Here is a 72,089-nt window from a genome sequence, read left to right on the forward strand (position 1 = left end):
GGCCTGTGCAGGCAGCGCTACAGACCAGGCGTAGACATGTGGACATCTATGAAAAGATCGTATGGGGGAAATGGAGGCAAAGGGGTGCAGCAGGGAGCAGCAGCAGTGCTGCATGAAAGCAAATGAGCTGGGCCAGGCTTGCCACAAGGCCAGGGAGCCCAACAATAGATCTGGTGCTAAGCAGCAGACCTACTGCTTTGATAGGGAGCTGCATGCCTTACTTGGCATAGATCCCACTCCCACCCTGCAGATCACCACACATACCTCAGAGCCAAAGACAGTGACTGCTGCCCTGAATAGTAAGGAGGTAAAGAAGAAAGGGGGAGACATGACCTGGGGAGTCCAGCCATGCTATGAGCCAGGACCTGTTCAAGACTCCACCACAGTCTAGCCATCCACCAGTGAGGCATGGGATGAGCCTGATGAATAAGCATGGACTTCAGGTAAGGGTGTCCATGTATTTTTCCTCACAATTTTTAAATTTGAAGATGGTACCCATCCCATCCCCAAGTTAAGAAGGCAAAGTATCAAATTTTCATTGTTTCACTTGTACGAGAAGAGGTAGAAGTACAACAGACAAAAAAGGTAGAGTTATCTGCTTTTCATTCCCCTGTTGGACTGACTGGGAGGGGGAAGGCATGGAGAGCTATTTAGCTAGAGCTATAGATAGGGATGTCCCCTGTATCCTCCTGAGACATCCCGATGCAACTTTCATGGAGGTACTCTGCAGTCCTCTCCAGAAGGTTTCTAGGGATTGCTGCCTTATATCTTTCTCTGAGGTAGGGCCCTTTCTCACACCACTCTGCAATGAGTTTGGCTGGCAACACAGTGGTAAACAAGTTAGCAGCATAAGTGCTGGTCAGCTTTGGGACACCAGCAACTGCTGTATTGTCTGTGCCTTTGTTACCCTCAGGAGTGAAACCACCACTTCCTATGGAAAATAGTGTGAGTATTCAGTGCCAGGGCCCTATGCCTATACCCATGGAATACAGAGTTTATAACTTCATACTCTCAAAATTCCTTCTTCCCAGCCCCTCCTTGTGGGCTTTACTCACCATGGCTGGCACTGTGCAGAGGCAGAGCGAAGCTGAAGTGTCAATAAGCATGTCTTACTAAATTGTTTGAGAATAAGGGAAGTGAGATCTGAAATCTTTCCCTTTCTGTAGTGACTGTTAAATTTAGTGATACATCTACTTATCAGAGGCTTCTGCTCTTGCAGCCTTGAGGGTGTCCTTTCCACACCTGCAGAATGCCGGACCCTGATGGGGAGGAGATGGTCAGCAAGATCCTGCAAGCTGGTGAAACATGAGATCAAACAAAGAGGGCTGACATTTCACATGGCATAAAGAAGGAAAGATCGGACAGGAGAAAGCCCTTGAAGCAACAGGAGAGGGGAGCTACACCAGGACACACTGGGCCTTTTCAGGCAACAAACCAAATGCTGCAAACACTGGTTGACCTACAAGTCCAAAAATCCTTTACAATCCCTGGAGAACTCCATGATAGCAGCTCCCTACTGCCCCCAACATTCCATGTGGCATCACAGGCCACATCCTTACCCCCTACCACTTCATGCTGGTGACAGAAAGGAAAACTGAGCTTCACATACTCTGTCCTGTGAGAACCACAGCTCGTGTATGTGAAGCTATACTGGAATACATTTCTGCACTGTAATGGAGAGAAATGTTTGCTGCCTTTCCAATTTTCAAGTTCCATTCTGTTAATTTTAAAAGTCTGTATTTTGTACATTGTTTTCCTGGAGCTCTGAATTATGTGGCCCTTGCTATACATTTACAAGCACTGTGTTTTGAGTACTATGATGCATTCTGCAGTATGTATTGTGAACTAATAGACATTTTATTCTCCAAAAATAGACATTTGTGTGGCAAAAACAGTACAGACAAAGTCATTTATAAATATACAGCAAGCCCTATATAGTTCCTAAAAGCACCCAAACCTCCAGACCCAGGGAACAGTCCAGCACAGAACAATGTGGCTGACTATTAGAAAAGCTCAGGACGGAGCGGTGCACTTAAAATGGTCTTTCAAAACCTCCCTCAGAGTATGTCCAAAGTGTCAGCAGACAGCTGCTCCACTTCTGCCCTCCACCCCAATGAGAGCTCATCCCCCTTTGCCTCACATCCCTGAGGCAGGACGCAACAGGTAGCTATAACCATTGGGATATTTTTCTCACTGAGATCTAATCTTATAAGTAAACCAGGCTAGCGTCCCTTCAATCTACCAAAAGCACAGTCATTCTACACCTGCTGAGCCAGCAGTTAAATCTTTCCTTGACAATGTTGAGGTGGCCAGTGTATGGCTTCATGAGACAAGAGTAGGCAGAGTTCCCCAGAATCACTATTGGCATTTCAATATCACTAATGGTTATCTGCCCGTTGGGAAAGAATGTCCCTGCTGGCAGCTTTCTGAACAGTCCGGCATTGTTAAATATGCAAGTATTATTCACCTTCCCTGACCAGCCCGTGCTGATCTTGGTGAAGTGACTCACCAGTGCTTGCATAAACCATTGAAGAGTAGCCCTTTCGGTTGATGTATTCAGTGGCAAGATGGGCCAGTGCCAAAATAGGGATGTATGTGCCATCTGTCACCCTGTTGCAGTTGGGAACCTCATTGCTGAAAATCCATCCACTATCTACTGCACGTTGCAGAGAGTCACAGTCCTGGGTAGCGGAAAAAAATTAGTGGTCCTGCACACTTGCATGACAATGGTCCCCAGCGTGGATTGTCCAACTCCAAAATGATTTCCCACTGACCAATAATAATCTGGCGTTGCAAGCTTCTAGAGTGTGATCGCCACTCACTTCCCCAGTGTGAGTGCCGCACTCATTCTACTGTCCCTGCACAGGAGGGCTAGAATGAACTCAGCACACAGATTCCAGAATGTAGCCTTTCACATCTGAAAGTTCTGCAGCCACATCTTATCATACCAAATTTGAATTACAATGAAATCCACTCGTCAGTGCTTATTTCTTGGGCTCCGAAGTGGCGCTCTGTTGTCTGCTGCTGGTCTGTGAATGCTACCAACAACTTTGAATTGTTTTTAGCTATGTTCCTCAGCAAAGTGTTCAAGAAGAAATCCTCATGTCCCTCATTGTTGTGGTTCTTCCTGCAGGTCTGCAACTACTGGAGGATCGTTAGTCCTGTAACACGTTCATGAGAATAGTGCAATGCTTGGTGAGCCCCATGCTTTTGTCAGAGATGGTGGACACAAAAGTGCTGCGTGGGTTTATGGGATGTAAAAACCAAGGTGCAAAAATTAAATGGCATTCTGGGATGGAGAAAATTGCATACTTGGAACTTGACCCCATCTCTCAGAGACCCCTGGGTGACTCATTTCTTCCCCATGGCACATTGCAAAAGCTCCCAAAAGTCATTGTACTGGACAACAGCACGACATATTGGGGTACTTACCTGTGTGTTGATGCAAAGTGTGCTGCATCACATGCATCTCACACAGAGCTAAAGCAAGCAGAGTATGTACACACCCAAGCAATATATAAACTTTGGTCGTTGTATACTGATGTAACTGGTGTTGACCAAAGTTTATAGTGTCTACATGGCCTAAGGCATCACATAAATGTAATCTGTATATAAAAGTGCCATTGCCCGCGTTTAAGACTAGCAATGGACTGAGAATCCACATAACCCTGGTGTGTGCATGTTTGCTTATATTGCATATGACAAAGATCAGCACCATCACTCATTGACCTCTCATGGATTTGCGTGCGTTTTGAAGCTGTACATTGGAGTAGATATGATTGGTGGTTTGTCCAGCTGTGCACTCCCTGCTGACTCAGTCAATAGGACTGCAATGCAGAAATGAATTAGAAAAAGGGAGGGAAGGAACTGTGGGCAAGTCACCTGCAATGTCTGAATGCCACCAATCAGCAGTGAGCTCTACTCATAAGGCAGCTGCAGAAGGACAAGAGGGGGCACGTGAACTACTTATTTTGTCAACACATACAGCCTTGTAATTCACTAAGCCATGAAAACTAGGCCAATCTCAGCCCCAATGCAGAATATTTTGTGCCCAAAAATAAAAACCCACAAACCAGGATATTTCTATACAGATCCAGCCTCATCTACTCAAGGTCAATTGCAGGACAAGGCCCTATGTTTTTAGTGATTTCAGGCACTGGTAACCAAAAGAGGTTTGTATTTTTGCCAAGTGTTTACAATACCTATAATAAAATATTACAGAAGTGTTCAGTTTTGTCACTTTGTGTCTGACTAGGAGAGGAGATTGTTCTGCATTTCCTCCAGGAGAAAAAACTGTTTCAGTTGTATCACTAAGGCTTCTGAAGCTATTATTCTAAATCGCAGAGCTGTCAGACAATCAATTCTTCTAGTAACATTTTGAACACCAATAGTCCCACTTCCTCCAAACAGAAAGTTTAATTTCATAAACAGATTGATGTGCACAATATGACCTTTCAGGACTTGGAATACTCTTGTGGATACATTATTTATTAGCTTGCAAATTTTGCAGACATTTCCATCCCAACAAGAAGGTTAACAAGAAAATGCTTAAAAATTCATTTAGGTGTAAATGTAGTTCCCACTACTGTACAGACATGGTTACATGATAGCTTGCCTGCTGCAGCAGTGACAGCTTGTAGCTATTTATTGCTGGCTGAATGTTCAGCTAAATGTTCCCCAGCTCTTTCCTAGGGCTCACTCCCATTACACTTTGGTCTCAAACTGTACCATGTTGTCCTTCAGGTAGTGATAGATAAGATAGTTAGACAGAGGCTAACTGCTTGGGCCAAGTTCTTGGTGTTGGCACTGGAAGGTGTCTTCCAGTGAAAACTGGGCCTCTTATTCCACAGTTGTGGGAGGAGGTGAAGGAAAGGAGAAACACTTGAAAGGCAGCTGCAGCTGGTGCTACTGGTGTCTGCCCTTCTTTTCTATCAGAGTGGGTGGAAGGTGGTTTCAAGTGCTGCTTAGAATTCCTTAGGAGACTCTGAATCATCCCCTCCCTCTGCAAAGAGCATGACTCTCTTGTATTGCAGAGAGCATTGGGGCTGTTCTGGCCAGCTGTGAACACATCCTCGTAGCAGCAAGGAAAAGGTTGTAGGTTTCTGCAACAGAGTGCAGCGAGTTAACAGATGAGACTCTGACACCCATTAGTTCCCCCAGAGAAAGCAGACTGGGATAATTAAAGGTAATTAGCTAATCAGGCTGGATGAGCTAACAAGCCAAAAGAAAAGGAGTACCTGTGGCACCTTAGAGACTAACAAATTTGAGCATAAGCTTTCGTGAGCTACAGCTCACTTCATCGGATGCATGCAGTGGAAAGATTTTAATCTACACAGAGAACATGAAAACAATGGGTGTTACCATACCATACACTCTATTACAGTGTGTATGGTAACACCCATTGTTTTCATGTTCTCTGTGTATGTAACATCTCCCCACTTGTATTTTCCACTGCATGCATCCGATGAAGTGAGCTGTAGCTCACGAAAGCTTATGCTCAAATAAATTTGTTAGTCTCCAAGGTGCCACAAGTACGCCTTTTCTTTGTGCAGATACAGACTAACACAACTGCTACTCTGAAACCTAACAAGCCAAGTATCTTGTCAGCTCAAGACTTATAAAGGAGGCACAGAAAGAAAGTGTAGAGAAGGAAGAATGAGGCTAGCTGAGCTCAGTGGCCAGGAGACCTCTGCTCTTCATGTCCTGAGGCAGGGCCAGATATAGCTGCAGGAGACTCAACCAACCACCTGGAGTGCCAGTCGTAGGAGGAGCTGCGCTCAGGGTGCTGTTTTTGTAAGTGGCAAAATAGAAAATAGTACTTAAAAATACAAATATGTTTCAGGTATTCCATAGGTGGATTCATTTTTCAGTAACCTTCCACAAAGTTCTGGACCTTTGTAGAATCTCGTGGAACCTTCTAATCTTTGAGCTACATTTTCCTTGAACCTCCTAGAATATTGGCGTCGCCAGTCAGTGAGTATGAGAATGAAGTGAAGTGAGAGCCCAGCTGCAATATTGTGAACCTTGTTTTATTGTATAATTGTGAAAGTGTACTTGTGTTAAGACTGGAAGAGCATAAATAGTGACTAATAAAGGACATTTAATGAGATGTCAGAGATATCTATTGAACCCTTATCTATGCAAGAATGTAAAAGAAAAAAAACACCCTAACTTACTCTTGCCATGCTTAACACATAATGTTTGATGATTTCTTTAAGACTGTGGAACGGACTTTTTGCCCTCCCCAATGCTGTTATCTTCCCCTGCATAAAAAATAAAAGATATAAAAGATAGCCCCCAAAGAAGTCTTCAGGAGCTCAGTATAGGAAGAGAAAAGCTTAACTGCAATCTAGTTTACAACAAGGGGAAAATATCTGAAACAGGACAACATAGAGCAGGCTTTAGACAGTAGTGATCATCCCAGTGCAGAAGAAATTGAGGAGCAAAGTGTAAATGATGGAAGTCCTATTACTAAGGAATTAGCAGATTTCCATTCCTTCTCTTCAGGTACATGTGAGGAAAGTGATGTAGTTGTCCAGATTTTATGGTGGCGAAAAGGAGAGCAATGGTAAAAGAAGAATGTGTCACATGAAAAGAAAAATCTGGTTTACATGAAAATGGGAGAAACAAGAAAGAAGAATCAGCCTCGCACAATGACAAACAGCAGTGAGAAAAATTGCACATCACAAATAGATATCAGATCCTGTTTTATGGTCGGTGATCCTAAACTCTGCTGATATTGATTGTACAACTTTGAATGGGCCGGGCAAAATCGAGGTTATAACATTTCTAGTAAATGAGCAGAAGCAAAGCTTTTCAAAAAAGTCACACTATAAGAGTGCTTGAGAATGGTAAGAACCAATCAGCATTGGCTAGCTTACTCAAAATCAACTGACAGTGTCCTGGTTCTGTTGCTAAGTACTTGACAAGAATGCCAAATCGTTGCTTGCATTTTTGGGCATAATTATTGGCATAACTTAGCTGATGCTCTGAAGCAACATGAAAAGTCACCCGGCCATTTTACAGCCTACTCCAAATGGCTAGAGGTCAAGTCCAGGCGCAAGCTGAATAAATGCATAGACGCAGAAAACCAGCACATTAATAATGTAAAAAGAAAAGGAGGACTTGTGGCACCTTAGAGACTAACCAATTTATTAGAGCATAAGCTTTCGTGAGCTACAGCTCACTTCCTCAGATGCATATCGTGGAAACTGCAGCAGGCTTTATATATACACAGAGAATATGAAACAATACCTATTCCCACCCCACTGTCCTGCTGGTAATAGCTTATCTAAAGTGATTTCCAGCACAAATCCAGGTTTTCTCACCCTCCACCCCCCCACACAAATTCACTCTCCTGCTGGTGATAGCCCATCCAAAGTGACAACTCTTTACACAATGTGCATGACAATCAAGCTGGGCTATTTCCTGCATAAATCCAGGTTCTCACATCCCCCCACCCCCATACACACAGAAACTCACTCTCCTGCTGGTAATAGCTCATCCAAACTGACCACTCTTCAAGTTAAAATCCAAGTTAAACCAGAACATCTGGGGGGGGGGGGTAGGAAAAAACAAGAGGAAACAGGCTACCTTGCATAATGACTTAGCCACTCCAAGTCTCTATTTAAGCCTAAATTAATAGTATCCAATTTGCAAATGAATTCCAATTCAGCAGTTTTGCGAATACAGACTAACACGGCTGCTACTCTGAAACCTGTCATTAATAATGTAGAAACCTAACATTGGAGGAACGTGCTCAACTGTCTGATCTCTATTACCCTCTTCCTTGCAAAGAATAACTTGGCTTTCTGGGCCTTGCTGGATAAGTTGTTCACTGAACAGAATGGTAATTTCCTTTGGTAGAGCTCCTGGGGAAATATGACTATGTCATATATGAGTACCTACGTCGAGTAGTTCATAAAGAAGCTATGGACCATTACTGCAACAAAGCAACTCAAAATGAATCAGCTGACTTTGTGACAAGGAAGGTACTTGATAACACTGATGCAGCTCTGCAAGGCATAGTATTACACTGTAATAATGGACTGCACTCCTGATATTAGTCACAATGAAAAGATGTCATTTAGAGTAAAATTTGTTGATAAGAATTGCTGTATCGAAGTAAAGGAACACTTTATCCGTTTCTGGTCTGTGGATGATTTTACTGGAAATGGCCTAACAATTGTTTATGAACATTTTAAATGAGAATAAAATAAAGTTTCAGGAGTGCCAAGGCTAGGACAACGGTGCGAGCATGAAGGGAAGAAACAGTGGCGTCCAGGCAAGGATCCTTGCGCTGAATCCAAGAGCTTTCTTCCTGCCTTGTGGCTGCCATTCCCTCAGCCTGGTTGTGTCCGAAGAGAGTTGCTGCACCTGAGTACAGCAGAGGATATAGGTCTTGTTTTCAGCATCAGCTATCATGTGGAAGATCCTCACAGACAATGTTACAAATCTGAATGTGAAGCCGCAAAGTGACACTTACTGGGAGAGCCACACTGACAGCGTAAGATCAATGAGGTACCAAGTGACTGAGGCAGGGTTGTCCCTAAACATTTTGGTGCCCTATGCAGCCTCCCCCCAAATCGGGGGGGAAGGGGGAGCTGGCTCCAGGTCTCCACGGGGGTAGGAGGGCATCCCCAGGCCTTTGCCGGGGGCGGGGGGTGGCAGGAGCAGGCTTGGGGGTAGGGGGCAACTGCCCCACAGCACTCACTGGTGGTGCAGCTGGGAGCCAGCGGAGCTGAGCAGGTTAGGGCCGGGTCACTCTACTTTCCCACTGCCTGGTGAGTGCGGGGCACCTGACCCCTGCTTCAGTCCCCCAGGACGTAGCTCAGGGGAAGGGGTGGAGTCAGGGTGGGGCTGGGGCGGAGCAGGGGTGGGGGCAGCTTTCCTGGCCAGCTCAGCTGGCTGGGGGATTGGGCTGGCCGCTGGAGCAGCATGCAGCTGCACAGGGCACTGGGAAATTTGGGGCAAAATTTCCTGATGCCCTATGCAGCTGCGTAGTTTGTGTATGGGTAAGGATGGCCCTGGCCTGAGATTTACGATGCCCTGATGGAACTGGCGCAGTCAAGTAAAGCTGAGGCCAGAATCCAACACGAGGCACAAAGCCTGGCAAACTGGCTCACCGACTTCAAATTTCTGGTCTCAGTTGTGGTTTGGCACAATATCCTGTTCCAAGTAAACTTTGTAAGCAAGGCATTACAAACTCAGTCAATGGACATCATGACTGCTACTACTTTGATGAGAAGCTGCCTTGATTTTGTTTTGGCCTACAGAGACAACTGATTTGAAGAGGCCATCACTGCTGCCAAAGAAATGGTAGAAAATTTAAGAGTTATGCCTGTCTTCCAGGAAATGCATATTCATCAGCAGAAGAGACAGTTTGGTTACAAGGGCGGAGACAAGGTGATGGGAGCTCAGAATTAAAATTCAAGAGGGAGTTTTTTGCTCACTCATTGACACTGTGTAAGTGTCCATTGAAGAAAGGTTTGGACAAACGAAGCACCATGAAAAGACCTGGGGGATTTTGTATGAACTTAGAAATCTGCTGGCAGACAGGAAAACTCTTGAACAATTATGCATACCTTTTCCAGACATTTACTCATGGGGAATGTTCAGACATCAATGATGAACACCTCTGTGTTGAGCTGGACAACATCAGTCACATTTTGCAACACGGAAGCACTCTCCACTCCAAGTCATTCATGATCAGAGCTGAAGGACACTTTACCTAATGTGTGGATAGCTTTGAGGATTCTGCTCATGTTCAGGCTTATTAAAACATGTCAGTCTCTCATTAGCCATTGTTGATTGAAGATATCACTTGCTATTTTATCACTTGAAAATGCCATTGGCTCTCTCTGACACTGTACTTTAGTTCACAAGGGCAAAGGTGAGAAAGGCGACCCTTTGAACTAAAGGACAAGAGTTAACATTCTAAGGCTGTCACCTACTGTAACACCACTTAATACTGGTCCACAGTTCAATTTCCTTGATATTAGTACATTTTAATTATTCTTAAAATTAAAATAAGAGAGTTTCTACAAGATACGAAACATTTTTTATTTGCTTGTATATGGCATCAATAAATACAAATTAACAGATCCTAGCATGCAATTTTATCATCTTATATGACAGTGATAAATCATGCAAAGTCATGAAATGGGCTATGAATGCAAAAAAAATGAGGTATTCAAAAGTTTAACAAATAGATGGAGGGCGCCAAAGACATGTCTTGCTTGGAGTGCCATTTGCGCTGGCTCTGTCCTGAGAAGGCTGGAAAGCACTGAGGACATTATAAGTAGTACTAGTTCACAGAACTACGAAGATGTTGGTGGAGGGAACCCAAATAAGTGGCACAATAGATATACAGCCATTGGAATCTGAACCAGTTTCTGTGGTGTGAAAAGGCAGGAATGTAGTGAGCCCTGCTACAGCATCTTGTATGGATCTAATCTCTCATCTCCGCTTTTTCCAGTCCTGTGTTACAGTCTGAGCAGCCTCAAGGCCTGGAGTGAATGCTCAGCACATATGGACCTCCAAATTTCTCCTACAAACAGTAAAGGTGTTTGTGTTTGAAGAGGAGCTTGCCAGGCTGAGTTTATTCTGTAGAGATGCCTTTCTCCCCAGTGTTGCCAACTCCTGCCATTTTAATCCACCTTTACCAGTTTTCATTTTATCACAAGCCTCATATTTGGTGTTTTTCCTAGAGCTCCAACTGCTGAAGCTAAATGAGGACGCGAGAATCTCTGCTTTTCGTTTAAGTTTCTAGCACACACAGTTGCAGAAAGGAGCTTGAAAACAGGAAGTGAGGGCCTCCTTAAGACTCAGAAGCCAGAAGGACCCAACATGTATTTACATTTTTTTTAAAAAAAAAAGCACCACACTCCTTTTTGAGTTCTTGGGTTAGGCTGTACGGCCAACCCCACCCCTTGGTGAGATGCAGGCACTTCAGTTGCCCTAGAATTCACACATTTGTGCTTCAGCCAAAAGCTGAAGTGAATTGAGAGCTAGTGCTGCTGCTTTCTGTGACTTTCTTCTCTTCTTACAGATGGTGTCAATATACCAATGCACATGCATAATATACATGTGTTAAATGTGCCCAGAGATTTGATAAATAGTAATTCCAACAGAACAAAAACAAACATCTTGTGGACTATGGCAAAACAGAATCACATTTACTGAAGAGTAAGCTAGTGCACTTGGAAATACTGTGCTATATGCCTGAGTTGGTCCTCTAACAGCAGAACGGTGTGTGTATGTAGATAACAAGAACAGCATTAGTAATTAAGGTAGATTTTATGTTGCTCTTAGCTATCTGAGCTAGCTTAGAAACTGTTACTATTCCACAGTTCAATCAACTGTCAGAGAAACTTAGGTAGCTACACAGACTACTGTAAAAAACCAAGGGTGCCAAATTCTATCATTAATACTTTACTCTTATGCCATCAGCACTGAATAAAGGCAAACACCAAAACATATGCAGTCATGTCTAGTTAAAATTTGTGTGTGGATACCTGAACCATTCTTTCACTAGTGCTGTGCAGCAGAGGAAATAGCAAAGATAATTAACATGACAGAAGAAGTTGGTATGACATTTAATTATTTTTACTGGAAGTAATAAACAATGCATGATTTCATATTGGTAAGAAAAATTTAACTCATGATTAAAAAAATAGATTTAGTGGAGTGCTATGTAGTTTCAAAAGTAAGAGCTGCTATTTTTTCTGAGAGTGTCACAGGGTCCACCACTCACCTCTGGACTGGCACCTCCTCCTGATAGTCTAGGGATTAGCTCGAGGCCGACACCTTCCTTGTTCATGGTTTGCATACCGTCACTCTGTCTCTGCTGTCCGCCTGCAGCCCCTCTCAGTCTCAGGAACCATAGTGTCCTCTTCATGGCTCAACCCTCTAGCTGCATCACTGTCCATGTTCCCGCTTCCGGGGGAGGTTTAGCTCCTCAATAATTCTAGGCACTGCCTCTGTGCCACTCGCCCACTGGCTGGTAGTGGAAGCCAGGCTCACCCTCTTCTCCAGGTTGCAGCCTAGGGATCCTCAGCTCAGCAGCTGGGCCTTCTCTCTCTGGCCTCACTGCTCTACCCCTGGGCTGCTTCTTACTACCAGTTCCCAAAGCCTCTTCCCAGGGAGTGACTGCAGCCTGCAGTGCCCACTCACTCTTCCCTTTCTCCTGGGAGTGTCTGCTCTTTTCCAACAGCCCCTTTGCCTTTCAGCTCCTGGGCGTTATAGGCCCTGCCTATTCCTGCTCAGCTGAGACGGATGGGTTAATTGGCCCATCTGGCCAGCATTAAACCCTGCAGGGTGAGTATGGGGTAGTCCCTGCATCACGGAAAGCAATTTCCAACTAGAAGAGGACAATTCTAATGCTGAAGTAAATGCACTGATTTGTCTCTTAAAGCATTTCCAGAAGCCAAGCCAAACAGGAGTTTCTGCAGCTGTAAAAGAATTTTGGTTGAGCTTTGAAGGGCCTACACAGCAAAAGAAACCAATATCTGTGTACCAGTTGCTTCACAAGCCCCAAAGTGCTTAAGATGCTAAGAAGATGCCCTAGAAATACCAGCGATTATTGTCACATGGATACCTGAGTTGATCAGCACTACAAAATGTATCCTCAAATTTACAAGTCTTTCAGGCTGGTGCATAAATGATATTCAATGTATAAGTGCAAAACCCTACAGTATGTACTTATTACCATAGTAACTCAACCAGGACACTTAATCTTTCCATTTCAGCACACTCTCATAAAATCTATAGGGCCAGATTGCGATATCCTTACTCACACTGAATAAACCCTTTGAAATCAATGGGACTTGTGTGGCAAAGTACTATTCAACAGCAAGGCTATTGAATTCTGGCCCACAGTGATTGAGCAAACATAATTCTCCATCAGTATAACTGTGGTCATTTTTCAAGGGATCCAACCGTTCTATTTCCTAATAAGAGCTAGATAGTCAGCCCGAAACCCAGCCTCTGTATTTGGGGGTGGGAGGGGCCTGCTTTGCACCTGTAAAATTTGCACTTGCACTGTGGCAGAGATGCAATTCATATTTGCATCCACAATCGATAGCCAGTGCAAAGGGACCTTAAAATAGTTGACCTTAAAATATCAGCCAGTAGGGGAGCAGAGAGATGCTTATTGCTGCAATGTACTCCAGAAATAAAGCCAAAAGTTTCCCAGCTCTCAGATGCTAGTTAATAGTTTGCTCTGTGTTTTTCTCTTTTGAATCTTACAGTGAGCCCAACCCTGCCAGCCCTCTGTATACAGCATGTCCTTTGACTTCAAAGTCAGTTGTGGCTGCCCTGCATGCATGAAAACTACCCTTTTTGGTATCTAACTTTAGGCTCCAAGTTTTGAAAATTGCAGCCATAATGCTTAAGTATGGTAAGAGCTTCACACACATGTGTAGGTTCGGCCAAATTTGAGCCTATACAATTTTTTCATAATTTTGAAGGATAAGTGTAAACTTTTTCCTGTTTATCAATTTATATTTTCATAGTGGCAGGACATTATAGGGGTCAGAATTATTTAATGACAGACAGATTAAAAATGTTAAGCTTTATTATCATTGTCAACACTATACATCAAAATATACAAAGTAGATATCCTTAAATCCAACTCTAAGAATACATCTGCACAGCAAAAACAAACCCCAAGCCCATGGCAGCGACTCTCAGAGCCTGGTCAACTGACTCAGACTCATCCTGAGGGGCTAAAATAGTAGTGTAGATGTTCGGGCTTGGACTAGAGCCTGGGCTCCCAGACCCTTCCTCCTCACTGAGCGCTTGAGCCTGGGCTCCAGCCCAAGCCTGAAAATGTCAATGACTATCAATGGACTCTTCTGAACGGTGAACTTGACATTGCTGATAAAAATCCAATCCTTCTAAGCCTAGTAATGAGGCAAAGCCCTGCCAGAGTGTGTACAATCTAATGGACAGGTAATGACCTAAACCCCAACAAGGTTTTAGTAATTTTTCCTTAAGTTTTATGAATGCATTAATGACAGCTCCAATCGCATTCAGGAGCCTGAAAACCCTGCGGGCACCAAATGGGAGTGCTTCTGTTTCAGGAGAACAGCGCTGTACTTGTATTAGCAGTCCTGCTACAGGACGCTTGTAGCTCCTGCACTGCATTTACATGCATGGTATGCTCTTCAATGGTAGCTATTTCACAGCAGTCCCAGTGCCTTTGGACTGTACTGTATTTTATGCATGAGAAAAACATTTATCATGTTGACATCATAGAGTATGGAGGCTAAAAGCAAAGTCCTTTCACAATTTTTGCTCATAGCATATGTTATGCATTTTGTGAAGATTACGGGTTGGGGCCATGTTCTCTCTTATGGTTGTATCTATGCACATACCAGAGCAGTCACAGATTAAGTGGCAGCATGGGATGGACATTTTTTGGCCTCCAATTCTGGCTACCTTCCAAATCTAGAGGGAGTCCATCCATGACCAGAGCAGTAGCATGGTGCTCTGCAGCAGAAGGCAACATCCCTCAGTTTTAATCCCTATACATCATGACCTGGTAATGTAATCTACAAATCCTCCCTTCCAACCTCCCCCTATGCAACACAGATTGCACCTGCTTCAACCATATGGGGGACAGAGCGAGAGATGTGGCTGGCCAGAATAAACATGCATACTAAAACACGACAGTGCAGCCTTTCAGAGCAAGATGGTAAAGTAAAAATTTGGCTCTATTTTCAAATTCCACTGTAGTCAAACTAAAGAAGAATCTAATTATATGACCTTCAGAAGTGGATAAATCAATCAGCTTTCCCTATTACATGAGAAGTTAGTGTTGTCACAGTTGTCTCTACATATCCCTGAGACAATTGTGTGGAATCATTAACATCTGACCTTGCTTGTCTAACTTCTGTAAGTATTTCTAAATAGTGTACCTGGCTATCTGGCTGCCAAAGCTCAGCAGTCCACTTACCACATAACATGTACTGAATTTAATAGGGTTTTAAAAGAACTTAAATACCATTTTAAGATTATTCAATAAATTAAAGATCCAGCATAAAACATTTGACTATGCTCAGGTGCGGGTTTTTTTGGGGGGGAGGGGTTGTTTTGTTTTTAAAAGAATGAAGGGCTTGAATTTAGGATCACAGGCTAAATTGGTACTATAAGAGGAAGTTCTGCGAACACAGCTTCATCTCTCTCCTTAAGGTGAATCAACACTCCATAACTTTGTCATTCTCCTGGATTCTGAACTCTGCTTTACATCCATTGTGTCGCCACCTCTGTAATGCTGCTGTGCAAGAGCTTTTAGTTCAGAGAGGATCACCGGCATCCAGGATGATTTTGCAGGTCACCAAACTGAAAGCAGGGCTGTAAACAATGCCCTCCTTCCCACAGGTCAATACAGTTTACACAAGTAGACGGGGAAGCTATCTGCCCTTTCAGAATTGTGTACAATAAGAGAGAACACGTACGAGAGATTGTCATTCCCTCATCTACCTGCCCCACCCTAAAATGTGAAAGTCTGACTAGTGCTTAAAAAAATTCCCTCAATATTAGTGACCTTCCATGCTACTGCCCAGGAGCTATCCTCCCTTTTCTAACTAAAATAATTAATAGCTAGTACAGGGGTGGCCAAACTTACTGACCCTCCGAGCCTCATACGATAATCTTTAGAAGTTTAAGAGCCAGGCATGCCTACCGGCAGGGCCGTCCCTAGGGGATGTGTGCAGCTCACGAACTGTGGTTTGGCTACCTATGAGCTAGTGGGAAAATATTTTGGGGGAGCTAAAGTTGTTTCTGGGGCTAATTTACAAATTGGTATAGTCTCCCAGCAGGCACGGAAGGGTCATCAGGAATTTATTTAGTCCAGGGCCTACTATACTTAGACCATCCCTATAGGCGTTTGTCTTAGAAAACCTCCAAATGGAGGTTCCACAGCCTCCCTTGGAAGCCTATGCTAATATGTAACTATACTTCTAGTTAACAGTTTTCCTAATATCGAACCTAAATCTCCCTTGCTGCAGACTAAACCCATTACTACTTATCCTACTGTCAGTGAACATTGAGAACAATTGGTCACAGTCCTCTTTATAATATCCCTCAACATATCTGAAGATTTATCAGGTCTCCCTCAGTCTTTTCTCAAGACTAAACATGCCCAGTTTTTTTAACCTTTTCTCATAAATCAGGTTTTCTAAACCTTTTATCATTTTTGTTGCTCTCATCTGGACTCTCTCCAATTTGTCTACATGTTTCTTAGTGTGGTGTCCAAAGCAGGACACAGTACACCAGCTGAACCCTCACTAGTGCCGAGTAGAGCATAACAATTACCTCCCATAAATATTGTCTTTCAACCAGTTGTGTACCAATCCTATAGTAATTTCATCTAGACTACATATCCCTAGTTTGCTTTATGAGAGTATCACGTAGGATTGTGTCAGAAGTCTTACTAAAAATCAAGATATCACATCTACAGCTTCCCCCTTATCCACTAGGCTAGTAACCCTGTCAAAGAAGGAAACTAGGTTGTAGTTAGACATGATTAGTTCTTGACAAATCCATGTTAGCTATTCCTTAAAACCCTATTACCCTCCAGGATAAATTGATAGTGTAATAATTTGTTCTAGTATCTTTCCAGGTATCAAAGTTAGGCTGTCTGGTATATAATTCTCCAGATCCTCTTAGTACCTATCATTAGAAAGAGGAACGATATTTGCCCTTTTCCAGTCCTCTGGGATGTCACCTGTCTTCCATGAGTTATCAAAGATAATTGGTAGTGTTTCTTAGATTGCTTCAGCTAGTCCCTTAAGTATCCTATGGTGAATTTTGTCAGGCTTTGGCAACTTGCATATATCTAAATATTCTTTATTCCATTCTTTCTCAATTCTGAAATGTGTTCCTTGCCCCTTGTTTTAATATTAACTGTGTTAAGTATCTGGTCACAATTTACCTTTTGGTGTAGACCAAAGCAAAATATGCATTAAAGAACTCAGCCTTCTTAGTGTTGCCTGTTAGTACTCCTTCCCCATTAAGTAGTGGGCCTACACTTTCCTTCATCTTTCTATTACTCTCAATGTAAGTATAGAATCCTTGATTGTTGTCTTTAATGTCCCTTGTAATTGTAACTCATTTTGTGCCTTAGCCTTTTTGATTTTCACCCCTGCATGCTTGTGCTATTCTTTGTACTCATGATTTGATATTTGTCCATGGTTCCATTTCTTGAAGGATTCCTTTTTGATTTTGAGGTCATTAAGGAGCTCCTGATACATCCATATTGGCCTCTCACTATTCTTCTTATCCTTCCTTGCTATTGAGGTAGTTTATTATTGTACCTGTAATACGGTCTCTTTCAGAAACTGCTAGCTCTCCTATACTACTTTATCCCTTAGATTTTCTTCCCATGGGACTTTACCTACCAGTTTGGAGTTTAATAAAGTCTGCTTTTCTGAAATCTGTTGTCCTTGTTCTGCTACTCTCACTCCTCCTTTCCTTAGAAGCATGAAATCTATTGTTTCATGACCAGTTTCACCCAAATTGCCTTCAACTTTCAGATTTGCACCCAATTTGTCTCCGTTGGTCTAAAATGCCTGTTCCCGGGTTATTTCCTCCACCTTCCAAAGCAAAGTTTTCCCTAACACATTCCAGAACCTGTTGGACACTTCCTGTTTTTCCATATTACTTTTCCAACAGATGTCTGGGTAGGTAGAGTCCCCCATTACTACCAGGGCTTGTATTTTGGATATTTCCATAATTTTTTTTAGAAATGTCTCATGCCCCTCTCTCGATTTGGTGGTCCATAGTAGACCCCTATCAGGACATCACTACTGATTTTCCCCCCCCCCCCTTCTTTTGTCAGACATGAGTGGTAGGGCTGACCTGCTCAAGCCTCAGTTACTGCTGGGGAGTCAAGGCAACAATTGTAATACGTTTTTTTATTATAGATGTCCACAGATTGAAGGAGGCTCTCTTGTGCAAGTATAAGCTTATTTATTATCCCATTCTGAGGGCACTGCTTTAGAACTAAGGAAACTGAAAGGTGAAGTTAGTTTTAATGGCAAAATTGAAGTTCATCTGTAAAATACTGCTGGAAGTGGAAAATTAGGTCAAGCAATGTTATGGCTCTGGATCCGAGTCCAGTTAAGGAAACAGGCTCGAAGGAGTCCAATGCACAAAGAAAAGATGAAAGGAAGGGAAAGTGAAGATAAAAGCCAATAGGATGTGTGCATTGTTTTGTTAACTATAGTGGGGATTCTATGTTTAATGATGTGATTACAGTGTGTAAAGAGATTAGAAAGTAAGAGGCCAAACTGGAGTACGAGATGAAAAAGGCAGAACACCAGTTACTGAAGTGTGTGATAATTGAAAGGGGCTAGGCAGACAGAAAGTCAGAGCAGTGGAACAGGGGATAGAAAATATGCAGCTGGGAAGGAAGATTTAAGGAGTGAAATGAAGATAAAGGAGTAAAAGGGTAAAGATAAAAGTGGAAGAAAAAATGACAACATTTCAACACAATAAAAGGAGATGTGAAATCTCATTTAGCCTAAGGGGGCTAATAGAAAACCAGAAAGAGTCACTTTGATTTCAGCTGTTATTCTGCAGCAGGTGGCCTGCAGTCTGTGTCAGTCAACAGACTGAGCTCTGGGAAGTCATAATGAAGTGAAAAGAAGTGAAATAAAATAAGCTCCAGTCAACTACAAATTGTGATGCTCTCAGCCTAATTTAGTTTCTAAATCCATCAGGGAGGTTCTGCTTCTCTGATATGCAAAATAAGTGACTTTACATTCCTGCAAAGAACAGGGGACCAAATTAAGCTACAAGCTAGTTATATGGTCTAAAGCATTTAACTGTACAACAGCTGGAAAAAGTTTCTTCAGCTGGTTGCTGTGGATTTCTGGAACCTCAGGTCAGTGAGCAAGACATGTATTTTCTGCAGTACCCACCTCTCCCTAGATTCTTATATGGTGCCCAAGACTGTGGCACTGCGGTAATCAGAGGTTCTGGATACAATGTATTTTTAAAAATGAGTAGAGGATTGGTGCTCAGTAAAGCCAGGGGCCACTTCTAAAATCTTAATAAGAAATTATAAGTTTCAATAGAATTTTGAAAGATGTGTTTGGAGTTGTATGGCCCACAAATTCACAGAGTCCTGGTTTACTTTATTGCATCACAATATAGACTGAGTCCTTTTCTTGAAGTGTAAGCTTAGACTGCATTTTTGTTTATTTGCTAGGTAATCTGCTTTGATCTGTTTGCTATCCCTTGTAATCACTTAAAAAAAGCTATCTTTTGTAGTTAATAAACTTGTTTTGGTTTGTCTAAAAATCAGTGTGTGGAAATCATAACTTGGGGCAGAACGCTGTGTATATTCCTCTCCACATTGAGGGAGGGAGTGAATTTCATGAGCTTACGCTATACAGTTCTCTGTGCAGCACAAGAAGGTATAATTTTGGGTCCACCATCTAGAAGGGGTGTGCACCTGTGAAGCTGGTTAGTGCCCTAGCTGTATAGCCTTCCCAGGCAGGGGCTGGTCAGAAAGCATGTCTGCATGTTATTATAGCTGGGTGTGTCCCTACCTGTGTGCTGGTGAACGTGTGAGACCGGGAGAGTGTCTGCAGCTTGTCACAGCATTACAGGGTAAGTGGGTGCCCAGGCTGGTGGGTCAGGTGGGCTCAGTGGTACCCCAGTTCCAGGTGGCACCCTGAGGGGGGGAACCCATCACAGCATATATCCTATGCAGAAGATACTAGGAGGCATTTAAGGGAAGAGGAAACTCAGTATGGAGAAAGACAGATACAACAGAATAAATCCAAAGGATCTAATTAAGTGATACAGGGAAAATAGAAGACATTATGTATAGGCAGAGGTTTATAGCTTTTATGATTGAAGTAATAAACTGTACATAAGACAGGAAAAACAATGAAAATTATAGTTAAAGCATGGAATTTTTCTAGTGGTAAGTTATTAACACATAGGTACTTTTCTGCTGCTTTAAGTGAAGGAAATGCTGAAGGATAAATAGAATGAGACTAACTATTTAGTCTTGGAACACATGTAGCCTAATAGCACAGTAACTAAACAAAAGATATCCTTGATAAGGCTACTAAACCCAGTATAATTTACATACAAGGAACATGGCTAATAGGAATAGTAGGATAGATTACATATATCACAGAAATAGGAAGGGAAGGGGGAGTTTTTACATTCATTAAGGAAAATCTAAATTATCTTGAAATTTGAGGTGAAGAAACTAAATAGCAAACAATTCTATTGAGAGTCCAATGGAAAATCAATCTGCATCTTTTGAGAACATAACGTACAACCCCTGTGGAAAACTTCAGATTAAGGAATGATCAGAGATTGCTGAAGATGCAACAGCCCTGTATAGGATATGTGGAGACCTAAACAGCCATTACAGGTTGTACGGAAGTGGAAGAAATAACAGCAATAACAAATAATAACATTATTTAATAATAAATAATAATAAATGTCTAGAACAAGTCATTGATTAAAACGGTTTAGTGATCGTGAATGATGACACACTCAGTAGATTTAATGCAGCCAATGGAAATCTCTCTTGTCTAAACCTGGGAATTGTGTCAAATAGCACAGCAAGCAAATGCATCTGGGAAGTCGATAAAGAGGAGGGATTGGGAAGTGACCACTTCCCTGTACTTCCAGTACATCAATGTTGAGGATGGAGGAAGGCCCCCTACTTAGAATATTTAAGAACATTAAACTGGGATCTATTTAGAAGCAAATGTAATGAAAATATTAATGAACAATGTATGAGCCACGACCTTGAGGAGGTTAGTAGCAATATAAATAAAGAAATCACAACGGCAGCAAAATTAGCTATACCTAAGACATCAAGCCACCCAAAAAAGGTACAAACCATGTACCATGGTAGAATGAGTGTAAAAAAAAAAAAGCTATTAAAGGAATTAGGCACATAAGAAAGCAAAAAATACAACTAATAATGAGGATTTAATGAAATATAAAAGAAACAAGGCAATTGTGCAAAAGATTATTAAAAAGGCAAAAACAGACAGGTGGAGAAAGTACTGTGGGGAAATAAAGACACTAAAACAGAGGTATGTAGCCATATTAGCAATTGAATACAGAGTAAGAGTAATTTTATGCCAGACCTCATTGCAGAAGGCCAAGGGATAAAAATCTCTAATGAAGAAAAAGTGGAAGCCCTAGCAGAAATATTCCACAAATGTTAGTAATGGTGAAAGTCAAAGTACAGAAAGCTTGTGGAGTGTGTTGGGGATTCATTAAAGAGATCATGAGAACTGGAAGAGATGGGAGGAAGATGATAGGATATTAAAATGAAAACTGTGAGGGAACTTCAAAAAGTTACATCTAAAAGCAAAAAACACACCACAAAACTCTGCACAAGGCAAGAATGTCATATGTAACAGAATGTAAAAACACCTGGATGAAGGGAATCTGAAAATACTGCTAAAACTGTATAACAGTATATGAGGGAAGAGGTTACTCCTGGGAGAATGCTACACCAAAAAATTAAAAATTCTGCAAAACTCTGCATATTTTGTCAAAATAATGCAATATAACCACACCAGTTTCACTTATTTTGGTAATTTATTTAAACTACCATACAGGAATTAAAAAAAACAAAATCACAACAACTGTTGAGTATTTCCTAAACACATGAAAATTACAAATACTTGGTAACCAATACCCAGCATTCCAGTTATAATCCTGGATTTTCATTTAAATTATATGACCGAACACCAAACACAAAAATAAAAGTAAAGTAGAACGTCATTTTATATTGTCCAGAAGTCATAATCATTGTCCTGCATTTTTTTAAAATGGGTAAGTAAAATAGATTCTGAGCTGTAATCTAACCCCATTGTGCCTCTCTGGCACAGGAAAAAAGCAAGAAAGCTCATAGATCCTCCTAGCTGAGGATTCCCTTACTGTCATTTATTATAAGGCTCCTTTACACCACTCTGGCAATGTAAAGGAGCCTTAAAACGTTTACACGTGTTTTAGGCTCCTGGGGAATTGACTAAGCATGGGAACAATTGACTGACAATGGGAACATTAGCATCCTGCCTACTTAATTGTTACATTTCTGCTTTGTCTCAGTGGACGACAGAGCCTGACTCACAAAGCCTGACTCCTCCAAGCCAGGGGCGCCGCAATAGTGAGCGAGAGGAAAAGAGTCTCTCGCACACAGGCACATGCCCAGCCCCACCCCGTTGACCTCTCTCCATGCACTCTCGCCTGCCTCATCTCCCTTTCTCCGTGAGGATCTCTGCTGGCTGCTCTGGGCAGACATGCCCAGGCTGCCAGGGAAGGGGCATGTGTTCTCCCTAGATTTCTTTGCTCCCCCCTTTTTCTGTTGGGGAGCAAAGAAATCTGCAGAGAGTAGGAATTCTGTGCCCCCGCAGGGAGCAGAATTCCCCCAGGAGTAAGAGGTGAGCTGCCAATGGAGTGGAAACATGGGGTTGGAGTCCCAGTACAGAAACCAGGTAAACTGAACAAGACCTGATGTGTACCGGCCAATTTCCCTTACATCGTGTATGGGTAAAGCCAGGGAAATGATGGTGATTGAAAGATTATCATATCTAGAGAGAAATGGATTTATAGAAAACATGCACAGTGGGTGCAGGAGGCGAAGGCATATAGTTGATCATATAGTAAATGTAGAGATAGAAATAAAGTATAAGAAATATATGATAGCAGCTTTCCTAGATATTGAAAAACCATATGGTGTTATGGAGAGAGGGCTTATTATATAAAATAGCATCCATTAGCATAAAAGAAAAATATATATATATATAGGTGGACAAAGAATTTCTTAAGTAAGAACTATACAGGTCCGAATAGGGAAAGCCTACTCCAGCATATACAGCCACAAATGGCACTCCACAGGGGAGTGTCATCAGCCCAACCTTATTTAACATAATAATAAACGATCTCCCAAAAAGGATGTGTAAGAATAGGTATTTCCTCGTTTCCAGATGACTGTGCCATATGGGCTAAAACAGAAACCAGGAAAGAGCTGAGAAGTAAATTAATGAAGCACTTAGGAAAAGTGCAGAATGGGGAAATGTAGGTCTTTATTTAATTCTGAAAATTAAAAATGATATGCGTTAATAGGAACATTAAAAAGGATTGTAAACTTCCTCTATAGGGATACATAAGGCTGTTGTGGCTCTCTCCCCGTCCGTCAGGGCAGGAGACCACACCCTCTTCGCTACAACACTTCCGGCATGCTTCAGTTCAGGGGAAAATCAGCTCACAGTTAGTGTCCCAGGCCTGCAGTTAAGCCAAGCCTCAATAAATCTAGGGGCTGGATCCCTCAATCAGAGCGGGACGACACACAGTTAAAGGCTCTGGCTAGGGGTTTGGGAGAGCCGCAATGAGTCTATCTGCGGGGGCCCTCAGTCCAGGCAGGGCAGTAATCCAGCAGGGGCTCTGACCTATAGTCAGTCAGGCAGAGCAGTAGGGAGTCTATTCTCCTGGGCCCTCAATCATGGCAGGGCAGCAATCAGTTCAGTCTAGGGGAGATTAGCTCTCTAATGGGAGAGTCAGCAAACCATCTTGTGCCCTTGTTCATGTGGGTTCCAGACCAATGACCACAAAGTGGGGTGGCAGGGAGTAGGAGGACACAGGCCCTCCTGCTCCACTGCTTCCCAGCCCAGGGCCCTAACAGTGGCCTGCCACTGGGTCAACAGGAAAAACTGACCGCAACACGCTGGCCGGCTTACAATCAATCACACAGCTGAACCTTACTTGTCTTCCCTGACTCCTTCCTACACTCCCAGTCTAGGGGCAGCTGAACCTTATTTGTCTTCCCTAACTCCTTCCTACACTCCCAGTCTAGGGGCACCTGGGTTCTGGGGTTGTCGTCAGTCTCACTCGGGTAAACAGCTAGTGGCAGCCCCAACAGCTCCTTGGTGTCCCCGGTATCTGGCAGCTCCAGCAGTTCTTCTGGGTCTCTGGCACTGTAGCAATCTCCATCAGATCCGGGCTCCAGCAGTGGGAGAGAGACATCCTGCTCCTCTGGCAGCTCTGCCCCGGCTGAGCTAGAAGGCCGGCCTGTTCTGGTTCCTGTTCCTGCCCTGCCCTCTGCTTCCGGGGTGGCCGTGGGTATCCTGGTTCTGCTCACCTGGTTCTGCTCTCCCTGTCTGTCAGGGCGGGAGACCACCCCCCTTTGCTACAGGATAGCACATTGGTATAGTTAAAAGCTACAAATTCCTTGGTTGTGATGTTTGACAGCAAGCTAACATGGAAGGATCATTTTGAAAATATTGTAGATAAATGTAAAGGCAAAATCAATCTACTTTAAAGTACCTCTGGAACTAGCTGTGGTGTGGATAAGAAAGCAATGTAATACTTTATAAAGCATTAATAAGATTAAACATTGAATATGGACACCAAGTGTTTAGTTCACCATCAAAAATGAACCTGAGGAAGCTAGACTCAATCCAAGCACAGGCATTATGCATCTTATGTGGTGCCTTCATCATGACCCCTTTGTGTAATGCAGATAGCTACCGTGACACGCTTGTAGTGTTAAGAATGAAATTATTGGACTTAACCTTTTGGGCAACAAAAAGTAATTGGAAACAGGGAAGATAGAAAAACACTAAACAAATATATGAAGATTTCTGGGAATTCAGTGAACAACATTGGGGGGGAAACAAAAAATGTCTCATGTTAATCGTATTGAAGTACAGACGAAGGAACTACGAGAAAAGAAATGAGTATAAATAGACATGGGGAAAATGTTACAGGTGGAAAAAAACCTGAAATGTGGAACTGTATAATGAAATTAAAAGGAGAAAAGGAGAGCTAAATGTATGAAATACAGGAAATTGATCTATAGCTAATAAATGGGACAAACATTGCCAAATATTTACAGATGGGTCTAAAGATAAGAAAGCCTCACAGCATTCTGCATCCCAGGACTTGGAATAAAGAAATCCATTAGACTATCAAAATCTGTAGCTGTTTTGGTGGACAAACTAGCAGGGATAATGTTGGCATTATAGTAGATGCTCAATGTGCAACCTACATCCATTGTCATCTTGTCAGATTCATTATCAAAACGACTAGCAATCAAATCAGAATTCAGATAGCAGAAGTTATATAATTAATGAACATTGTTACTAACAGAATTGGCACAGATGGGAGTAACCGTTGAAATAGCATGGATTCCCATGCAGGATGGGATAGCAGGAAGGTAGGTGGCAGACGCAGCAGCAAAAATGCTGTGGGAAAAATTGACTGATCCCTTTAAGTAAACAGGAGTTTAAAAACCTCATTAAAGATGAACTAAGGAGTAGCAGGAAGTATGGACAAAGGATGTGGAGGGAAGATTCCAGGAAGTATGCCCTAGAATCAAAAACGCTGACATATTGAAAGAACCAGGGAGAGAGTGAGTTCTACTCCACATACTTGCCAGACACTGTGGCTTAAACAGTAACTTGCCCTTCATTAATAAACACAAAGATAGGCTATAAGAGATATGCAAGGTCAAAGAAATGGTTGATCACATCCTGTGGGTGTGTAAAGAGTATAATACTAATTGGGGAACTTTGTATGACAAACTCAGGCACCTAAAAGAGACAAAGATTATGCTAAAATGCCTGGTAAGAGCATCAGGAAAATGGGGCACCTTTAAGAAAGCACAATATTACAATTTTTTTAAAATAGTGAGAAAGAGACTGACTATATCATTAAATCCAGCTTGGGAGTTATAGACTCAGAATGTGAGTATGTTATGCCATAAAATACAAGAAGTGGGGGGTTCAGCCAGGAAAAGAAGAGGAGAAAGCTACCTGAAAGTGAATGATTGGCAGGGGAGAGCTGCCCGAGGCCAGGAGACCCCAAAAAGAAGTTGGAGGTGGTTCTCGGGGGAAGGCAGTAGAGGGGTTTGCTGGCTGACTTTAGTTTGAAGAGCTGAAGCTAAGGCCAAAGAAGACTGAAGAAGGAGAGGGGCTTGCCTGCTGACATCTCCATGCTGGAGAGCTGGAGCCAGTGGACTGCTGAGGGCCAGGGGGAGTGAGGGTTGCTCCCCTGGTGAGGATGAACTCCTAGCAGAGAAGCTGTGGGGCTTCCTGCTGGGAAGAGAGGCATAGGTACTGGAACCAGGGGTGCTGCAGCACTCCCTGGCTTGAAGTCGATTCTGTTATATAGAGTGTCTACAGTTTGGTTCAATGACTCTCAGCACCCCCACTATAAAAATTGTTCCAGCACCCCTGAAGAGAGGGCACAGGTGGCAGCAGGTGATGCTTCCCCTGGGGGAGGCTAGCTCCCTGTCCCACCTCTTCTGCCCACAGCCCCACCCCCAGTCCGCCCTTGCTCTGCTCCAGCTGCCGCCCAGGACCCCTCCACTGTTGCTTGCCACGTCCCGCCTCTCCTCCACCCCCTCCCTCACGAGGTGCCCCCTGCCTACTGCTCCCTGCGTCCCTACTCACCCCTCCCACCCCCAAGAGGGAGGGGAGTGGAAGAGATAGGGACATGGCGAGCAGGGGGTCTTGATGGGGTGAGGGGGTGGAGGGACATGGCAAGCGGCAGGGGGGTCTGATGGGGAGGGAATGGAGGGACATGCGGGCGGTCTTGCTGGGAAGGGGGGTGGAGGACAGGAGGGATGTGGCAGGCAGGGGAAGTCTCAGAGGGAGGGAGATGGATGAGAGGAGGGACCAGTGAGTGGCAGGCAGCCTCGTGGGGGCGGGAGAGTGGAGGGAAGTGGCAAGTGAGGGGGGGGGGTCTCGCAGAGAGGGGATGGAGGAGAGGAGGGATGCAGTGCGTGGAGGGGATCTCTGGAGGGGGGGATGCAGTGGAGGAGAGGAGCAAGGAGGGACTCATCAGGTAGCGATGGGTGGTGGAGACCTCTGGAAAGGGCTGGAGCGGGGAGGGGAAGAGGCGGAGCCACCACAGCCCAGACATCAGGTGGCGGGTTGGCGGCAGCTGCACCAGCGGAGTCTTAGCCTCCCCTGGCCTATTACCCGCCACCCATTAGCACTCCACCTGGAAATGCTGTGGGCCTGTCCTGCCAGAAGAACAGGTGAGGCCTGAAGAGCCCTGCTATGGCAGAAGGTGGTAGAGCATGGTATATGCCAGTGGTTCTCAACCTGTGGTCTACAGACCCTTAAGGGTCTGCCAGTATAATCAAGGGAGTCTATGAATGTGCCAGCAACTACATAATAATAAATGACACACCATGCTGACACTTTCAGTTGCACATTCCAAGTTTCAGAGTAACAGCCGTGTTAGTCTGTATTCGCAAAAAGAAAAGGAGTACTTGTGGCACCTTAGAGACTAACACATTTATTTGAGCATGAGCTTTCGTGAGCTACAGCTCACTTCATCGGATGCATACCGTGGAAACTGCAGCAGACTTTATATACACACAGCGAAAGCTCATGCTCAAATAAATTGGTTAGTCTCTAAGGTGCCACAAGTACTCCTTTTCTTTTTACATTCCAAGTTGATAGCGTCTTGGCACTGTTCATATATCACCTAGCAACGCTGTAATTTGTCATTTAAAACATCCATTTGTGAAAATAATTTGAGAACGATGCACAGGAATACAAATCTAATGTGTTTAAATTACTGAAGTAAAAGCTGAGGTTCCACATTTTGTATCTGTCATGTGCCAATAACCCATCTGGTTTACACCAGTTGTGTAGTAGACATCGGTTTGACATGGACCTTTGTAATTCAGCACAGGGTGATCATTTCAGCTGCAACTGTGAAATATAATTAATTCATTTAATTTCTATAAGGGATAAGTTTGCTGTCTGTAAAATGACTCAGTCTACTTTGGCAGTTCATGAAGCAGAAAACGTCTCAAATAAGACAGAAGAGAAAGAAAGAAGCAAAACTGAACCCCTTTCAAAAAACAAACTGAGGAAATATGATGACTGCTACATAAAACTTAGTTTTGTGTTTGTATGTGTCGGTGGAGAATCAAGACCACAGTGTGTAATTTGTGGAGAAGTACTTTCTAATGAAGCACTTAAGCTGGCAAAATTTACAAGACAACTGAGGTCTTTGCATGAGGAAAGCATTGACAAGCCAGTGGAGTACTTTGAAAGGAAGCGGAATTGCCTACTAAAAACAAACAGACAAACAATAAGACTATACAAACTGTGTAACTGTACAAGAGAAGGCTCTCAAAGCATCCTACATGGTTGCAATTAGAATTGCTAAAAACAGAAAGCCACATACAATTTCTGAAACTTTGCTGATGCCAGCTGCAATTGATATGTGTCATGAAATATTAGGGGATGAAGCTGTTAATAAACTGAAGAATGTGCTAGTATCAAACGACACCATTAAAAGGTGAATTACAGATGTTACAGCTGATGCAACAGGCTAGTTGTTACACAGGATTCAAGCAAGTGGGAAATACAGCTTACACCTGGACGAATCTTTGGATGTGTCAGGTGAGGTTCAGCTGTTTGGTTTATGTGCGATACACCTGTGATGGGAAAATAGATCTGTTTTGCAGCTCACTGTTTTGCAGATCACTACTGACAAAAACGACAAGTGATAAGATTTTTAAGAGTCTGGATAATTTCACGATGAGCGCAACAACTTAGACTGAAGGCAGTGGTATCGTGTGTGCACAGACAGTGCTGCTGCGATGATGGGAAGCATAATGGGGTTGCAAAAAAAATTACGGGGATGTTGCACCATTCGCAAAAGTAACGCTTTGCATGCTTCACAGGAAGAACCTAGTCATGAGAAAGATGCCAGATGACCTGAAAGATGTACTTGATGAGACAATAAAAGTTGGTGACTTTATCAAAGCACAACCATTGCATGCATGTACTTTTTCAGCAGTGTGGTGCTGCAGAAATGGATGAATTGTATGACAACCATCTCCTGCACACTAAGGCATGGGCAGTGTTTATAAGAGGCTTGGGAAGTCTAAGCCTCTCCTAAAAAGGCTGGCCATGCAGGAAGTCAAATGCCATGGAACGCTGGAGGCGAAACTTTCTAGAAGTGTGGCAGGCTGAGCACACCACCGGCACCTGGACCATGGCCCTGACTGGGCTCTGCCCCTGCTCGGCCTCTTCCCTCATGAATCATAAAATCATAGAATATCAGGGTTGGAAGGGCTCTCAGGAGGTCATCTAGTCCAACCCCCTGCTCAAAGCAGGACCAATCCCCAACTAAATCATCCCAGCCAGGGCTTTGTCAAGCCTGACCTTAAAAATATCTAAGGAAGGAGATTCCACCACCTCCCTAGGTAACGCATTCCAGCGTTTCACCACCCTCCTAGTGAAAAAGTTTTGCCTAATATCCAACCTAAACCTCCTCCACTGCAACTTGAGACCATTACTCCTTGTTCTGTCATCAGCTACCACTGAGAACCGTCTAGATCCATCCCCTTTGGAACCCCCTTTTAGGTAGTTGGAAGCAGCTATCAAATCCCCCCTCATTCTTCTCTTCCACAGACTAAACAATCCCAGTTCCCTCAGCCTCTCCTCATAAGTCATGTGTTCCAGTCCCCTAATCATTTTTGTTGCCCTCTGCTGGACTCTTTCCAATTTTTCCACATCCTTCTTGTACTGTGGGGCCCAAAACTGGACACAGTACTCCAGATGAGGCCTCACCAATGTCGAATAGAGGGGAACGATCACGTCCCTCGATCTGCTGGCAATGCCCCTACATATACATCCCAAAATGCCATTGGCCTTCTTGGCAACAAGGGCACACTGTTGACTCATATGCAGCTTCTCATCCACTGTAACCCCTAGGTCCTTTTCTGCTGAACTGCTGCCGAGCCATTCGGTCCCTAGTCTGTAGCGATGCATGGGATTCTGCCGTCCTATGTGCAGGACTCTGCCCAGTGCAGTAGTCTGGGAGCTGACCTTGTTCGTGAAGACAGAGGCAAAAAAAGCATTGAGTACATTAGCTTTTTCCACATCCTCTGTCACTAGGTTGCCTCTCTCATTCAGTAAGGGGCCCACACTTTCCTTGACTTTCTTCTTGTTGCTAACATACCTGAAAAAACCCTTCTTGTTACTCTTAACATCTCTTGCTAGCTGCAACTCTAGGTGTGATTTGGCCTTCCTGATTTCACTCCTGCATCCCCGAGCAATATTTTTATACTCTTCCCTGGTCATTTGTCCAATCTTCCACTTCTTGTAAGCTTCTTTTTTGTTTCAGAGTAACAGCCGTGTTAGTCTGTATTCACAAAAAGAAAAGGAGTACTTGTGGCACCTTAGAGACTAACCAATTTATTTGAGCATAAGCTTTCGTGAGCTACAGCTCACTTCATCAGATGCATACTGTGGAAAGTGTAGAAAATCTTTTTATACACATAAAGCATGAAAAAATACCTCCTCCCACCCCACTCTCCTGCTGGTAATAGCTTGTCTGAAGTGATCACTCTCCTTACAATGTGTATGATAATCAAGTTGGGCCATTTCCAGCACAAATCCAGGTTTTCTCAACCCCCCCCCACCCCCGCACACACACATACAAACCCACTCTCCTGCTGGAATAGCTTATCTAAAGTGACCACTCTCCTTACAATGTGTATGATAATCAAGGTGGGCCATTTCCAGCACAAATCTAGGGTTTAACAAGAACGTCGGGGGGGGGGGGGGTTGTAGGAAAAAACAAGGGGAAATAGGTTACCTTGCATAATGACTTAGCCACTCCCAGTCTCTATTCAAGCCTAAGTTAATTGTATCCAATTTACAAATGAATTCCATTTCTACAGTTTCTCGCTGGAGTCTGGATTTGAAGTTTTTTGTTGTAATATAGCAACTTTCATGTCTGTAATCACGTGACCAGAGAGATTGAAGTGTTCTCCGACTGATTTATGAATGTTATAATTCTTGACATCTGATTTGTGTCCATTTATTCTTTTACATAGAGACTGTCCAGTTTGACCAATGTACATGGCAGAGGGGCATTGCTGGCACATGATGGCATATATCACATTGGTGGATGTGCAGGTGAACGAGCCTCTGATAGTGTGGCTGATGTTATTAGGCCCTATGATAGTGTGGCTGATGTTATTAGGCCCTGTGATGGTGTCCCCTGAATAGATATATGGGCACAGTTGGCAACGGGCTTTGTTGCAAGGATAGGTTCCTGGGTTAGTGGTTCTGTTGTGTGGTATGTGGTTGCTGGTGAGTATTTGCTTCAGGTTGGGGGGCTGTCTGTAAGCAAGGACTGGCCTGTCTCCCAAGATTTGTGTTTAAGACCAGCAAGGATTTCACTGTTATGCCAAGCTGGTCGCCTGCCATATTTACTATTCTTTCTACACATCGGGATGGTTTGTCCCTGTAACCTCAATAAGGATTCTTTAAAATACAGCCAGCGCTCCTGGACTCCTTTCCCCCTCATGTTATTCTCCCATGGGATCCTGCCCATCAGTTCCCTGAGGGAGTCAAAGTCTGCTTTTCTGAAGCCCATGGTCCGTATTCTGCTGCTTTCCTTTCTTCCCTGTGTCAGGATCCTGAACTCGACCATCTCATGGTCACTGCCTCCCAGGTTCCCATCCACTTTTGCTTCCCCTACTAATTCTTCACGGTTTGTGAGCAGCAGGTCAAGAAGAGCTCTGCCCATAGGGGGGGGTTCCTCCAGCACTTGCACCAGGAAATTGTCCCCTACCCTTTCCAAAAACTTCCTGGATTGTCTGTGCACCGCTGTATTGCTCTCCCAGCAGATATCAGGGTGATTGAAGTCTCCCATGAGAACCAGGGCCTGTGATCTAGTAACTTCCGTGAGTTGCCAGAAGAAAGCCTTGTCCACCTCATCCCCCTGGTCTGGTGGTCTATAGCAGACTTCCACCACGACATCACCCTTGTTGCTCACACTTCTAAACTTAATCTAGAGACACTCAGGTTTTTCTGCAGTTTCATACTTGAGCTCTGAGCAGTCATACTGCTCCCTTACATACAGTGCAACTCCCCCACCTTTTCTGCCCTGCCTGTCCTTCCTGAACAGTTTATATCCATCCATGACAGTACTCCAGTCATGTGAGTTATCCCACCAAGTCTCTGTTACTCCAATCACATCATAATTCCTTGACTTTGCCAGGACTTCCAGTTCTCCCTGCTTGTTTCCCAGGCTTCTTGCATTTGTGTATAGGCACTTGAGATAACTCGTTAATCGTCCCTCTTTCTCAGTATGAGGCAGGAGCCCTGCCCTCTCGTGCGCTCCTGCTCATGCTTCCTCCCGGTATCCCGCTTCCCCACTTACCTCAGGGCTTTGGTCTCCTTCCCCCGGTGAACCTAGTTTAAAGCCCTCCTCACTAGGTTAGTCAGCCTGCTTGCGAAGATGCTCTTCCTTCTCTTCGTTAGGTGGAGCCCGTCTCTGCCTAGCACTCCTCCTTCTTGGAACACCATCCCATGGTCAAAGAATCCAAAGCTTTCTCTCCAACACCACCTGCGTAGCCATTCGTTGACTTCCACGATTCAACGGTCTCTACCTAGGCCTTTTCCTTCCACGGGGAGGATGGATGAGAAGACCACTTGCGCCTCAAACTCCTTTATCCTTCTTCCCAGAGCCACGTAGTCCGCAGTGATCTGTTCAAGGTCATTCTTGGCAGTATCATTGATGCCCACGTGGAGAAGCAGGAAGGGGTAGCGATCTGAGGGCTTGATGAGTCTCGGCAGTCTCTCCATCACATCGTGAATCCTAGCTCCTGGCAAGCAGCAGACTTCTCAGTTTTCCTGGTCGGGGCGGCAGATAGATGACTCAGTCCCTCTGAGGAGAGAGTCCCCGACCACCACCACCCGCCTCCTTCTTTTGGGAGTGGTGGTCGTGGAACCCCCATCCCTGGGACAGTGCATCTCATGCCATCCAATCGGCGGAGTTTCCTTCTGTTCCCTTCCCTCAGATGTATCATCTAGTCCACTCTCCGCATTAGTACCTGTGGAGAGAACATGAAAACGGTTACTTACCTGTATCTGCGTTGCTGGTACATGTACGCTCCCCTTTCTTCTTCTGGAGGTCACATGCTGCCAAATTTCTTCACCATCCTCCTGTCCCCGCTGCGCAGCCTGCTCTGAATCTTCAGAACATTGTGCCCGGAGAAGCATATCCTGACATCTGTCCAGGAAATCTTCAGTTTCTCTTTTGCAAGGCAGGGTCGATACCTGTTGCTCCAGACCTTGAACCTTCTCTTCCAATATGGAGACCAGCTTGCATTTTGTACAGTCAAAGTAGCTTCTGTCCTCTGGAAGAAAGACAAACATGGCACATCCAGTGCAGGTCACAACAGCTGAACACCCCCCATCCATATTACCTTCCTTCTACGAGCTTCCTCAGGAGTTGTAGTAACTACTCAGAGAAGCCGGCAAGATGTAAGCCTCAGCAGGCTCTCCCCAGGCGAACTCTGCCCTCACTCTGCCTCTTCCCCCTAGGTGTTCCCCACCCACCGCTCGCTCCTCTCCAGAGAGAAGCAAGTGAGCAGTCAGCTGGCCAGTAGGTGGGCCTCGGGGGAAGAGGCAGAGAGGCGGGGGGGGGGGGGAAGGTGGAGCAAGGGCAGGGCCTCAGGAAAGTGGTGGGGCCTTGGGGCCAGGGCCACAGTCTGCGTGCTGATGGCCCCTGCCACTTCGAGGGAGCTTCCAGCACTCGTGTGTAAGCCTCCCCAAATGGAAGACTCACATGCTGGCTATGCACAGAGGTCAGATTGCTTCCAAGGGAAAGATTTTGAATTGCGTTTTTGAGCTTCATGAATTTCTGAAGGTTTTTTTGGAAGAGAAAATACACAAAGTGGCAGGTAGATTCTCAGAGGAGAATGACTTGTTCCGCTTGCTGATATCTTTGTTCACCTGAATCAAATTTATATTAGCATGCAAGGGCACCAGTCAACTCTTATCACACTGTCAAACAAAGTGACTGTGTTCCTTGAGGAAACTGGATTTATGGCAGAAGTGAGTGCACAAGGGAACATGAGCAGGTTTCCACTCCTTCCAAAATTTTTGAACTTTGATGAAGTCAACTTTGATGAAATCAAGGCCACCCACCTGACTATGTGCTATTATGACTGAACACATGGAATCCCTACTTTACCAGTCTGAATGTCCTTCAGCAACATGGTAAGCAATACTGACATGATATGAATCACAAATCGCTTTTTATCTTCCAATGTGGAATTGCTTGAAATGATTCCTAAGGAGGAGGAGGAGGAGGAGTTTATTGAGCTGGGAAACACCAGTATGAAATGTGCCCATGAAACCATGCCTGTTGCTGAATTCTGGTTGCACATATGTAGTGAATTTCTTGAACTCGCTAACCATGCTCTGAGAGTCCTCCTTCCATTTGCTACCACTTACCTTTGTGAAAATGGATTCTCAGCCCTCATCAGCATTAAAAACAAACAGCATTCAAGAGTGAGTGTTGGAGATGACCTTCGCACTTGCCCAGCTGAAATTACTCCTCAACTGGACAAGCTGTGTGCTACCAAACAAGCCCAAGGATCACATTAGTATCAGGTAAGCTGTCAATATTTTAATTTGCTGTGTTTTTTGTTGATCTATTCAAATAGTTTCTCTATAGTGATATTTGTGATAACTATTAAAGTAATGTGAAAGAAATAAATTACAAACAACAAAATAATTAGGAAGCAGTTAGAGGTTGGCAGGTTTGTCTATTTATGTTTAGGGGTCTCTGGGTAAAAAAAGATTGACAACCACCATTCTATGCCATGTCAATAGACTGAAGAACTCCAGTATATACACTGGGTATGAGAAGTAGACTGTTTGGGATTCTGTTTTATGGATTATCTGAACTATATTTAGTAATACCTAGTACCCAAGGAGGGTATTAGTGAGTCAAGAAAGCTTGTGTGGAGTTCCTAGGGACTCTGAAGGGAAGCTGAGGCAGGTGCACTTCTCATATCACAGAGTGGTTGTCTGGGGAGGTGCGGGGATGTACCTTATCACAAACTCCAACATGGTTGACCCAGACATGCCAAAGAGTGAAATTCACATGTTCAGCAAGACTAAGGCTTTGATGCAGCCAGAGAATTTGCAGGCAGTCTGCTGTCACAGTAAGTGGGTGGCTCCAAGTAACAGACTGTAGCCCTTAAAACTGAAAACTTATGTAGTGTGAGTTTGAGCTCTAGCCTTGGCAGCTTTCAGAAAAGGTGTGTTGTGCATGTTACTTGCTCTGGGCCTGCATCCTGCAGGAGCTCTTTTAGAAAGTTTTCCCCTGAGATCAAAGCTTAATGCAGATTTTACTATAGAAGTGTGACTCTAAGAGCCTCTTCAGCACCCATGCGAAAAGGGCCTCTGCCCTGCAACAGCACTCCAACCAATCCTCTGTAGAGACAGCAGACTTGGTCATTTCTGTAGCGTCCAGTGACAGGAGATGGCAGAGGAACACTCTTCCAGGGATTTGGGAACTGGAGGGCACCAAGAGATACATGCAAGGCAAGGAAAGGACTGGCAGAGTCCCGAGGAGTTTGTTGGGCTGGCAGGGAGCTGACACCATTTAGCAGCAGAAAATCTCTCTTTCTGAGGGGTAACAGGTGACCCATACTTCTGGATGCCCCAAGAGAGCCTCACAAAAAGTGTTGTCTAGGGATACAGCATTAAATCAATAGAGAGAAGGCAGGCTAATGTAATCATAACTTATGCTCCTCACCCATTTCCTGAATGGGACAGTGTGATCAAAGAAAAGCAGCTTCCTGGTTCATTTGGTCAAGGGTTTCCTGACACAGTTCCCTGCCCCATGAGCTTCTCAACATACCCAGATTCTTATAACTTTGAGGAAGAGATAGGGAAAAATCTAAAGCTCTGACCTTCATGAAGTGTCTAGCATGGACAGTACCCAGTGCCACCCAGAGGATTCAGAGGGCCTGGGGCAAAGCAATTTCGGGGCCCCTTCTATTAAAAAAAAAGTTGCAATACTATAGTATAGTGTATTGCTCCGGGGCCTGGGGCAAATTGCCCCACTTGCCCCACCTCCCCCCCGACGGCTCTGACAGTACCAGAATCAGTTATTGACTAGGACCAAGGACAAGTTTAGAAATATTTGAAATAATTGCACTACACAAGCTTTAGTACCTCTACTTACAGGCAGTAAGACATCTGTGCACGATATTGCTTCCTCACAGACGCTTGAGAGACATGCACAGTACAGTCCTGCATCCCAAACTGAACCCAACAGTACCTGACTACAACGGCCAAGTGGGAAGACAACCAGACCCTCTTGGCCTTGGATTGTCTCGTCTCCTCCTGCCTGTGGGGTCAGTGTAGCAGAGGTGTGTGCCCTGCTCTTGCCAGGCACTGCACCCGTGAAGAAAAAGGGAAATTCAGGGAGGAAGTGACTGAGGGAAGCAGCCATTTAGCACCACAAGGTGTAGAACTTCACTGCCCACCATTGGGCCTGGATCAGAGCCTGTTGGAAAGGGTGGGCTTGGGCTCCCCTATGAATCCCTAAAGGTGGGACAATAGGAGTCTACCCCTCAGTGGGGAATCTAGCTGGGGAAGGTCCTGAATACACAAGGGTCCAGACCCCAATCCCAGAGCTAAGGAGAAAGCCTGAAGCCCTTGTGGGCCTCAGAAAAGACTTTTTATTTTATGGCTGAGCCACAAAGAAGGGACAGACCTGATAGGATGGAGTTGGAGAGGAAAGGGGAGACATCAGGGAGGGGGACAACCTACCACACCCCTCCCTAATTACTAGACTTCACTGCCAGTGAGGGCCATCTATCATGCTTGCAAAAAGGTGGAAATATGACAAATTGCTGAGGGGTACAAAAGAACAGCACACTAGAGACAAAATCAGAAAGGCTAAGGCACGATATGAGTTACACCTAGCAAGGAGGACATAAGGCATAATTCTTTAAATACATAGAGAAAGATTAAGGAAAGTGTAGGTCCTCTACTTAGGGGGAAGAAGAGCTAATTGTGACATAAGTCCAGAAAGGATTAAGCAACTTGCAGGATAATTGACCCAGATTCAATCTTTAGAGAAATATTGATAGATAATATTTGTCTTTTTGTGTGTTTACATATAAATTGTTAAAATGTAATCTAGCAGTTCCTGTCTATCGTTGTATTCTGTTAATTCAGAAATCAAAGACGATATTAACATTTAAATGAACTGTAAATACAGTTTTCAGAGTAACAGCCGTGTTAGTCTGTATTCGCAAAAAGAAAAGGAGTACTTGTGGCACCTTAGAGACTAACCAATTTATTTGAGCATAAGCTTTTAGCTCATGAAAGCTTATGCTCTAATAAATTGGTTAGTCTCTAAGGTGCCACAAGTACTCCTTTTCTTTTTGTAAATACAGTGATATCATTGTCTTGATTTCTATTTGAAATATGCAGCAAATCACCTGCAAATCGTGGGCGATATAAGGTAATTACCTTAGGTTAATCCATATATCTAATTACCGGTGATGTTTAGGAAATAGAAGGTTACTGCAAAAGCCTATTGATCACCCAAGGATTGGTGCTGTCAAAAGGCTGCAAAAAAACCTCTATAAAAATTCTTGGGACCTGACCCTTTTTTTTTTAGCCACTCCACATTCTGGAAGAGTATGAGGCAGCGCTGAGGAACGTCAACTCTGTCAGTGAAGTTTTGGGGAAGTTAATATAAGTGTTAAGGGAGATTCTGAGGTTCATTTTCAGTTTTTTTTCCCAAAGAAACACCTCTCCCCTCCAGCATGGAGCTGCATCCACTGCCTCAGTTGCCTTTGAAGGCAGTCTTCCCTAGATTAGTAGAGTCATTTGGTGTGGTGATAGCTTAACCTTCTGCCTATATCAAGGGTCTTCATTTGGGGCACTCAGTTTGCTCCCCAAAAGGGAAGGGGAAACCTTCACTTAGGTCAGCCAGACTCCTTACTAGGCACAGCCCTTCCCTGAGGGTCTATCTTTCCCCCTCTCCATGGTATAACTTCACCCTCCCCAGGGCACAACTTCATTCCAAGTTCTCCACCTCAGTTACAGAGCCCACTCAGTTGCTGACCCCCAGCTCCAGCCGTGGAGCTTCAGTCGGCCTCTGGCCCCCCAGTTCTGGCCATGCAGTGGCGGGCGCTGGCCCCAGGCTCCAGCCACCCGGCCCTAGCCCCCGGCGCTGATCTCCTGCCCCAGCTGCACAGCAGCAGGCACCAACCCACAGCTCTGCTCCCGGGCTCTGGCCACGCAGTGGCGGGCGCTGACTCCTGACTCCAGCCACGCACTCCTGGGCTCTGGCACCCAGCTCTGGACTCTGGCCATGCGGCGGCAGGCACTAGCCATGGGCGTTGACCCACCGCTCTGGCTGCATGGCAGCAGACTCCAATCCTTGGGTCCAGCCATACAGTTCCTGTCCCCAGCTCCAGGTTTTGGCCACGGGCACTGAGCCCCGGCCCTGGCCCTGTGGCAGCTGACACCAGGCCCTGGCTCTGGCCGCGCAACAGTGCAGCTCATCACCCACCCCCATTGCCCCTGTATCCATCCAGGCCCCTGCTGCCTCCCCCAGCCCCACATCTATCCCCCCCATTGCCCCGGGCTCCCGCTGCCTCCCCCAGCCCCGCATCCACCCCACCATCACCTCTGTCCCCTGCTGCCTCTCCCTTCGGCCCCTCCATCCAGGGCTTAATGGGTCCTGGGGCTTGCTGAGAAAAGTGATATAAACAAACATTCACGTATCACTTTTCACAGCAGACTTACTAGCAATCTGTTAAAAGAGATACTTGTATGTTTGTTGATATCACTTATCACTTTTCATAGCCTCCCTGGCAGCTACTAAGTGTGCTGTGATATTAGCAAATATCACTTTTCTCAGCAAGCCCCAGGATCCACTAAGCCCTGGATTTGGGGGGGGAGGGTGGCCAGAAGGGGGAGGCAGCATTATTTTTGTTATTGAGTCAGCCAAAAACCCCAACAAATATACATTACAATGACTTGGATGTGAATCTGTGCATATTTAACTGTTTCTCCTAAAGTTAATTAAGTATTTTAGGGGAAAAGTGTCTGTGCAGCCACCAGTGAGAGTTGGTGGCCACACTCTGAGGCCACCAAAAATTTGTTGTGAGAACTGCTGTCCTAAACTATAGGCAGCTCTTTAATATCCTTGTTCCCTACCCCTGGAGGCCCCACTTCCAGCCTGCACTCACATGACCCTCCTAGACTAAGAGTCCTAGAAGACCTGTTTTTAAAAGGGCCTGTTGCAATAATTGGACCTACAAAATTTACTTCTGATTGTGAGCTCAACTGGAAAGGTTAAAATATTGTGGCCTTTTTAAAAAAAAAAGTCTTGATGGGAACAGATATGAAAAGGAGACAGAAAAACTGAACTCCCCAAACAAAGAGGAATGTTGACATAACTCAAGGACTATGTTAAGATCATGCTTGAGACACAAGAAGAGTATGGAACCAGAAATCTACAGACCAAACTTGGTGTCAGAATCTAGGCTTTGTTGGCGGACAAGATGATAGTATGGGCTATTTTACACATCACTTCCTTTTATGGTCATTAAAGAAACTTTAGGAAAAGAGTTGGTTGCTCGAGCAATCTTCACCTTCATGGCTGCCACCCCAACTGCCTCATGGGACCCCAGACCTTTTCTGTCCTAATCCCGAGAGACTTCCAGACCAGATCAGGCCAGGACCAGATCAGGCCAGGCTCAAATGATGTTGCCACCATCACCAGCTCCATTTAAATCCCGAATGCCACCTGAGATGTGAGACTGTCTCTCCTCCACCCATCGTGTCCTTTTCCTTTCCCACCTTATTTTTTCTTCTTTCCTATCCCTCTCCTTTTTTTCCTGTCTAATAAGAGTCTGACCAAGACTGTATATTTTGCAACAATGCTGTAAACCTATGACTAGAAAGAGGCAACTAAAAGCAATGCCCTAAACAGCCTGATGCTTGACAAGTTTGCCAGGTCTCAGAGTGGTTGATAGGCACAACACATTGTCTTATGTTTTCTCAGCAGACATTGCAAGTGAAAGTCAACAGCAGAGACAGAAGCTGCATTTTCTCTCTGTGCTATTCTTCTCTCTCCTCTTTGGTGTGTTTGTCTTTTTAGGAAATGGAATTCGAAAACCCCCCTAGTGACATTCTCTTAGATGGTATTACAGATGGTAATAACTGTCCTTTTTTGAGGAAAAGAAGCTGAGAGGGCTGGAGCTGTTAAAGTAAAATCTCCAGCTAAAGGGAACAAGAGTTGTTAAAATGAAAACCTTATTAAATTCTTTACATTTCAAATGCTTTGCCTGCTTTTCTTTCCCCCCTGTATCTTTAATAAAAGGTTTTAAATGATTTTTAAGGATGCTTGCCAGGGTATTAAGCAGGGTGAAGTCTCTGTTCCAGACCCTGAACATGGTTTAGTATTGGACAGTGACCCTTATCTCTTTGGGTCCATAAATTCAGGCCATACCTTGGAGGTGGGGATGTTGACCTAGGCTTGCCCTTTAAAAAGGGAAAGTATAGCCAGTGACACTGGTCTACTGTATGGGGGTAACTCAGGAGCAATGGAGTTACACTGGTGTTAGACAAGAATCAGGTGTGATGACCTCTGTGGGATTTTTGCCTGTGTGCAGTCCACAGGATTTGGCCCCTTTTGCCTGGCTGTCAACAGCTGCTGCATGACTAATCTTAACTACTAAAAGAATAGTCAGAAGCTGGAAACTCCAATGCAAACAAAACTTGATAAATCTGTTACAATGAGATCTGTTTACAAGGACTTAAATAGGACTGGTGACAAATTTTCCATTGAAACTGTTTGAAGAAAAATTGGGTTTTTGACAGGGTTTTTTGCAGAAAGTATTTCTGCTTACCATGGAAAGTTTTGACTTATCACAACTAGACATTTGAAAAGTTCAGTTGAACATTTTAAATGTAAAGTCAATTTTCCACAAAGGAGGGGGGAAAACTGAACTGTTTTCTGACCAGCAAGCACTGCTAATAAATCTGTTCTAGGCACCCTGCTTTCACAATAGGTGGACCCAACCTTGCTGCTCCCATAGTGCCAGTGTGTGTAAGGCTGGTCCTGTATGTTTAGCAGTTGACCATATCACAACCCCAGGAGGTCAGAACTCATGGTTTGGTCTTTGGTTTTTGCCCAACTGCCCCAGATGTGCCATAATTATTGGCTGAAAATTCAACTCCGAATTGCATACAATATATGACCCTAAATACACAGGAACCTCCCCTGCCCCCCAGCCTCACTACCATTGCCCTCAGCTCTTCTGGATCATTCCCCACTCCCCCCAGGCCCCCCACAGCAGGCTCCCTAGCTTCCCTCTTTTTGCCTGCAAGGAGGAGCTTTCCCACTCTTACTTGCATTAACTCCCTGCTGCAGTGGGGGGAATATGCAGGAGCCTGTTGCCCAGCTAGATGGGCTTGGAGTTAACTCAGCTCTGGTATGCCTGCACAGAACCCACAAGTGCAACCCCTAGGGCAGGCAGTGGTAGTCACAGAGGTCTCTAGTAGCCATAGGAGGGTTGTCAGTTTGGGTTAGACATATTCCTGGAGGTTTCATCACATGACAATCTAATTAAAGATTAATCTTTAACTCCTGGGGACTCCAGGACAATCCAGGAGGGCTGGCAACCCTAAGCTATAGAGGGAAAATGCAGACGGCTTGGGAAAGATTCCTGAGTTGCTTGTGTGTGTTCTGAAGATTACAACCCCCCACCCCTCCCAAAATCTGCCCCAAATTGGAACACTCAGGATATTGTTAATGTTGGCAACACAGCTTTCACCTGAGGCATTACTAATTACAGGTACCATCTCCTCCCACTGGACTCAACTGTAGAACTGCTCTTGTTCTGTTACTTCTTTCGAGAAACACAACTGAGACTTGCAGCCTAACAATAATCTGCTTTCTCCAGCACGCAGAACTGGGGTCTTAAGCATTTAACTGTTGTCAGGAATGGGGTTCAAACACATTCCTCCTGGTAAACCGGTGATGGAAGCCCAGGGCTTTTGGCCACACTCTGCTGTGTACCACACACAAATCCAGACTGGAATTTGTCCCTCTTTTTTATTTGAAAATTATCAAACGTATGCTCTGCGTCCATTAAAGCCAATGTCAAACTGCCTTTGGGCCCAATTGTGTTCCAGATTTACGCTGTAAATGAGGGCAGAAGATTGACCCAGTGATCAATCCTATTTCTTGCAGAAGGGTGTGGAAGGGATATGCATGTTTCCTGAGCTCTTCTCATGTGCTCAGCTGTTGTGTAGGCGGTGACCGCCCAGTGCAGACAAAGAAAGTCACACAGTGCCCAGCCCGGTGTGTCAGCACCTGTCACACACTACCTTCAGTACGGGTGTGCAGCCATTGAAAGGCGTGTTGGGGTGAAGGGACTGGACGTTCCTACAACAAATAATATCGGAGCCTCTCTTCGCACTATGAAAGTGAGGTACTCAACAGCCATTGGCCAGGAAAACATGTCCTCTGGGAGCAGCAGTACAGCTGGTGGCATCCTGCTCCATCAGCCTCCAGGCATAGTGTACACTACAGCACAGCGCTCAACAGCCCCTCATGCACATCCTCATGGCTGTCTCAATACATTCCCCCTCCATTCCAGATGCGGGATTGACACTAAACTTCCAGGTGCATCATTAAGCCTGCCTCTGCTAGACAAGACAGGCCACCTTAGTACGACTTGCATCATAGACTCGTGAAAGAAGCAGACATTCTATTTAGTTTCTCCCACTGCATCCTTCTCCGTAAGGAGCCCAAGACAAAAGCAATGTTCATAGGTACAAATTCTCCCGTTTCTTCCTGGGTAGTAGCATCTTCGATGCTGTCTTTTTTGAGAAGTCCAAAGTTTTCAAGATAATCTTGATCTGCATGATGACCACTTACAGAAACTTTCAATTCAGAATGAGAAGTCTCAAAATTGGGTTTTTGATGCATTACGGGTGATGGATGCCTAATACTGTATTTAAAGTGCTTTTGTGAGGCAATACCATTTGGAAGGCCCTTCCCAAGATTTTAATAGCTATGTTAACAACGTAAGAAGAAATATGCTGAATTGATTTTTATTCAGCTTTGATTTTTATTACATAACACTCATAAAATATAGCTTTTATGATGTTTCTATTGGAGCGCTGTTGCTTAATCTCATTGAAGTCTAGCTATATCATGCCAGTTCCTTTAGGCGTTTATTATCTTGCCAAACTTGAGAACAGTTTCTAGTGTCATGCTTGCTGGTTCTTGCCAGTTCTTGATGCCTGTAGCTGGCATTAGAGCTCTTTTTCAAAGGATTTACATTTCATTTGAATTGGAATGTTAATAGACTTATTACATAAAGAGCACAGATTAGCCTTATAACACCCTAATGAAAAGCATTGTCTAGAGTGCAGATATTTTGTTGAGGTTTGTCCCCTATAAACTCTAAAAATTGGCTTCAGATTATATAGACAGTGTTATAAATTTCCCCAGACACTGCTCCCGCTCAGAAGTGGAAGTATTAACTTTAATGACAAAAGACTCATCTGCTGAAGTCTCACACCTATCTTTCAGGAGGGAGCAGAGAAGAATGAAGGAACAGGCAGATCAGAAGGGGTATGTCTACATTGCAATACAAGCCCAGGGTCTGCAGGACTCAAGCCTGCAGGACTCAAGCCTGCAGGCTCAGGGTTTGTAAGCCAGGCCTTGTGCATCCACACTGACTATTGGCTCTTTCTTTAGAATTTGTGGACCCAAGTCTCACATCTGCACTTGATGTCTACACAGCATTACACAGACCTGAGTCAAACCAGCCTATGCTAGGCTTCCTAGCTATAGCCACTCTAGTCATCGTGCACTGTGGGGAAAAAAACTGGACTGGAAATTGTCACAGCCTGCCGACACATCCTGCTGAGTAGTGTTTTGGGTCTGCACAATCCCAGCAGCTGGAGCCAGCAACGAGGAGTCACCATTTGAAGAACCTGTCCTGTTTGGGCTTTAACTCCCCTTTGAGGAAACTGACAGAACATCTCTGAGATGGGGGTGGACTTTTCAGAGGCATTTTCTGACCTACCAAAGGCATCTGGAGAAGGAGAACAAGACAGATTTGAACTGGCTGATGCCCCTTGTGAAGCATGGTATAGCTACTGATGCCTGCATTAGAAGCTGGCACTTCTGGTGTAGTGTCACAAGCACAGTCTGGTAGGGTCACATCCTCATGCAGACCTGAGACGACCAGCAGTGGCTCCAGAACTTTTGCATAAAGTAAGCTATAGTGCTGAGGCTTGGCAGCAGCTTATCCCAACCCTCCCGAGTTGACCCATGCATGAGGGCAGCCATGCCAGTCAAGAAGCAGATTGCAATAACCATCTGGAAGCTGGCAACTCTGGGCCCATTACTAACCAGTTTGATGTTGGAAAGTCAGATGTGGGTAAAGTGGTGATGGAGGTTTGAGGCGATCAGGTGTGAGATTTACCCAAAGGTGGTGGGCATAAGCAATATCCCTGAAGTAATTACTGGTTTTTAGAGAGTGAGGTTTCCAAACTGCACCAAGGCCATTGGTGGGACTCATGTGCCCATAGTTTGCCCTCCTGAAGGGGCACAAGTCCATAAACCACAAAGGGTACTACTCCATTATGCAGGCTCTTGTGAACCAGAGGCTGATTTCTGGACACCAACATGGACTGCACTGGAAAAGTTCATGATGCCAGGATTTTCTGCCAAGCTGGAGTCTACCCTCATGGACAAGTTGGGACACTATTATCATATGACTTGTCATAAGTGGAGTTACTGTCTCCACTCTTATTCTAGGTAATCCTGCTTACCCGCCTTTTCCCTTGGCTTATGAAACCATATCCTGATCTCAGAGCACCAGGCAAAAGGTTGAATTACACTCAGCAAGTATATAATGGTGGCTGAATGTGCCTTTGGCAGATTGAAATCCCACTGGCGCTGTTTACAGAACCTTTTGGCTTCTGGTGTCACCACTGCTGTCTGCATTATTGTGGCTTGCTGTCCTCCACACAATCTTTGAGAATACAAAGATGAGCCATTTGCTCCTGAATAGACCTAGGACAGTAATGCATTGCAGAACTGGTACCCTCAACCAGAAAAGCACACCTGTCAGAGCTGGAGCAGGGCACTCACTGACAACAGAGATCAGGGATGATTTCTGCACCCACATTCTGAACTTGCATGGACCAATAGTTGAGGGAGAATAGTAGGCCTCATGTATTTGTACAGCACTTTTTACAGTAAATGAAGCACTCTTGCTGTACACTACAAAGGGGGTGATTGTCATGAATTGTTAATTGTGGATGAGATGACTGCTTATACAATGGCCAGGGACAGTGATTTGAGACATGAATTGTGGATTTTCATTATGGATTGATCTGAGTAGCTGTATTGAGAAATTGCATTTGAATATAGCTTCTCAGTTGTGCCTTGTCTTATTCTTTGAAATACAGCTTATACTGTACATCGTACTGCTTATACGATGTAATGAGCAGTGATAGTAATAAACCTTTTTTGACACAGTAAAAGCCTTATTTTGTAAACATGACAGTGTAACAAAAACAATATTCAAGTATTGTGATGGCAGGTGGCCTGCCTTGCAACACCAGGAATAAAATAAAGTGCATTGAATACTGCAAAACAGTGAACCAGTCCAAACAAATCAATTCCCTACTTTTGCACATCCCCTTGTCACCGTCCCCTTTCTAGCATGTCCACCAGTCACATTCCTGGGTGCAAGCCAGGCCAGTGAGGGGTTGTTACCACCTGCCCTCCAACCTTAGGTACCTCACAATCCTTTTCAGTGTGAGGAGCTGAGGTTGGGAGCTATAAAACAGCATGCAGATCACACCGTAAGTGTTTGTAGAGCTGCAGCCCTGGTACAACAGCTCTAACCCCAGCAGCCTGTCAGCAACACTCCAGTCACACTCTGGCTTCCACCAGCCTTGGTTACTATTTGCAGGGTGACCCCTACACACTCCCAGTCCTGAATTTCCCCCCAAACCTGTCTTCTACTCTGTCAAGCTCTTTCCTGGGCAGTTTAGATATCACAGGTCTGTTGCCCTCTAAGGGGTCAATATGCAACAGTTGGCTACTTTAATTAAAGTTACCCAAACAGTTCAGTTTAAACACAACGCTGGATTGGTTTAGATTTATAAAACAATTTTAAACTGCAAAGAGAGAGATTTTAAGTGAGTACACGTATAAGGCATTAAAGCCACAAAGGGATACAAGACTTTCTAGTAGCTAAAAACAGACTAGACTTGTTTCAAGATAAAATCTTTCCCAGAGGTTCCCAGCAACACCGCTGACCAAGTTCGTAGATCAGGAATTTCCCCCCAGAATCAAAGGATTAGTTCCTTTCTCCTTCTCTGTCACCTAAGAAGACAAAGATAACCCGGGGTGTTTTTACTCCTCCCTTTTATAGTCCAGTCATCCTTTGAAATGCGTTGTCCTGAAGTTACCCTTTGATAAAGTTCCTTCCTGCTATGAGGATAGAGACATGGAGTCTCGTGGTGAAAGAGGTTCCATGTTTTTGTTTGTTAAAATGCAGATTAATCTGTTCCTGTCCCCCTTTGCTGCCAAAGAATGGCCACTTGACTAGTGACTGCCAATCAGTTTGGATAACATCTGGCTAGAGGCATCAGCTTGTCCTTTGTCTTTGAGGAACTAGTTTTCCCCCTCTTGCTGCCCTGAGGGCTCTGTTTACTACTTATATGTAAATTGAAGTAAACACATTTTTGTCTAGGGTAGACCTGTTTAACAACAACTTCTGCCTCATTGGAACTATGTGGGTTTGATCATGCACGCTCATACAGGGGGAAGTCAGAACTTTACATATAATATTGCTACACACATTTTACCCTGATAGTGACCAGTGAATTATTAAGTTCAACTGATACCTCACAAGGCATATTCTCTAAAAAGATTACTACAATGTGTGTAGTGTGTAAATACAGGGGTGCATTTTGTCACACTCAGAAGTGGAATGCCTGAAAGGATTTACATTCCGGAGGACATAATCCTGGAGGTTCCTGAATGGCAAAGGGACATTCTATCCCAAGCTATCAATGGCAAGCCACCTGTGTATGCCACACAGCTTTTCAAGCAGGTGGTGACTGCGCAATCCATCTATGAGTTAAGTGGTTATGTCCTATCGAAGAGGGCCCAGAAAACACACCCTTCCCCAAAACATGATTACCTAGCTGGTGTCCTGCTGCAGGAAAAGTTGGCAGGATTTGGTTAAAATTTGGTTAAAACCATCCAGGATTTGGTTAAAATTCATAATGGAATCAATGGGATGCTGCGTTATTGTCCATGTGGATTAGCGCAGGAGTGGGCAAACTTTTTGGTCCAAGGACCACATCTGGGTATGGCAATTGTATGGCGAATTGAATGCTCATGAAATTGGGGGTTGGGGTGCTGCAGGAGTGGGTGAGGACTCCAGCTGGGGTTGCGGGCTCTGTGGGTCCAGAAATGAGATGTTCAATGTGTGGGAAGGGGCTCCGGGCTGGGGCACAGGGTTGGGGTGCGGGAGGGGGGATGAGGGCTCTGGCTGGGGGTACGGGCTCTGGAGATGAGGGTTTGGGGTGCAGAAGAGTGCTCCAGGCTGGAACCAAGGGGTTCAGAGGGCAGGAGAGGGATCAGGGCTGGGGCATGGAGGGGGTCAGGGTGCACGCTCTGAGTGGCACTTACCTCAAGCAGCTTCCAGGAGCAGTGGCATGTCCCCCCTCCAGCTCCTACGTGGCGGCATGGCCAGGGCAGCTCTGCATGCTGCCCCATCCACAGGTGCTGCCCCTGCAGCTCTCGTTGGCCATTGTTCCCAACCAATGGGAGCTGCGGGGGCGGTGCTTGGAGCGGGGGCAGTGTGCAGAGCCCCTTGGCTGCCCCTACATGTAGGAGCCGGAGGGGGGACATGCTGCTGCTTCCAGGAGCCACACGGAGCCACGGTACGCACAGAGCACTGCCCGACTGGAGCACTGGAGCGGGGCAAGCCCTAGACCCTGCTCCCTGGAAGGTGCTTGAGGGCTGGATTAAAATGTCTGAAGGGCCGGATGCGGCCCCCGGGCCATAGTTTGCCCACCCCTGTATTAGCATCTCCCTGTGGTTTATGACATAGCCTGCTTTGAGTACACCTACCTGTGGGCTATATGCAAACACACACGACACTCAAAGAGCTGCACGGCCAGCTTTCCCACCTCGTTTCTGGACTGCATACAGCGGGGGAGGGGGAGGTTATATTTCAGACATTGATTTTGTCACCCACAGACTGCATTTTTCCCCTATTCTCTCTCTCTCTCACACACACACACACCCCCTGAGTCAACAGGCAGCTCGGAACTCTGCAGCATGGCCAATTTCTCCAGTGCAGCATACTAAAAGGGAATCATAGAATCATAGAATATCAGGGTTGGAAGGGACCCCAGAAGGTCATCTAGTCCAACCCCCTGCTCAAAGCAGGACCAATTCCCAGTTAAATCATCCCAGCCAGGGCTTTGTCAAGCCTGACCTTAAAAACCTCTAAGGAAGGAGATTCTACCACCTCCCTAGGTAACGCATTCCAGTGTTTCACCACCCTCTTAGTGAAAAAGTTTTTCCTAATATCCAATCTAAACCTCCCCCACTGCAACTTGAGACCATTACTCCTCGTTCTGTCATCTGCTACCATTGAGAACAGTCTAGAGCCATCCTCTTTGGAACCCCCTTTCAGGTAGTTGAAAGCAGCTATCAAATCCCCCCTCATTCTTCTCTTCTGCAGGCTAAACAATCCCAGCTCCCTCAGCCTCTCCTCATAACTCATGTGTTCCAGTCCCCTAATCATTTTTGTTGCCCTTCGCTGGACTCTCTCCAATTTATCCACATCCTTCTTGAAGTGTGGGGCCCAAAACTGGACACAGTACTCCAGATGAGGCCTCACCAATGTCGAATAGGTGAAGGCAATATACAGTTTACTTTTAACACTTCAGTACATCTTCATAAGAATGAGAGTACACCTTGTAAAAATTGAGTGTTAAACAAGCATTAATTGATTGCAAAATGGAGACAGGGAAGTGAATTCCACATGGTGGGAGGCAGTGACAGTAAGGCACTAGCATGCAGTCTACTATTAGCAGATACATGCTGCTACCTGCAGCTCCTAATCAAAATTGCATTTGGTCCTAAACCAGAAATCCCTCCCATTTGTATATCAAACAGAGCCAGGATCTTACCAGGCTCCTGGGTTACTACTATCTCTTCTGTTTCTGCAGGGGGCTGTTTCACGGGGTGGGGTGGGGGCCCAAGGAAGTGGTGTCAAACAAAGAGGACATGCTGCAATTGCTCTGGCAGTGAAGTCTCCTTAGGGGTTGGTGTGAGCACTAGGTCTCTTCGCTAGCCTGATCTGGCACCTGCTGGTTCCCCGCTGGTCCTGTACTACATTCAGGAGTCAGAAAATCGCCATCCCAGCTGACCAGGATATTGTGAACCACTGGGGGGCAAAGTCCTCATAAAGAGGCAGGATGATGTTGAGGGACGGGTTCCCAGAAGTGCAATTCTCATCACTAGCTTTCCAGTAGTCAATCTACAGCTACTTAATCTGCTCCCTGCACTGGTCATCCATCTGTTGGATCCCCAACATTGCCAGTTTGTCTGGTATTTCTTGGTACACATGGTCATTTCTGGTATTCTTAGTTAAGAATCTTGATCACATTGCACCACAGATTTACCAGAATCTGATTATTGTCCCATGTCCAGGTAGCTGTGCGCTTGGCAACTGATTTCTTGTCAGTGGCCATAGCTAATGCAGGAGACTTTTCATTCTGTTGGCAGCTCAGTGAGCAGAATGAGATTGAAGGGTTAAATGCTGAGCAGCTGTTCTTGAACCAGGGGGGTGTGCCTGTTTCCTGGGAGTTGATTTGCTAGTCTGGAGATAGACAAGGGTAGGAACACGAGCCTGTGGGGTAGTGTTGGCAGACTCACAGGGCACTTGTCTGGAGGAGTGGGACCTCCTGTGTCTACGCTGCAAAGTGATGTGTTGTGCACCAGAGTCCCACTGAACCAAGCAGGTGGCTGGGGCGGAAAATGTAAAGGGGCGGCAGGACGTCAGGCTCTGGGGCAGCAATCCGCCCTCGGCGGAGGTGGGGACTCAGCGGCGGGGACGCGACTCTTCTTTGGTCACCGACGGCAATTCGGTGGCCACACCATCACTCCGCCTCCATGTTCGGCAGCAAGGATTCCCCCCCAGCTTGGGGCAGCAAAAACGCTGGAGCTGGCCCTAGGGCCCAGGTCCAGAGGGTTGATTGGCCTGAGGAAGATGTGTGTGGACAGAAGGCCAGAGCCCAAGCCACCCCAAGGTGAGCTTATGTTTACACTGGAGTGTAGACATACTGCACAGGTAGGGTCTCATTGCTTGTATAAACCTTGACTATGAATTTGATGCAAGTGATAAAGATGTAGAAGGGGTAATACTTCGATCATCTACAACTTTCCAACCACACCATAACTGCCACCTATTGAAAGCTTCAGACTAGAATCCTTCTGGTCCCATGCCTGTGACTCCATCATCATCCAGAACACTGCCAGGATATACACATATGTGGGACAGACTCATCTAAATACCCCATAGCCTAGCAGAAAGTGCTCCAAGCTAGAAGCCAAGAGCTCACAAGTTCAAAGTTTCACTTGATGCTTTTTATATTTCCATTCACTTCAGCTTTTATTGACCAAGGCTTCAGATCAACCCTGGAAGCAGTCAAGTATTAGCCCCACCATTTCAAAATTAGTTAACAGATGTTGAACAAAGTCATCTCAGGCAGAAATAGGAACAGAACCCATCTCACATCACAAGCCCAACTCTTATCCACTGAGCCACACTGCCTTTCAGATTGAATGTGCCAGATAAGCTTTGTTAGCCTGTGTCTAACCACTGACCTACTCCTCTCCCAGAGCCACAAATAGAATCCCGGATTCCTATCACCTGTACTCTAGTGCTGTCTAGCAAACAGACACGTAAATCCCTGGTTAAGTGTACATTAAGTGTCCCCTTATAGTGGCTGGCCCACACAGCAAAGAATCATTAGTCCTGTAGTTCAAATGGAAGAGGTATGTGGTGGGGATTTAAAGATCTAGGTTACAAACTCTGCCAATGACCTGTGGGGATGGGGCGACACTTCTGGCCACATGTGGTAAGCAGTTTCCAGTTTATTTATCCAGACAGCTAGGAGACCATTTTAAAACTGTTTTTATGGTCAAACCTACCTGTAAGTTATGGTGTAACAAGATAATACAGGTGTTTCACATTTTAGTCATTGACACACACCAATTGCTGCTGTCACACTAGCACAGGGGTGGACAAACTACGGCCCATGGGCCAGATCTGGCCTGTCAGGGCTTTGGATCTGGCCCACGGGATTGCCACCCCCATGGTGCCTCAGGGCTAAGGCAGGCTCCGTGCCTGCCCTGGCCCCGCACCACTCCCAGAAGCGGACAGCACCATGTCTCTGCGGGCCCCCGGGGATAGAGGGCTCCGCGCACTGCCCTCGCCTGCAGGCACCACCCCCCGCAGCTCCCATTGGCCGGGAATGGGGAACCGCTGCTGCCACCCTGGAGCCGCTCAAGGTAAGCAGCGCCTAGGGTGACCAGACAGCAAATGTGAAAAATTGGGACAGGGGATGGTGGATAATAGGAGCCTACATAAGAAAAAGACCCCAAAATTGGGACTGTCCCTATAAAATCAGGACATCTGGTCACCCTAGCAGTGCCGGGCTGGAGCTTGCACCCGAACCCCTCCTACACCCCAACCTCCTGCCCTGGGCCCCCTCCTGCACCCAACCCCTTGCCCTGAGCCCCTTCCTGCACACCGCACCTCCTCCTACACACCGCGCTCCCTCCCACACCCCTGCCCCAGCCCTACATTCATGGCCCTGCATGCAATTTCCCCATCCAATTTCCCTTGGGCCAAAAAGCTTACTCACCCCTGCACTAGCAAGTTTGAAGGTTGGAGAGGAGCATTTCTGAGTGAAGGATAAATGAAGGATTTATGAAGGATAAATCAGTGCTACAGAAGATGCACCCAGAAAAAAATCCATTTGCACATTTGCACAATAGGCATTTGCAAATTTCAATTCAGTTGTGACAGTGTCCCTTCCACACACAGCAGATGCATGTTTTAATTGCCCACATTTGAAAAACTGGCCCTTTGCTTTTGTGATCTTGAAAAGTAAGAGTCACTTGGTGGTGATGGAGCCAACCCAAACTCACAGCAACAAGAACTTCTGGCACCTCACACAAAGTCCTCATATTACTCAGATAAACGTTCACATTTTTGTTATCTACACCCTGTCACAGCACCTTGCTCCTATAATATGCTCAAAATGTAATTGTGAGCAGGGACTCAATAGGGTGTTTTTCCAGTGAGGTCCTGCAGGGAACAATTCTTGGCCCTATGCTATTTAACATTTTTCAGTGACCTGGAAGAAAGCAAAAATAAATGAGCAAGTTTGCAAGTGACAAAAACTGGGAGAGTGGTAAATAATGAGGAGGACCACTTATTGACAGAGAGCAATCTGCTTTGCTTGGTAAACTGGGCACAAATCGACAATGTGTTTTACTATAGCTTACTGCTAATGTATAGTGATAGGAACAAAATGTAGGCTATACCTACGGGATGGAGAACTCTATTTTGGGAAGAATTGACTCTGTTGGGCACCGCAGTGGATGGTCAGCTGAACATGAGCTCCCAGTATAATGTGGTGGCGAAGAGGACTAATGTGATACTTAGCTGTATAAGCAGGGAAACCTCAAGCAGGAATAGAGATTATTCTTCCTCTGTATGGAATTCTGGTGTTCACAATTCAACAAGGATGTGGCAATATTGGAGAGGGTTCAAAGAAGAGCCATGAGAATGATTAAAGGGTTAGAAAAACATGCCAGAGGGATAAAATAAGCTCTTTGAGTATAATCTTAGGCCTGGGCTACACTGGCGGGGGTGGTGTTCGAACTAAGATACACAACTTTAGCTACGCTATTCACGTAGCTGAAGTCTAAGTATTTTAGTTCGACTTACCAGGCCGTCCTCACGGTGGTGAGTCGACTGCAGCGGCTCCCCTGTCGACTCCGTTTACTCCTCCTGCCGAGGTGGAGTACAGGTGTCTATTCAGGGATCAACAGCAAATGTGAAAAACTGGGACAGGATGGGGGATAATAGGAGCCTAGTTAAGAAAAAGACCCAAAAATTGGGACTGTCCCTATAAAATCAGGAAATCTGGTCACCCTAGCAGTGCCGGGCTGGAGCTCGCACCCGAACCCCTCCTGCACCCCAACACCCTGCCTTGGGCCCCCTCCTGCACCCCTCCTGCACCCAACCTCTTGCCCTGAGCCCCTTCCTGCACACCGCACACACTCCCTCCTGCACCCCAACCCCTGCCGTGAGCCTCCAACCCTCTGCCTTGAGCCCCCAGAAATCATGTGTCTGAAGTCTTAGCGTTCTGGACTGAGTACACTGCAGTTCATCCTTTATCTTTGAGAGATTACTAATAAAAGACTCTTGTCAGTAAGTTTCAGGGCTGGGAACTCCTACATGGAGCTGGGTGAGAGCTTTTGGACAAAACTTTTCCTGAAAAATGCAGATTTGGATCAGCCAGAGAATTCTGCTAATTCAAGTCTTTCAGAAAGTAGTTTCAGTCAAAATTGAATCACAAAATTTGGATGTGTCAGAACAAAACATTTAAAATGGAGGCTAGATTTACAAGGGAATTTGAGCACCATTCAGACCGCCACCAGAGAAAGTGGTGCAGTCTCTCCCCCTGCTTTAACTTTTGGCCCAGTCTGAAGCAGGACTTGAACCCAGCTCTCCCACATCAGTGCTGTAATTACTAGTCTATTAGCTATTCTAACATAAGGCTCTCTCGGTCTCTACTCTTGAAGCTGTTCCATTTTGTATGACTAGATGGCAGAATTTGATTTCTGTTTTTTTTCATTTCAAATATATTTTTATTTTTACAATTACTGGAAATTAAGGTTAGGGCAGTGCTGACAGCAGGGCTGCAGAGGGCTCCCTGGGTGGCCAAGGGGCAAACATACCCACCCACAAGGCGCAGGGCAGGCTATGGTTCTGGCTGAGCAGAGTCCTCCAGCCAGGGCTGCAAGGGAGGATAATGAGCCCCCAGCCGCTGGGTACGGCTGAACCGTGCCTGCCCAGGGCCAGCTCCCCACCTCTCTTTGGTGAGTGAGTAAGCCATGACAGCAGGGCTTCACAGGGCTTCCTGCAGGGCTGCAAGGACCCAATCCCTGCAGGCACAAGAGAGAGGCTGCACTCCTACCCACTGTTTCCAGTCAATTGTTTCTGTGTCAGCTGAAGTCAGTGGTTATTGACAACTGCCAATTTAAAATCAAATCCTGCCAGGCCTATGTCAAAAGTGCCTGAATAAATCAGTGGGCCAGAAAGAATGACAATAACCTGATGGTTAGGGCACTTGCGTAGAGGTGGGACCCTGACTTCAACTCCTGCTCCACAATGGGAATTCTCCCTTGGGATGGGGGAGCCCCAGGTTTGTGCTCCAACTCATTGGGCTAAAGGTTGCTGGGGGTGGGCTCCTCTGTTTTTGGAATCTAACCCCTTATTTTATTGTTTTTTAAAAGAAGTTAAGTGCCTCCAAACAAAATGAAACATTAGATTTTGGATCAAACAAAAATGTTTCATTTGACCTGAAAAGGACTGATTTGCCAAAAAAATTCTGGTTTCAGTTCAATCCAAACCAATCCCTCTTCTCTGCAATTTTTCAAAGCTACCAGCAAACTGAAAAAAAAAAACAAAAAAAAACAACAGTTATTCACACTGTCTACTCCTACCTTCCCCTCTAGAAAGTGCTTAGCTACCATAAGAACCATTAGCAACCTTATCCATGTTTCAGCTCTGTGGTTTCGCCTCACCTCCTGACCTGAGCCATATTATACTCATTTCAGGTGAGGAATTTTCAACATGCATAGGAATTCTGCACAAAGATGAAGGGAGAGACATTCTTACTCATCCTGAGAAAGCATCCACAGCTGGGATTTCCTCACATGCTTCAGCACCAGAGAACCATATTCTGATGCCAACACTCCAACTACTCACAGCTTACTTTGTGCACACAAGTAGCCTCGCTGACACAGTGATATCATTCACACGCATAAAGATAGGGGTGTATGTATTCGCAGGTTTGGGGCCCAAGTTTTCTAGCCCTTACACCAAACTAATACTATATTCATCTGTGAGCTTGTACATTATCTCCACAAGAAATATTCCAGGAGAAACATCCCCCCCTAAGGAGCACTAGTTCCAGGAGAAATTCCAAACCCAGCTTCCCACTTACTGTGTGTTATCCCATTACTTCAGCATGTGGCAACAAGGTCATGCCTGATTTTCACTATGGAGCAAGTCCCCTTCTTTAATTATCTGTAAGCCAAGAGTAATACATTACTATAAGGAAGATTAACTGGCAATCTCAGAAAAAAAGCCTAAGGACTGAAAGGGTCCTGGTGAGTGAACTGGCTTCAGAACAGGGATGGATCACCATGACAGATCAGTGTGGAAGGGAAGGCCATGCAACTGTACTTGCTGCTCTCCAAGCTATATCTGCTCATTAGATTGAGGATGTCAGTGTCAGCAGCTGCAAACTAATACACCCAACACTTAAAATGCATCATGTGGATCTTAGTTCTCTCTCTGGTGGATTAAAGTCTTACTGACTGTAATCTTCCCTCTCCAGGAGTAGGCGTTGTGCCTAAGGCAGTTGCTGGTGATGATGAGTGTTAATTGTTATGCTTCATGAATATTTGTGCCGTGTTTCTTATTGTTTTCCCCCTTCCAACTGAAGAGCAACATGTCAGTTAGGAGTCAGTCTTGGGATGCAGAAGACCCTACAGCCTAGGCAGGACTGAAAGAGGCTCTTGCTTATGTGCAATAATGCAGAATAATTAATTCTGCATGAGACTTATACAGCAGATATTTTACTATTGATTTGCTTTCACAATACACTCATCCTGAAATAAAGATGAAATCAACAGCTCATGGACTGTATTCCCACAAAGCATATTACTACAGAATCTAGTCTTGCCTGTATCAGTTCTCTTACATCATATCTTCCAGAGTGTATCTCACAAGGAAGACCTCAACTGATCTCGACTACGAGGTCTTGAAAACATCCAGGAGTAGTTTTACCAGCACGTGTAGAAGTACTGTGGTTTTGAACATTCTGTTGTCTCCAGCTTGAGTGGATGCTGTGATGCTAGTGTATATTTGAAGAGACATGGGTGTAACCCTTCTGCTAGTCAAAGTTGGCAGCAACAGGGGCCGGGTTCAGTATCTAGGGGTTCCTCTTCAACAGTACAACAAAAAAACAGCTCAAGCCCCCACACAGTGACTTGGGACAATTACACACCACCCCCGGGCGCCCCTAAGAGGCAATACTTCCCCTCTTGCAAGCACAGAGTCTGAGTGTAGCAAAAAACTTTTAATAAGAGGAGGGAAGTAATTCAGCATTAATTTGGGAAAACACTGCAAATAAGGTTCATAAACATAAACCATGAGCAAAAGACCCACTCCCAAGTAAGTTGGGCAGTACCCTTTTCCCCTCAGGTTCTTAAGTCCGGCAACCAAAAAGTCCCTTTAATGCGCCCCTCCTCTCTCTGCACATCACCTCACAGTTGCTGTCCTTGGTCAGTGCAGCCCTAGAGTTCAGAGGTTCATCTGCAGAATTCACCTCCCACCATGGGTGGAAGGGGGTGGGGTAAGGAGGCACCTTACACACTCCACTGCTCGGGCACTCACTCCCCACGCTGCTGGCCATGCCTATCCACTAGCCGCTCACCAAGATGTCTTCAGGGCCGACCACTTAGCACAGCTGTTAGGATATAGATATTTAGGCCTGTCTGTAAAGGCCTGTATGCTAAGAATTTAGGTGTATTCTTATCACTTGGCTAATTATAGAGGCATAAAAGAAAGAATCAAAATCACTGTCTGCCGGTGTAAGGTCCTTCTCTTACTGTGACAGTCTGAGGCCCTGTGCTTAGACTAAGGCCTTTCGCTAAGCAGCAGAGGCAGCCATAACCTGGGAAGTGAACGGTCACATCCTCACATTCCAAACTAGTCACACTGAAATAAGGTGCTATTGGGCTGTTAGGAATACAATCCTGTCCTGAGAGTGCCTATCGCCTCCAGAGAAAGGGAAGTGCCTAGAAGATGTAAAAGGAAACTTAGTTTGATAGCATCCTGTCTGGCAAGAACTCACTTATCAATAGCTGGGATGTGAAATCCTCACTTCTGTATTGTTTTGTCATTATAGTTCCCACTTTGCCATTGTTTGTCTGTATAATCTGTCTGGTTCTGTGATTGTTTCTATCTGCTGTATAATTAATTTTGCTGGGTGTAAACTAATTAAGGTGGTGGGATATAAATGGTTACATAATCATGTTACAATATGTTAGGATTGATTAGTTAAATTTCAGGAAAATGCTTGGTTAAGGTATAGCTAAGCAGAACTCAAGTTTTACTATATAATCTGCAGTCAACCAGGAAGTGGGTGGGTGTGTGGGTGAGAATGGGAACAGGGAATGGGGGGTGGGGAAATTGAAATCATGTTTTGCTAAAAGGGAAAATGGGAACAGGGAATGGGGGTGGGGAAATTGTGTTTTGCTAAATGGGGAAATGGGAACAGGGACACAGGTGTGAGGCTCTGTCGTGTCAGAGCTGGGAAGGGGGACACTAAGGAAGGAAACTGGAATCGTGCTTGCTGGAAGTTCACCCCAATAAACATCGAATTGTTTGCACCTTTGGACTTTGGGTATTGTTGCTCTCTGTTCATGCAAGAAGGACCAGGGAAGTCAGTGGGTGAAGGAATAAGTCCCCTAACAGCATGGTTAGTGGGGGAGTCTCACTGCTAATGTACTCTGGGCCATCTCTTGCATCAGAAACACTGTCCCAAAATAGGTCTAATACTTAGACCTATGTATTAGTGATTTCAACTCTGCAGCATGTAACAAGACTCTCAATTGAGTCTAAATTAGCTCTTTTATTACACAGTGGACAGAAGAAGGGTCATATGGCATCTGGAACCCTTAAACAGGCCCACACCACCAGGTACAAGTACTTATCCCCCACCCTCTCTCAACTCACTAGGCTTTCGAACACATGTCCCCTGCTAGCAAGTCCCGTTTAGTTGAGGGTGAGTCCCTCCATCAGGATACGCAAGGAGGTACAGTTCTGCTGCCCTCAATTCACACAACAAGGATAACAACCCTTTATTACTCCTGCCCCAATAACAAGGAGGCTCGGGATCCAACACCAGCCCAAAGTGATCATGTGGGCAAACAATCCCATCATACTGAGCACCTAGGCAGCGTGGGTGTGCCTGTGCAAACGAGATCAGCTCCTGAAGTCCTCTTCTGTAGCTCATCATTAGACGTCAGGGGAGAGTTCATTCAGATTCTGCTTACAACAAAAGGACCAAAAGAGCCAAACATAGGGCTGAGAAAAGTCCTGGCTCTCCCTCTTCACCTGCACTGACTGTACAGTGTCTCTGTTATGAGCTTCCAGCCATTAAAATATGCTGATGGACATGGGGGGCTATAAGGTTCAAAATCAGTCCCTGCTGCACACCTAAGCAGTAACAAACCTTGGAGGCCAAAAGGTACGTAACACACCAGGGTGATCAGGCTGCGTAGAATGCTCCCATTCCTCAACTCCACCCCATTCCTCAGACCACAGATCCTTTGCAGTGCAGGACCTCTGCACCATTAACAATGGTAGAAGGAAGAGCAGCTGCGTGTGGCACACTTTTCCTCCACACACCTGCCCTCCCATCCCCAAATACTTGTTGTGCTATATATTGGGGCAGAGGGAAACACATGGCTCCCAAATATTAATCTGTTCAATTTTAAAGGAAGATCCAGGCTGATTTATTTGGTCTGTATGATTCAAGTACCTGAAGAAATAATGTAACTGAAGACAACGGATAAGGCAATATAGTATTACTAGGCAACTGTTAACTTTATGTTCCAAGCAACAGCTTAATCTTGAATTCTCCCCATCCCTCTCCCCGCAGTGCTGTTTTAGTAAAAAGAGCTATGTGAGACCATAGAAAACCTAAGAGGTAAGGATCACCTTTAACAAAAAAAGGTCAGGACCAATGTTCCCGTTAATTTTTTATATGCATGTGCAGAATGAATTTTATTACGTGCACCAACATGGAGGTGATGTGTGGCAGAGGTTGGGCCGAGGGGTTTGGAGTGTGGAAGGGGGATCAGGGCTGGGGCTGCGGGCTCTGTGGTGTGCTGGGATGAGGTGTTCAGGGTGTGGGGGGGCAGGCTCTGGAGTGGGGCCAGGGATGAGGAGTTTGGGGTGCAGGCTGCCCCAGGGTAGGGGTCAGAGAACTCCCCCAGCCCTCTCCCTGCTGGCAGCAGCAAGCTCCTGGAGAGGGGGGAGAGGCTCGCGGCAGCCCTGCACGCGCCAACTTGCTCCCCTCTCCAGTCCCCTCCCACCCCCTACCTCTCTAGGCCCCTGTGGCTGCACGGCCCTTTGGAGCCAGCTGCGCAGCTTAGGGGGAACTTAAGTCAGGACTATATGTACAGAACATAAATAAGGTTCTACAAGGGCTCCCCGCAATATAAAGATAGCGATAGCAGCTGGTTCCAGAGCCTGGCTAGTAAGGCTATACAATACCAGCTGACATAGATGGGGGCTAAAGAAATCAGTCAATTCAGACAAAAACAGAAGACTGGAGATCAAAGCTTCTTCCAACTAGGATAACAAACAGGCCAAACCTTCCAAGTGTCAGCAGAGGACCTTGTACTGTGTTGGGCCAATTAGCTTAAAGAGACATGACACCAATCTGAATCCCATCTCCAGTAAACAAGCAGGGATCCCTTTGTACATTACCCATTCTATGGAGACTGCACTGGCATCCTGTTCATTTCTGGGTACAATATAAAACTCTACAATATTTGGGTCCTATGTATCCCAAGGGCAGCCTCTGCTCGTGTGTTGTCTCAGCAATTGAAATTAGCTGAGACATTTGAGCGGACAGTCCCAAGGCATGTTTGGCTGGAGGCCAGGTAATACCACTGCATGGGCCCTCTGCTCTGAAACTTACTACTCTTGTCCATGTGGCCCAAAGCTGCTGTCCTTTGGAACATGTTGCAAGCCTATTACCTAGTGTTTTAATGAAGAGGCAGGCTAAGTTTAGTTGTTTACTTTGAGTCAAATGGATGTCTTTGAAGTTGGATTTTGAGTTGAAAGCTTAATACAGGCATATGCCTGTATCTAATAATTTTTCTGAATTCTGACGAGTTCTTCACTGAAGAGCTTCTCTGCATAAACTTACAGCATCAAATCAGTGACCATTATAATTCATGTATTTAGAAAACAGACTTTTCTTTGATACCACATTTGGTCATGTGATACTGGGACTTTGACAAATCTGATTCATGTCTTTCAGACATGCTCTTAAGTCAGTTAATTGGCTACAATAACACAACTTACGAACTATAGTTGAGATGAAGACATGAACTAACTCCACAAATTTAGAGGTTCAGAAAGTTGCAGAGATGCCCAAATGATAATTTTGGTAAAAGCAGATCCAAAGTGTGTAGTTTGACTTCGTACCACCCTAGATCTAGTCATTTGCTCCTTTAACCTGTGTAGTCAGTCCAATATAGTTATACTTCTAGCCCACGTAAAGGTTTTATACAGGACATGGCAGCCAGCTGTTCCTTAGCATAACAGAGATGGAAGAGAGTTATTTGGCCATCTGCACTACTCCATTCTCCACTCCACATGGGATTATCCACTACTGTATACTTCCAGTGCTTTGTCCAGTCAAGTCTCAAAGTGGCCTTCCAGAGTTTCCTGGAGGAGACTGCACCATATTCATTCAGTATCGTGCTACTTTCATGATCTGTGTCTTAAACATTCTATTTCTTAATTTTATCCCACTATTCCTAGTCATACCTCCCCTTCCCGCACTAATACTTAACCATCCTTGGTGATTACATCCTTTGAAATATTGTATATTCCCTTTAAGTTGTTGCTTATCCAAACTACATGCATTTAGCTCAATGAAAATGAGAGCTTCCCTCAAAAATAAGGGACTCATGTAACTCCACTGGAGTTAGAAGAATGAGGAGGACTGGACTTGGCCTTACATCCATCTGGTAATGAGGCATCCAGAATCAAATGCAGAGTCAGGTGTTGTCTCAGAGAGCGGGAGATTAGCTCCTTCATTCAGAGTCTATGTAGTTCTGTTAAGTTTAGGAACTCCTTCCTAGATTCACCTTTTTAAAAAATGCCTCTAAACTCTATTAGCAACAATAATTAATCACTGTCTTGCATAGCCACCACTCTGAACAATCAGGATTACTTATGTATTTAAAAGAAAAGGAGTACTTGTGGCACCTTAGAGACTAACAAACTTATTTGAGCATAAGCTTTCATGAGCTACAATGGCCAGGATGGTGTTTTCAGGAAGATCACCGATGGATTGTAGTTTCCTCAGGAAGTCAGTGGTGTTTCAGGGAGTTTCTTGAGCAAATGGTGTAGTTTCTTTTGGTAACCCTCAGTGGGATCAGAGGGTAATGGCTTGTAGAAAGGGGTGTTGGAGAGCTGCCTAGCAGTCTCTTGTTCATATTCCAACCTATTCATGATGACAACAGCACCTCCTTTGTCAGCCTTTTTGATTATGATGTCAGAGTTGTTTCTGAGGCTGTGGATGGCATTGCGTTCTGCACGGCTGAGGTTATGGGGCAAGTCATGCTGCTTTTCCACAATTTCAGCCTGTGCTCATCGGCGGAAGCACTCTATGTAGAAGTCCAGTCTACACAACATTCCGCATTCCACACAAAGATGGACTACAAGCCGTCAGGAACAGTATCCCCGATAATGTCATGGCAAACGTGGTGGCTGAACTTTGTGACTTTGTCCTCACCCATAACTATTTCACATTTGGGGACAATGTATACCTCCAAATCAGCGGCACTGCTGTGGGTACCCACATGGCGCCACAGTATGCCAACATTTTTATGGCTGACTTAGAACAACGCTTCCTCAGCTCTCGTCCCCTAATGCCCTGTCATAAATATAAAGGGAAGGGTAAACCCCTTTGAAATCCCTCCTGGCCAGGGGAAAGCTCCTCTCACCTGTAAAGGGTTAAGAAGCTAAAGGTAACCTCGCTGGCACCTGACCAAAATGACCAATGAGGAGACAAGATACTTTCAAAAGCTGGGAGGAGGGGGAGAAACAAAGGGTCTGTGTCTGTCTGTATGCTGGTTTCTGCCAGGGATAGACCAGGAATGGAGCCTTAGAACTTTTAGTAAGTAATCTAGCTAGGTATGTGTTAGATTATGATTTCTTTAAATGGCTGAGAAAAGAATTGTGCTGAATAGAATAACTATTTCTGTCTGTGTATCTTTTTTGTAACTTAAGGTTTTGCCTAGAGGGGTTCTCTATGTTTTTGAATCTAATTACCCTGTAAGATATCTACCATCCTGATTTTACAGGGGGGATTTCTTTATTTCTATTTACTTCTATTTTTTATTAAAAGTCTTCTTGTAAAACACTGAATGCTTTTTCATTGTTCTCAGATCCAAGGGTTTGGGTCTGTGGTCACCTATGCAAATTGGTGAGGCTTTTTATCCAACATTTCCCAGGAAAGGGGGGGTGCAAGTGTTGGGAGGATTGTTCATTGTTCTTAAGATCCAAGGGTCTGGGTCTGTAGTCACCTAGGCAAATTGGTGAGGCTTTTTACCAAACCTTGTCCAGGAAGTGGGGTGCAAGGTTTTGGGAAGTATTTTGGGGGGAAGGACGCGTCCAAACAGCTCTTCCCCAGTAACCAGTATTAGTTTGGTGGTGGTAGCGGCCAGTCCAAGGATAACGGGTGTAATATTTTGTACCTTGGGGAAGTTTTGACCTAAGCTGGTAAAGATAAGCTTAGGAGGTTTTTCATGCAGGTCCCCACATCTGTACCCTAGAGTTCAGAGTGGGGGAGGAACCTTGACATGGTGGCATAGTGGTGGGATTAACCTGAAATCATTTTGAGATCCAGTTGAGATTTTTTGAACTAGAAATACAGATTTTAAAAAGAAATTTTTTTTTCCTTTGGAAAGGAAGTCCAGAAAGCGGTTGAAACTGAAAGCAGATTGTTTTTTCTCTGGTTTGTGGCCAAGCAGAGACAAAAGGGGATTATCTTGTGAATTGCAGGTTTTCTTTGCCTGGAGGCAGGGTACTTAACTCCTGCAGGGAAATTCACAGTCTTCCAACCCAGAGGTTTTTTTTTCTTTTCTTCCTAAAAGTAAATAGGGGGTGTGTGTTCTACCCATTTGCTTTTTCTTTGGGCTGGGTAAGCAGGTTTCCAAGTAGTTGGAGGTTTTTTGCTTTAATTTGGGCCCAGAGCAGAGACAAGGGAATTGTCTTTTTCTGTAGGCTGACAGTCACTATCAGAGAATAGGTATTCTATTCCAGCACAGCAAAATTTTACAGCCACGTTTTGTTTGTTTATTTCTAAACCTCGGGTGTAAAGTTAGTTAAAAACAGAGAGGTTAGAATGACCAAATCCTCAGCTCGACTACAGCTGGAATTAGCCAAATTTCAGGCTGAGGAAAAACAAAGGGAACATGAAAGACAGATAGAACTCATGCGGCTGGAGAAGGAGGTACAGGAGGCTGCCCACAAGAGGGAAATGGAGGCAAGGAAGCATGTGGAGGAGGAGAGGGAAAAAGAGAGGAAGCATGTGGAGGAGGAGAAGGAAAAAGAGAGGAAGCATTTGGAGGAGGTGGAGAGGATAAAGGCCCAGCAGAATATGCCAACAAACCCTAGCAATCCTTCTCCAGGTACCACTTCCCATCCCAGAAAGTTCCCCACCTACAAGGCAGGTGATGATACTGAGGCCTTCTTAGAAAACTTTGAAAGGGCCTGCCTTGGGTACAACATCTCTACTGACCAATACATGGTAGAGCTGAGGCCGCAGCTCAGTGGACCCTTAGCTGAGGTGGCAGCTGAAATGCCTAAAGAACACATGAACAAGTATGAACTGTTTAAATCCAAGGCGAGAGTCAGAATGGGGATAACACCCGAGCAGTCTCGTCGGAGGTTCCGAGCCCTAAGGTGGAAACCAGACATGTCATTTACCCGACATGCCTACCACATTGTGAAACATTGGGATGCCTGGATATCAGGAGCAAGTGTTGAATCTCCAGTAAATTTGCCCTTCCTAATGCAAATGGAACAATTCTTAGAGGGTGTTCCTGAGGAAATAGAAAGATACATCCTAGATGGGAAACCCAAAACTGTAATTGAGGCAGGAGAGATTGGAGCCAGATGGGTGGAGGTGGCAGAGAAGAAGAAACCTGGTCGCAGTTGGAGCGGAGACCAGAAGGGACCACCCCAGACCACACCCTATTACCGGGGGCCGCCCAAAGCCCCACCTACCTCCCAAAGAACCCTCCAGACCCCTTATCGTCCCACCACCCCGTTCTCCAGCAACCCTCCTCGCCCCAGTGACCCGTCAGCTGGACGATGTTTTAAGTGTAACGAGCTGGGGCATGTAAAGGCCAACTGCCCCAAGAACCCCAACAGATTACAGTTCATTGCACCGGAATCACACCAGAGGTCCACAGGCCCAGATACCTCCCAGATACCCTTGGAGCGGAGGGAAACTGTGAGTGTGGGCGGGAAGAAGGTCACCGTGTGGAGGGACACTGGAGCACAAGTGTCAGCTATCCATGCTTCCTTAGTGGACCCCAATTTAATCAACCCAGAGATCCAAGTGACGATTCAACTCTTCAAGTCCAACTCTTTCAATTTGCCTACAGCCAAGTTGCCTATCTAGTACAAGGGCTGGTCAGGAATGTGGACTTTTGCAGTCTATGATGATTATCCCATCCCCATGCTGTTGGGGGAAGACTTGGCCAATCATGTGAAGCAGGCCAAGAGGGTGGGAATGGTCACCCGCAGCCAGGCTAAACAAGCCGTGAGGCCTAGCTCTGTTCCGGAAACTTCTATCAGGACCCAGTCAGAGGTGATGGACCCGGACCCCAGGCCAATGTCTGCAACAGCAGTAGTGGATCCAGTCCCAGAGACCCAGACGGAACCAGTCCCAGAACCGGAACCAGCCAAACAACCAACACCAGACCCCGTGCCAGCACTGAATCCAGTACTTGCAACCTCAACACCAGAGGGCCCCACTGAACCTGAACTGGCAGCAGCCGATAACCCTACACAAGAGGCTCAGCCGGAGCCTGAATCCCAACATAGTGCACCTGTGGAGAGCGGTTCACAGTCAACAGAAACAGCTCCATCCCCTATATCGCTTCCAGAGGGCCCAAGCCTAGGTCCACAATCCAATGAGGAACTGATGTCCCCAGCATCAAGGGAACAGTTCCAGACCGAACAGGAAGCAGATGAAAGCCTCCAGAGAGCTTGGACGGCGGCACGGAGCAACCCACCGCCTCTCAGCTCTTCTAATCGATCCAGGTTTGTTGTAGAAAGAGGACTTTTATACAAGGAAACTCTTTCTGGTGGACACCAGGAAGACTGGCATCCTCAGAGACAGTTGGTAGTTCCAACTAAATACCGGGCCAAGCTCTTGAGCTTAGCCCATGATCACCCTAGTGGCCATGCTGGGGTGAACAGGACCAAAGACCGTTTGGGGGGATCATTCCACTGGGAGGGAATGGGCAAGGATGTTTCTACCTATGTCCAGTCTTGTGAGGTGTGCCAAAGAGTGGGAAAACCCCAAGACCAGGTCAAAGCCCCTCTCCAGCCACTCCCCATCATTGAAGTTCCATTTCAGCGAGTAGCTGTGGATATTCTGGGTCCTTTTCCGAAAAAGACACCCAGAGGAAAGCAGTACATACTGACTTTCATGGATTTTGCCACCCGATGGCCGGAAGCAGTAGCTCTAAGCAACACCAGGACTAAAAGTGTGTGCCAGGCACTAGCAGACATTTTTGCCAGGGTAGGTTGGCCCTCCGACATCCTCACAGATGCAGGGACTAATTTCCTGGCAGGAACTATGGAAAACCTTTGGGAAGCTCATGGGGTAAATCACTTGGTTGCCACTCCTTACCATCATCAAACAAATGGCATGGTGGAGAAGTTTAATGGAACTTTGGGGGCCATGATACGTAAATTCGTAAATGAGCACTCCAATGATTGGGACCTAGTATTGCAGCAGTTGCTCTTTGCCTACAGAGCTGTACCACATCCCAGTTTAGGGTTTTCCCCATTTGAACTTGTATATGACCGTGAGGTTAAGGGGCCATTGCAGTTGGTGAAGCAGCAATGGGAGGGATTTACACCTTCTCCAGGAACTAACATTCTGGACTTTGTAACCAACCTACAAAACACCCTCCGAACCTCTTTAGCCCTTGCTAGAGAAAACTTACAGGATGCTCAAAAAGAGCAAAAAGCCTGGTATGATAAACATGCCAGAGAGCGTTCCTTCAAAGTAGGAGACCAGGTCATGGTCTTAAAGGCGCTCCAGGCCCATAAAATGGAAGCATCGTGGGAAGGGCCATTCATGGTCCAGGAGCGCCTGGGAGCTGTTAATTATCTCATAGCATTCCCCACCTCCAACCGAAAGCCTAAGGTGTACCATATTAATTCTCTAAAGCCCTTTTATTCCAGAGAATTAAAGGTTTGTCAGTTTACAGCCCAGGGAGGAGACGACGCTGAGTGGCCTGAAGGTGTTTACTACGAAGGGAAATGTGCTGGTGGTGTGGAAGAGGTGAACCTCTCCATGACCCTTGGGCGTATGCAGCGACAGCAGATCCAGGAGCTGTGCACTAGCTACGCGCCAATGTTCTCAGCCACCCCAGGACTGACTGAACGGGCATACCACTCCATTGACACAGGTAATGCTCACCCAATTAGGGTCCAACCTTACCGGGTGTCTCCTCAAGCTAAAACTGCTATAGAACGGGAGATCCAGGATATGTTACAGATGGGTGTAATCTGCCCCTCTGAAAGTGCATGGGCATCTCCAGTGGTTCTAGTTCCCAAACCAGATGGGGAAATACGTTTTTGCGTGGACTACCGTAAGCTAAATGCTGTAACTCGCCCAGACAACTATCCCATGCCACGCACAGATGAACTATTAGAGAAACTGGGACGGGCCCAGTTCATCTCTACCTTGGACTTAACCAAGGGGTACTGGCAGGTACCGCTAGATGAATCTGCCAAGGAAAGGTCAGCCTTCATCACACATCTCGGGCTGTATGAATTTAATGTACTCCCTTTCGGGCTGCGAAATGCACCCGCCACTTTCCAAAGACTTGTAGATGGTCTCCTAGTGGGATTAGGAGAATATGCAGTCGCCTACCTTGACGATGTGGCCATATTTTCGGATTCCTGGGCAGACCACCTGGAACATCTACAAAAAGTCCTTGAGCGCATAAGGGAGGCAGGACTAACTGTTAAGGCTAAGAAGTGTCAAATAGGCCTAAACAGAGTGACTTACCTTGGACACCAGGTGGGTCAAGGAACTATCAGCCCCCTACAGGCCAAAGTGGATGCTATCCAAAAGTGGCCTGTCCCAAAGTCAAAGAAACAGGTTCAATCCTTCTTAGGCTTGGCCGGTTATTACAGACGATTTGTACCGCACTATAGCCAAATCGCTGCCCCACTGACAGACCTAACCAAAAAGAAACAGCCAAATGCTGTTCAGTGGACCGGAAAGTGTCAGAAGGCCTTTAACAAGCTTAAAGCGACACTCATGTCTGACCCTGTACTAAGGGCCCCAGACTTTGACAAACCGTTCCTAGTAACCACAGATGCATCCGAGCGTGGTGTGGGAGCAGTTTTAATGCAGAAAGGACCTGATCAAGAATTCCACCCTGTAGTGTTTCTCAGCAAAAAACTGTCTGAGAGGGAAAGCAACTGGTCAGTCACTGAAAAAGAATGTTATGCCATTGTCTACGCTCTGGAAAAGCTACGCCCATATGTTTGGGGACGGCGTTTCCACCTGCAAACCGACCATGCTGCACTAAAGTGGCTTCACACCGTCAAAGAAACTAACAAAAAACTTCTTCGGTGGAGTTTAGCTCTCCAAGATTTTGATTTCGACATCCAACACATCTCAGGAGCTTCTAACAAAGTGGCTGATGCACTCTCCCGTGAAAGTTTCCCAGAATCAACTGGTTAAAATCGTCCTTGAGATGTGGAAAATATTGTTAGTCTTTATGTACTTGGTAGTATATTTAGAGATGCATGTGTCTTATTAACTCTGTTTTCCTAGAGCTCCAGGAAGAAATCCCAGCCAGTGTTTCACCCTAGCTGAGATTTGGGGGGCGTGTCATAAATATAAAGGAAAGGGTAAACCCCTTTGAAATCCCTCCTGGCCAGGGGAAAGCTCCTCTCACCTGTAAAGGGTTAAGAAGCTAAAGGTAACCTCGCTGGCACCTGACCAAAATGACCAATGAGGAGACAAGATACTTTCAAAAGCTGGGAGGAGGGAGAGAAACAAAGGGTCTGTGTCTGTCTGTAGTCGTCTTGGCCAGGGACAGAAGAGGAATGGAGCCTTAGAACTTTTAGTAAGTAATCTAGCTAGGTATGTGTTAGATTATGATTTCTTTAAATGGCTGAGAAAAGAATTGTGCTGAATAGAATAACTATTTCTGTCTGTGTATCTTTTTTGTAACTTAAGGTTTTGCCTAGAGGGGTTCTCTATGTTTTTGAATCTAATTACCCTGTAAGATATCTACCATCCTGATTTTACAGGGGGGATTTCTTTATTTCTATTTACTTCTATTTTTTATTAAAAGTCTTCTTGTAAAACACTGAATGCTTTTTCATTGTTCTCAGATCCAAGGGTTTGGGTCTGTGGTCACCTATGCAAATTGGTGAGGCTTTTTATCCAACATTTCCCAGGAAAGGGGGGGTGCAAGTGTTGGGAGGATTGTTCATTGTTCTTAAGATCCAAGGGTCTGGGTCTGTAGTCACCTAGGCAAATTGGTGAGGCTTTTTACCAAACCTTGTCCAGGAAGTGGGGTGCAAGGTTTTGGGAAGTATTTTGGGGGGAAGGACGCGTCCAAACAGCTCTTCCCCAGTAACCAGTATTAGTTTGGTGGTGGTAGCGGCCAGTCCAAGGATAACGGGTGTAATATTTTGTACCTTGGGGAAGTTTTGACCTAAGCTGGTAAAGATAAGCTTAGGAGGTTTTTCATGCAGGTCCCCACATCTGTACCCTAGAGTTCAGAGTGGGGGAGGAACCTTGACATGCCCCTACTCTACTTGCGCTGCATTGATGACATCTTCATCACCTGGACCCATGGAAAAGAAGCCCTTAAGGAATTCCACCATGATTTCAACAATTTCCATCCCAACATCAAGCTCAGCCTGGAGCAGTCCACACAAGAGATCCACTCCCTGCACAGTATGGTACTAATAAGCGATGGTCACATAAACACCGCCCTATACCAGAAACCTACTGACTGCTATTCCTACCTACATGCCTCCAGCTTTCATCCAGACCACACCACATGATCCATTGTCTACAGCCAAGCTGTACAATACAGCCACATTTGCTCCAACCCCTCAGACAGAGACAAAAACTTACAAGATCTCTATCAAGCATTCTTACAACTACAATATCCATCTGCTGAAGTGAAGAAACAGATTAACAGAGCCAGAAGAGTACCCAGAAGTCACCTACTACAGGACAGGCCCAACAAAGAAAATAACAGAACGCCACTAGCCATCACCTTCAGCCCCCAACTAAAACCTCTCCAGTGCACCATCAAGGATCTACAACCTATCCTGGAGGATGACCCATCACTCTCACAGATCTTGGGAGACAGGCCAGTCCTTGCCTACAGACAGCCCCTCAACCTGAAGCAAATACTCACCAGCAACCACACACCACACAACAGAACCACTAACCCAGGAACCTATCCTTGCAACAAAGCCCGTTGCCAACTGTGTCCACATATCTATTCAGGGGATACCGTCATAGGGCCTAATCACATCAGCCACACTATCAGAGGCTCACTCACCTGCACATCTACCAATGTGATATATGCCATCATGTGCCAGCAATGCCCCTCTGCCATGTACATTGGTCAAACTGGACAGTCTCTACGTAAAAGAATAAATGGACACAAATCAGACATCAAGAATTATAACATTCAAAAACCAGTTGGAGAACACTTCAATCTCTTTGGTCACTCCCTTACAGACCTAAAAGTTGCAATTCTTCAACAAAAAAACTTTAAAAACAGACTCCAACAAGAGACTGCTGAATTGGAATTAATTTGCAAACTGGATACAATTAATTTAGGCTTGAGTAGAGACTGGGAGTGGATTGGTCATTACACAAAGTAAAACTATTTCCCCATGTTTATTCCCCCCCTCCAACCCCCACTGTTCCTCAGACGTTCTTGTCAACTGCTGGAAATGGCCTACCTTGATTATCACTACCAAAGGTTCCCTCCCCCCCGGTTGGTAATAGCTCACCTTAAGTGATCACTCTCTTGTTACAGTGTGTATGGTAACACCCATTGTTTCATGTCCTCTATGTATATAAATCTCCCCACTGTATTTTCCACTGAATGCATCCGATGAAGTGAGCTGTAGCTCACGAAAGCTTATGCTCAAATAAATTGGTTAGTCTCTAAGGTGCCACAAGTACTCCTTTTCTTTTTGCGAATACAGACTAACACAGCTGCTACTCTGACACCTGTCATTATGTAGTTAAATGAGTACCCCTATCTGTGTGCTTGTACTTAAAGTTGCTGAGCTGCAGACATTCCCTCAACACTGAGCCACAGCATTCCCAGGGCCAGCCTGATAGCTTGAACTTGGAGGGTGGAATTGCACCAGGAATGTCAGCTGGCAAGTGACCAGGATTTAGTCCTAGAAAGGACTAAATCCAGCCCATGGGTTGGATCATCAGTTTCCCTGATATGAACCAGGTACTCACAGGCTGATCCATTGCAGGCACCAATGCTTTTCAACCTGCATACAAATGAGTTTCTTCTTACTTAGACCTACAAGCTTACATGCATCCAAGCATGATCATTCCCAGAACCTGAAGACACTATGAACACTGACTTGAGTAAGATAGCCAAACACTGAAGTCAGTAAAAAGAAAAGGAGTACTTGTGAATCCGATGAAGTGAGCTGTAGCTCACGAAAGCTTATGCTCAAATAAATTGGTTAGTCTCTACGGTGCCACAAGTACTCCTTTTCTTTTTGCGAATACAGACTAACACGGCTGTTACTCTGATACCTGAAGTTAGTGGCATTTACCACCAAGTGTGACCAAGACAGTTTTGAGTGTGTTTCATCTTTCCAATGGCAGAGCAGCCCAAGAACAGAATCTCTTGCAGTGGACATTACTTGAAACAAATCCCACCTAGTCTACCTCAGAATAACCCCAGATAGCGCTCTTGCGGCTCAACCACCTGAGGAAAGCTGCAGCTAAGGTGAGGCTGCGTAACAACTTTCTAAGCAATTGTCTGGCACTTCATAGGGAGCAATGCTCCAACTCTCCAATCATCCAGTTTAGCCCCGTTGCTCTGACACGGAATACTGTGCTCCAGTCTGGCTCTGTTTGTCTCACTTCACTTGCCCTGCCCAGGTTTCTGTGACATTGATGTGGAGTGAAGAATGGTCTGCAGCTGATGTCAGAAACCAGTCTCCTTTAACGGACTTGACCATGCACGTACCCAGCTTTGATTTACCCTGCTGCTCATGGTCACTTCTGAACTGATTTTGAATGGACCAGGGTCAATCAGCAGCCAACCTTCACACCTGGAGCCAATGAGAGGATCCCAGGTACTGCTGCGACCAAAGACAGACAATGTCTCACATCACTGATGGCTGCCCTCTGACCAGATTTGATGATGGTCTGAGAGCTCTAGTTTGCTGATGAAACTGCCACAAATTGGCTTGGCATCTGATAACTTAAAGGAGACTTAAGGCATCATAATTTTAGGGCATGGGATGTGCGTTATCATGAGATTTCACTAGATATCAACGCAAGCCTAGTCACAATTACAATCACAGTCCAAATTGTGTGTTTTACAGCTACGATCCACCAGGCGGCATAAGGAAGTGAAAAACTGCACCCGAGCCTGAGTTCACTTCAATGTTTAATACATTTTTATTTTTGAATCACAGAAAAAAAAAATCAAGCACAAAAGTCAGTTACAAAGGACAACCAAAGTGTCTAACAGTGTGATTAGTTATGAACAGAACAAGATAAGCTACTAAGTGTTACATA

The sequence above is a fragment of the Lepidochelys olivacea genome, assembly GCF_965140295.1.
Source record: "Lepidochelys olivacea isolate rLepOli2 genome assembly, chromosome: 2".
Classification (NCBI taxonomy): domain Eukaryota; kingdom Metazoa; phylum Chordata; order Testudines; family Cheloniidae; genus Lepidochelys; species Lepidochelys olivacea.